The sequence below is a fragment of the Diplotaxodon limnothrissa genome, linkage group LG1 (assembly GCF_057381915.1).
Source record: "Diplotaxodon limnothrissa isolate DT_005_m linkage group LG1, D_limnothrissa_male_GT1.1, whole genome shotgun sequence".
Classification (NCBI taxonomy): Eukaryota; Metazoa; Chordata; class Actinopteri; order Cichliformes; family Cichlidae; genus Diplotaxodon; species Diplotaxodon limnothrissa.
The window spans coordinates 31,939,027-32,010,513 of NC_140596.1; the positions used below are offsets into that span (position 1 = coordinate 31,939,027).

At 40.3% G+C, this 71,487-nt stretch overlaps 4 protein-coding genes and 1 pseudogene across 9 annotated transcripts in view; 2 read left to right on the top strand and 3 right to left on the bottom strand.

The window, feature by feature from the left end:
- csnk1g1 (casein kinase 1, gamma 1) overlaps window positions 1-5,060 on the top strand; it is a 38,756-nt gene extending 33,696 nt beyond the window's left edge. For all 3 annotated transcript variants that reach the window (XM_085349883.1, XM_085349887.1, XM_085349892.1), the window contains one exon: window positions 1,475-5,060. In XM_085349883.1, the coding sequence (XP_085206009.1) occupies window positions 1,475-1,529 (55 nt within the window). In that variant the 3' untranslated portion in view covers window positions 1,530-5,060. The remainder of the gene's footprint in view (window positions 1-1,474) is intronic.
- LOC146640041 (small ribosomal subunit protein eS17-like) lies at window positions 3,074-12,537 on the top strand (annotated as a pseudogene). Its single transcript, XR_014905434.1, has 6 exons — window positions 3,074-3,184; window positions 7,189-7,226; window positions 7,952-8,103; window positions 10,219-10,324; window positions 10,549-10,614; window positions 11,309-12,537. The product of XR_014905434.1 is annotated as a small ribosomal subunit protein eS17-like (transcript).
- A 5,455-nt stretch (window positions 12,538-17,992) lies between these two features.
- LOC146640042 (cytoplasmic polyadenylation element-binding protein 1-like) lies at window positions 17,993-26,807 on the bottom strand. The gene is made up of 12 exons (XM_085357202.1): window positions 26,793-26,807; window positions 26,404-26,572; window positions 24,321-24,542; window positions 22,858-23,087; window positions 21,228-21,483; window positions 21,036-21,149; window positions 20,332-20,436; window positions 19,500-19,636; window positions 18,881-19,079; window positions 18,669-18,763; window positions 18,458-18,538; window positions 17,993-18,103 (listed from the first exon to the last, which is right to left on the bottom strand). Exons 1-12 carry the CDS (start codon window positions 26,805-26,807, stop codon window positions 17,993-17,995), a joined length of 1,734 nt encoding a protein of 577 aa, XP_085213328.1.
- A 5,982-nt stretch (window positions 26,808-32,789) lies between these two features.
- LOC146640043 (RNA-binding protein, mRNA-processing factor 2a) lies at window positions 32,790-42,619 on the bottom strand. Of its 3 annotated transcripts, none has more exons than XM_085357223.1 (8): window positions 42,201-42,619; window positions 39,905-39,982; window positions 38,526-38,564; window positions 38,250-38,312; window positions 37,141-37,291; window positions 36,185-36,333; window positions 34,365-34,437; window positions 33,308-33,361 (listed from the first exon to the last, which is right to left on the bottom strand). In XM_085357223.1, exons 1-7 carry the CDS (start codon window positions 42,465-42,467, stop codon window positions 34,372-34,374), a joined length of 813 nt encoding a protein of 270 aa, XP_085213349.1. In that variant the 5' UTR covers window positions 42,468-42,619; the 3' UTR covers window positions 33,308-33,361; window positions 34,365-34,371. The 3 variants fall into 3 exon arrangements, with proteins under 3 accessions (XP_085213357.1, XP_085213349.1, XP_085213340.1); XM_085357214.1 differs by having other exon boundaries at window positions 36,170-36,333; XM_085357231.1 differs by lacking the exon at window positions 34,365-34,437 and having other exon boundaries at window positions 32,790-33,361.
- A 28,420-nt stretch (window positions 42,620-71,039) lies between these two features.
- Window positions 71,040-71,487, bottom strand: part of psma4 (proteasome 20S subunit alpha 4) — a 4,475-nt gene continuing 4,027 nt past the window's right edge. Inside the window, exon 9 of the mRNA XM_085357242.1 lies at window positions 71,040-71,487. This exon is cut by the window's right edge and continues 235 nt beyond it. The gene's annotated coding sequence lies outside the window, so the exon portion shown is untranslated.

The following is a 71,487-nucleotide window of genomic DNA, read 5'->3' on the forward strand; positions in this document are numbered from 1 at the left end:
CTGCAAACATTGAGCTGTAGTGGAACTAGGCCTGTGGGCCTAGAAACTGGTCCATTAGACTCTACAGCATCCTGTGTCCAAAATAGGAGACAAGTTAAAGTCACATGATTAGTGGTCATGTGACTGAATACCCACATGTTCGGGGTTTTTTTTGGTTTTTTTGCATTAATATTTTCACCTATTTATGGGATAGAACAAATCTAGTTAATTGTTTTACTAAACAAAAATAGTTGCACTACATTATGTTAGTACTTGTTGTAGCATTAAAAAGTCTAGCCACCCACAGTGCACATTTGCCCAGTTTAAGTGAGCACGTAAATGTCAACTCTTGTGGTTCATTGTGTTTAACATAGAAAATGAAGTAAGTATAAGGACACAATGATCTACACACCAAGCAGCTTTTATTAAAGGATTTAACATTTTAGAAACATGCTCAAAACGTGATGCCGTATCACTCCCGTTCCCGGGAATTCTAGGAGACATAATAAGCTGCAGGGATGTTCTGTGACCTTCTCTGTGACCTTCTCTCTTTTAACCTCTCTTAACTTTCTGTCTCTGTGTCCACCTGTGTCCTGTTGGTGCGTGTGTGTGCATGTTTGTGTGGCATGTTCCCAGCCCCATCATCTCGGTCTCGCTGTATTAATCTATCTTTCTTTTCTCTTTACTCTCCTCCTGCTCCTCCTCCTTCTCCTCCTTCTGTAGCTGCGTGAAAATGCTCAACCTGTGGTGAGTCCCTCTCTGCTCGTCCACATCAGACTCATGGGACAGGGAGTGGACCAGCCTAGGCTGGGCCCAGTGGAGTTATTTACAAAATGTAACCAGACTCTCACTGGTGCATATTATATAGTGCCCACAAACATTGTCAGCTGTGTTTACTGCCAAGTTTCTGCCCGTTTTCTGCATTTAGTAAACCTTGCTGCCTGACAAACATTAATAAATAATATCAGGCCAGAAAGAAAAACTGTCTTTTTAATTATGGCTCCTTTATAACTAAACATTTGACTTTAGGTTACAGCCTTTTTGCATGGAACACCACTATTTGTTAAATATTAAATGAATCTGAGGGTACCCAGTCACTGTCCTATGTCCTAATCTGCTTTTTTCTTGTCTTTGTATGTTCTTATTAACCGTTCAGGCTCACCGTGTCCTGTGACTTTTGTGTTCACTGCTTCCTTTTTAATTTATTTTTAAAGATTTTACCTAGAAGTATTGCCTTCAGAGTCAGTTTGTAGTTTTTGTTCCTCTGCCATTTGTCTGTTAAAATGGTGGGAGGTGAATACGCAAACGCTTGGTGGATGGGAACACATCCATCGTGTCCATGTTAAGGTGTTACTGAGTTCTTACTGTTCTGGTTTAAAAGACAAAGAAATAAGACTCAGATGAGGCTCCTGTGATATTTAACACACTGCCGTGTTTGTTCTTTCTCGTGCTTCTCTCATCCACGCGCTCATTTAACATCCACGTCTTTCTGCAGGTGTTGCTGTTTCTTCAAGCGGAAACGGAAGAAGAACACGCCACGGCAAAAATGATCACGCAGCACCAGCCTGAAACGTTCCAGCTGTTTGGCTCAGTCGATTGGGATTTTATTCGAAATCAGTAAGGTCCCGTTCAGAATAGAAGAGGGAGTCATCTGAGAGATCTTGATTGAATTGTTCTCCGTTTTTTGGACAAGTTTAAAAACGGTTTGCTGAGATGTACAAGATGCTTGTGTCTTCTTGTGGGATTTTTTTTTTGTTGTTGTCTTTTTTCTTCTTCTTCGCCCTCCACCCCTCTGTCAAGCTGTGCCGGGTTGTGTTGCAGGTCAGTCAGCCAAATGGGGAAAAAACCTTTCTGATGGAATTTTGCAGAGGATAATCCTTTTTCCTTCCTCCCCCAAGACTCCCAACATCAGTATTTTTTTTTTTTTTTTCTCCTGAAGAGGAAGAGATGGCACCTCCTGTGGAAACTTGCTTCACTACGATTCCTGCTTGACTCATAAAATCATCATCTTCAGTTCCTTTCTAATCTCCTAAATGCATCCTGCCCTCAGTTTGCAAACTCATTATGACACAAAGCCCTTTATGATGATTCCTGATGTAGGAACTGAATGTAACACAAGAAGAGCCAAGAGTGTAACCGCCTATCGTCACATACAGGCACAAAGAGCATCAGTCTGCCATTTGGCCTCTGCACGTTATATTTTTTGTTGTTGTTGTTTTCTTTTTCCCCCCCGTCCTCCAAAGAGGTCAACTCTGGCACTGGGACCGGGGCCTGAGACATCAGAAAACAGAGACGCCTCATGTACAGTGTTCTCTGCTCATGCTGCTTGGTTAAAGCGCTCCCTTAACCTCGCTGCTGTCAAAACACACTACAGTCTCTTTGGACTCTCCTGCAGTTTTTGCTCCTACCCTTCGCTGAGCAGCAACATGACACTTGTAGATGCAGGGGGGTGGGAAAACAAATGCTATTTATGCTATTTATCTCTCGGTTTCCACCAGTTTTTCCTACTAATTCTTAAACATACGCACTGAATGTATGGACAGTAAAATAAATGACTTTAAAGCATTTATATAATCTGTCACGTGCACGGGAATGAAATTGCAGTTGGGGAGCTGAGACCAATGTTTAAAAAAAAAAAAAAAAAGAAGAAGAAAAAAAAAGGTGACCAAAACTAGGTGGGAGGGTCTTAAATGTTGTTGATCTTGTAGACATTGGGGGATGCTTTGGAATAACATGAGGAAAAAGTGATGTGAGGCACTTTTGGAGAATCACAGCCTCTGAAACGCTTCTGTCCAATGCCTTAACCCCCCGACCAACCTACTGACCGACCAACCGACCGCAGTCACATCACCACTTGGATGACACGTTGGCGGCATAGTTAATGTGAGATTTCAGTGTCTTTTTTTTCCTTTTCTTTTCTTTTTCCCATCCCCTCCCCTTTTGGGTATCCTGTGTAATAAAGAGTACCAGACTGTTCCCAGCTAGTGTGAGAGCAGTTAACGACTTCCCCTTTGTTGACACACTGAAGATGTATTCCCAAGAAAGTGATGCCAAATGGAACGTTTTGGTGTAATGATGTGTAACGGTGTTCCAGATGTCCCCCAGATGTCCCCCGTCCCCCAGTTACCCTTGTGCGTACCAGTGTGAAGACCCCACGTGCTGCAAAGTGGTGACGTTTGGACGACTGCTGAACCCCCTTCTCCTTGTCAGCACCGGGAGAGGAGAAAAGAGAGGGCGGAGAAGTGAACGTGTCTGTACCATTCTCACTCTTTATTTAGTGTCACGGAGGACTGCCTTGAAACAAAATCCTCAGTACGTCACCTTGCCTATCCTCCTAACAGAATGAATTACCATATGTGTGTTCTTTTTCTTTTAAATTTTACATCTTATGCTAATGTGAATTTGTTGAATGCAATTTTTTTTTTCATTCCAAATAGCCATGGTTTTATGGGGAAAGAGAGGTTAAACAAACAAACAAAAAAAAGCTTGAGACCACGACTGCACTACATTTGTTGACCCCGGCTTTCCCTGACGAGACCCTGCCTTCTTAATACTGTACTTTAAATGTGCTTATTACTTTAATTGTAGCTGCCTCGTGTGCTAGGCCTTCCCTATAGGGTGCAGGGAATGCACACACACACACACACTCTTCTGTTTTTTTGCCCCACCCACTTTTTTTGTTTGTGTGTGTGCCATGACGGCTTCCCTTCACTCCATTTCCCTCTGTCCACACACACACTCATTCATCCAAGACCAAGATGAGTGGAGTTTCAGGTTTGTCTCCATCATCTTTAGAAATATGATGTTGTAGATGTTGCAGATATTTCTCAATGAATCAGTATGTAAACCTGCTTGTTATATGTATTTACACTGTATAGCTTCCAGTTTATTATTATTTTTTTAACCCCTGACATGTTGGTTACTCTGGGGTCTAAGTTATTGTGTTATTGAAAGTACTTGAATTTGAAAATCTACGGGACCTTTTCTTCTTTTCTTTTTTTTACCCCTTTTCTTTTCTTGGGCGTTACCATAGTAATTCCACACATAGGATTTGAGGGGAACGGTGGGAAAACCAGGCTATCTGAATGACAGGTATTCATGTCTCTGATATGTCTTAATGCCTCTTAAAGTTTATTTTTTCCCAGACAAACACGGCTCGGCCATTTCATTCCAGCTGCCTGAGGAAAAAACTCAAAGTATTCTGATATGGATATCCAGACTGTAGCCTTCAGTCTTTCCCCCCATGGATTTCCCTGAGTGCCATTTCCTGAGACTACTACTAGCCCATGCCTTTTACCTGTGCCAGGAAAATATGAAGTTGAATGTTTTATTATTTTAGCTTTTTCTGTCTTTGGATGATTGCATTCCACCATGTGTCCTTGAAGGGGTCCGCTGTCATTTTTGGGAAGAATCCTCGAGCAAACGTGGCTCAGCGCAGCAAAGCGTTGCAGTGAAAGTGTTTCACGAGTCGTTCCTGTTGGTTTCTTTCATTCACAATGTCACTGGAGAGAAACCGGACACCAGGTTTATTATTCCCGAGTCGGATGTTGTGACTGATCATCTTTGCGACATTTTCTTCTTCCGTTAAAGCTTGCAGGCTGTCCAGCTCTTCAGCTCCCGGCTGAAATGCTCGATATGTTACTCTGATGTATCCGCTTTTCTTACTGTTGGCCTCATGCAGAGTGGTATAGGAGTGCTCTGCGTGACTTGTATCTGCATGGCTTACCTGGAGACTATCTTTCTCTCTCTCAGTCTCCAGCGAATTTCCTCACCTGTAGGGCTCGTATACTGTTGGGTCAGTGAGTCAGTTTTGGCTTCCAGGCCTCATGTAAAATACATCAAACATTTTCATGTCTTCATTCCTTTTCAGCGGCCATTATTTCTTACACAGTTCACTTCAGTCAGACTTTGGATGTGTGGAACTTAGTCAAAGCAGAGGACGGTGTGAAGTGTGAATGAACGGCTTCGGTCTCTTTGGGTTCTCTGGCACTTTTTCCTCGTTGCTGTACTGTAGACTTACTGTGTGTTGGATTTACTGTATTTTTTTTTTTGTTTTGTTTTTGAGGGAGAGGTGACATTTGCTACAATATTGTGATGATTATTTGAACTGTAAATTGTACAGAGTTCACAATTGTAGTCCGTTTTCTGTTGGGAATCCATATAAAATCGTATTCTCTGATCATTTTTTCCTTTTTCTGGTTTTTTTTTTTTTTTTTTTTTTGTGTGTTTTCCCCCTGACTGTGGAAAATCAAATTGTACAGCTCCAGAGTTTATCCTCCTCCCTCGGCATTGTTTGTTTTTATTTTTTAGAGCCTATGATTAAGAGGAATCTTAAAACTGTAAATAAATATTATTGTGCTGAAATATGAATGTCACTTCAAAAATGTATTTGAATGAGTTAGTCAAGGGCTTCAAGAATGAAGGACCCACATTTCTTTTTATGGTTTCATATTTTTGATTTGCAGAAAGGTAAAGGTCCTTTTTATCTGAGATGCCTATATTTTATTTTGTGTTTTGTTTTTTGTTTTTCTCTTTGGATTCATATAATACAATGTGTCACACATGAACCTTATAAAAATCACTTTTTATTCCCTCCACACCTAAAGGGAAAACTCCAATTTGCACCCTTTTTTATGTAAAATAAAAGATCTCTCCACCTTGTGGGCATGTCTCTTGTGACGTGATTTTTGTAAAGTCTGCTTCAGGAAATGTTTTGACTTTGATCAATTTTTTTTAATGTGTGTGACTTATAAACCCAGCAGATTTGGACCTTCATATTCAAAAACCAGAAATGCTGTTTTCAGCTCAGTGTCTGTATAGGGATCTTTGAAGTTTTCTATCAGGTCAGCTGTTTGAAGACAAGTTTTACTTTGTTTTAGAGTTTGACTGATAGAGGAGACCAAAATATTAGAGATATCAGCCAATATTTTTTTCCTTATGTGGAAGTTTTATACTGCCCTCTGGTGGACAAACAGTGCATCACCACCTCCTACAAGGTTGAAGGGTGTTTCTCCCATCTTTTTCTTAATTGTATTGGTTTGATATTAATGCTGATACCTATAGACTGGCAAATGTCTAATATTAGTCTTGCAAATAAGTTGGATGGGTTGATAAAAGATATACATTTGTGTCACAGCAGCCAAAACAAGAATGTGGCTCATAAAAATAAAGCTTTTACCATCAAATAGCTGAGGAAAGAAAATACACAAATTAGCTCACTTGAATTAAGATGTGGAACGGTCAATCTGCAGGCTTTGAATTAGAATTGGAATTTCATAACAAACTCAGATTTTGCTCTTTAAAGGTTTTTAACACCATTATGGCCGGCCAATGTAAACGGACCATTTCAAAACAAACTGGTGCTGGAGGTATTTTGACAAAAGTTTCCTTTTTACATCTGTCACAATAAGGTATTGCACGTAGTTTTAGCTACATTATCATGTAAGTTGTGAAATGGTTTTAATAAAGACGGGTCACATTTCTTTTTTTAAATGTTTTTTATAAATCCCTTTACTCCTAAGATTTATATTTTGTTGCTAGACAGCTTGAAAACTGTCACTTAGCAAATTAAAAATATATTAAAATATATTTCACGCTCAAAAATCAAATTTCATCTTGGACTGAGACAGTCTTAGTCCCTTGGGGCTGCTTTGCACAGAAAATATTTGAAAATAAACAAAAAATTTCATTTTGTAGCAAAATGTTAAACCTCTGAGCAGTGCACTCCAGGTTTTAATTTACTGTATCAGTCTAATTAGTTAAAAACATGAAATGGTGACTGTAATTAAAAAAAATGTAACTGGTTATTTCTCAATTTTTTTTATTGCTGCAAAGTAATGTATGCATATGAATGAATGTTTGTGCTGTTAAAGCAACTTGTCATCTGTAAGACAAAATTACAAAATTTGGTTCAAATCTCAAAATGTTGATTTAATTTAATTTTCTTTTGCATCAGTTGGAATGATTTCCTCAGCATTTCAAGTTTTTTAAGGCTCAGCTCAACACTAACCGTGACCCTGACACTAATCCTAATTCTAATGTTGATTTATTAAATTGAAATTTTGAGATAGAAACCCAAATCTTGATTTATGTGCATAACAAAAAAATAGTTCACAGTAACGTGATGTTTTCTCCTCCCACCGCCAGGCGGCGACACTGCTCACTACGCTGTAGCAGCGCAGCCTCTAAACTATAAACTTCCGGTGTGAGCGTGCGTTAACCCTTTTCCACCGGTCCGAGTCAACATGGTGGGTCCACGGAAAGCATTTCATCTAGTCGTCCTCCACAATCCTTCACAATCCTCACTGGCTGTCCCGTCACCGAGCGGCTACTACCGTCAGTCTGCACACAGGCGACACGAAGATTTATAAAAGCGGGTTTTCGACGCACTTTGGTGGCGTTAACCATGTAAACACAGACTGACTGCTCCCGAAGTAACCGGGCACCAAGCCGCAGTTTCGCGGTGCACCTTTACGGGCAGTCGGCAACAGTTTGGCTCCGCTCGTGTTTGTATGCTTCTCATACCGAGTTAATGTCCGTTAGTTGTTGGAGGAAAGTTTGTTCATAAGGACAACTTGACTTCCGTTTACCCGTCTTTACCGTGGCAATGTTTTGCACGGGGACTAGCTGCTCGGTGACTTGATGGTGATGAGTTTGTGTTCAATGTACTCAAAATATGTTTTAACGTTTATTGGCCATTAATGTCTAAATATGTAAGTTTCGTCTGTTAAATAAGTCGTTAAATGTGATTTATAGACGTTTAAACTCACTTTACATTCCGTCATATGATCTGTCACTACGTAATTTTAACCTGTGACACACTTTGCCACTAAAAGCTGTCATACCTTTTCTCTTATGCCAAAGTTTTTAAACTCCAGACCGTGTTTTTTGGGGGAATCAGTGAAGATATTTGAAATTCCTTCTTCAGCAATTCATACACACGAAATCTAAGTCTGTGTGCCTCCTCCTCCAGGGTCGAGTCAGGACCAAGACGGTCAAGAAGGCCGCCAGGGTGATCATCGAGAAGTACTACACAAGACTGGGCAACGACTTCCACACCAACAAGAGGGTGTGCGAGGAGATCGCCATCATCCCTAGCAAACCTCTGCGTAACAAGATTGCAGGGTGAGTGGGGTTTCGGCTGTGTGCACTCCTGCTTTAGCCTCAGATCATGATTTGTTAAGCACAGATTTAAGGCAGAGGATTTCAGCTACAACATGCTGTTATTTCTTCAGCACAGCTTCACTATCCTGAGAGATCAAACATTATTTATGAACCTCTGTCCCTGTCCGAGCACACCGCACAGGAGAATGTCAGAGCAGCCCACATAGATGTATTTGAGGTCTGGTGGGGCCAAGCGTTTAGCTAGCTGACTTGTAGATGGTAGTAATTTTTTCCAAGTGTAGCTTTAAATCAAAATCTGGCTTGGTTTTCCCCTTGGTGTGGTTCCTTTGTCCTAAAGTGGCTCAAAACGGATGTAAAAAAACAAAAACTAGTGGTTAATTTATGTTGAACTTTATCCGACCTCAGTCTGACAGCAGGGGTAGGGTGTTTGCAGTTCGCTGGCAGTCCAGGGATGGCCCGTCTACCTGCAGTGAGCTTTGTTGTCAGATGGAGGCAGTGTACAAAGTATGTGGTATAACCGGTCTGTGGGCCACTCTTGCTTGTCTACTGTTGGCCCATTGGCCATGGAGAAGAGTGAAGTGAAGCAGATTGTTTAAAAACAGTGAAAAATGTACACTGTCTATGCTTTTCATGCCATATCTCTGAAGTTGTTTTTCATGGTGAAAACAAACTTCCCGAATCTGTGCCCCTTGTCAACCAATCAGCATTAGGCAAATGCTTATGTAATCAGTTTCCAGTGACGTAAAGTAAGGATTTTGAAGGACCGCAAAGCAGCACATGTGGAGCTGTTGGCGTAAAAAAATGAAGTTTTCCAATCAGCTGTTGCATGTTTGGGGTGCAGAGATGGTGCACCCCAAGTCAGAACCTCTGAGAATTCCTCCCTCTGATTTCCTACAGCTCGTCATGTCAATGAAACATGAACACTGTTTTATTCTTGAATTCAGGCTTTGTCTTCATTTGTGCGTGTTTGTTTTTTGATATTGAATGAGATTGATATGTTGTGTTTTATACGAGTGGCATCTACTATTTTTAATTTTTTTTCTTTTAATTTGGGGGGGGGGGGGGTTGCTTTTTGGGTTTTCTAATTTTTCTTTGAGAAAAAGGTGACACTCGCATGATTTAGCGCTGATATATCTTCTTTGTTACCTCTATGGGGCAGGGATAGCTCAGTAGGTAAAAGTGGTCGCCCCATGATCGGAAGGTCGGCGGTTCGAATCCACTTAACGGCTACCCTGAGGTACCCCTGAGCAAGGTACCGTCCCTACACACTGCTCCCCGGGCGCCTGCTTAGTGGGCTGCCCACTGCTTCACTGAGTGAATGGGTCAAATGCAGAGAAAAACAAGTAATTTCCCCATGGGGATCAATAAAGTATCCATTATTATTATTATTATTATTATTGAATGAAGCCGGTGAAGAATCAGAGTGGCAATAAAGTTTAAATGTGATTCGGGTTGGGGACAGTGCATTTGCTTTACAGCGAGAAGGTCAGGTTCAAGTCTGCCATTAGGCAGTTTGCATGTTCTCTCCAGGTACTCCCGCTTCCTCTCACACTCAAAATGTAGTTAAGTGTGCATGTGAGTGGGAATGAGCCCTGACAGACTGCTGACCTGTCCAGCCTGCCTGTCAGCCTAATGTGATTCGGGGGGAGGTTGTTTTGGGGGTTTTTGGTTAGTTGGTTCATTAAAAAAAAAAAAAGACTCAGCTGGTATGAGTTTCACACCACGTTTCTGCAGGTTAAACGACTTGATGAGCTTGGAAGACGAGTCATGTGAAGTGCTTGTTTTTAGCTGAAGTCATTTTTCTCGGATTGTTAGATTCTGTGTGTGTGATGTGCTTCTGTTATGAACTGGTGCACAGTAGCCACTCATTTAAACTCCACCATTGCTGTTTGGAATATTTTCTGTGTTTGGTCTGAATTAACTAAAACTTCAGACATGTTGAACAAAAGTTAAATCATAAAACTTCTAAAAAAACAAAGTTAAACTTAGAAACATTTGTATTTTGCTGCTGGAGGTTTGGAGTACGTAGAAATGTGAACTGCTTACAGTCAGAAAAAATGTGTACTAATCTGCTGTAGGTTTCTGATTGCATGTTTGTGCTCACTTGTGTCTCAGGTATGTGACACACCTGATGAAGCGTATCCAGCGCGGTCCAGTCAGAGGAATCTCAATCAAGCTGCAGGAGGAGGAGAGAGAGAGGAGGGACAACTACGTCCCAGAGGTCAGTTCACTGTCTTCTGTCCTACCTGTGATGGCTGACTGTAGTGCTCCCCGTGCCTTAGGTTGCGCACCTCGTGTCGGGCTACGTTGAGCTGCCGCTCGAGTGTCCACGGGCTTCCTTAAGCATCTTTGTTGTCACTGAGCATTTCTCTCCAGCTGTTGCTGGAGTAAACATGGAGGTGAAAGGACAGTTCAGGTGGCTCATTTGTGTCTCTCATCCTGTAGATTTCTGCTCTGGACCAGGAGATCATTGAGGTGGATCCAGACACAAAAGAAATGCTCAAGATGTTGGTGAGTCTCAGATGTTATTTGCTGATTTATTTGGTTGCCACATAATAGAAAGTCCTTCTGAATTTCCAGCAGAACCCTGACGTATGATTTCCGTTAGTAACACTTAATATTTTGATAGAGAACATAATGGGCACATTGCAAAGAAATTGCCAGGTGTAATTTATCAATAATGGCCATTTAAGTACCAGTGTGTTTAGTGGGGGTGGGAAGGAAGTAGTTCTACACACATTAAATGAGTGCATTAAAAGGGTGGAGCAATCACCTGTTTTTTAACTGACATTTACATTTTTTTACATTTTTAACTGACTGAGTCTTTGCAGAGTTAAAGCATGCCCATATTTATACGTCATGCGTCCAATTTAGGCTGTGGTGTGTGGTTAGAGCAGGGTGAGCAAAATTAAGAATCCAATACATTAATAAGCAGAGAAAAGATAAATATAGAAACAGAAAACACTGGCATGTCTTCTTTTTCTGTGACTTCTGTAAACTTTTTTCTGAGTTTATGGACTCAGAATCACAATGGCTGCATCCACCTGTAATCCAGTCGGGGTAAAAATGAGAAATAGTCTGGGCAACAAAGTCACTTGTTTATCATTAGTTTTTATTTAGTCTGAGGTGTCATTGCTAGCTGAACTGTCATGTCACAGCTTTTAACTTGGTTGTTTAAATCACTAAAACTTTCTTCTTCTTGTAGGACTTTGGTGGCCTTTCCAATCTTCAAGTCACTCAGCCGTCCATCGGGATGAACTTCAAGACGCCACGAGGACTTTAAAATCATGTTTGATGGCCTCTGAATAAAGACAGTTGTTAAAAATGTTCAATTTAAAGCTTTCTGGATCTTTCCTAAAACATACATGAACATTAAGGAGTGCACGTTCTCATCAGCCAAACTGCCCTTACTGAGAAAGTCAATAGAAGCGCTTTGGATAGGTAGTAGTGGTAAATGAGAAGAGGCTCATTGCATCATGGGAATCCACAGTATGGCCATGGTACTTTTAAGTGAATTTCAAGTACTCAAACACTATTCTGCTTCAATAGTTGGGCAGTGGTATTAACAGAATCAGGTGCTTCTAATGTCTTGTGCTTCTGGTAATGTAATTGCACTGGGCTGAGTCGAGTCACACAAAGTAGTTGGTGTAATTAACCCTCATAATGTCCTCCCGATTTCCATACACCTGTGGTCAAACATGTCCCCACTTCATTTGAGTGTTTTTTAAAATATAAAGTATAAATTGTCAATCAATTCAGTGTTACACCTTACTTTTACTTAAGACCAACACATTAACACAAAATTTAGGCAACATTTTAGGGCCACCAGACCTTGTTTACATAAAGTTCACTGTGTTTTCAAGTGGAAATAAAACAAGAAAATAAAATATTTAATTGATTAGATAATTTTGACTGACTAACTACAGAGTGCTGTATGTTGAACTTTAGTGAGAAAGTTTTTTTTGTTTTTGTTTTTTGAAGCCTTTATAAATTTTAAATGGCAGCACATAATCCCACCTGTGGTCCTCAGGGGTCAAAAATGTCTCCATCTAGTTTGATTGATACTTAATTAATATGAAGTGGATTTTTTCCCCACTTTTAATTAAAACTCAATTCAAACATTTTGACACAATTTTTTTTTTTTATTCCATTTCAAATTTAAGTGATAAAAACCTCATAAAAATGAATTTTTTCTTTGTTTTCGGGTAAAAAATAAATTAAATCATCAGTTATTGTGATTATCGTTTCACAACCAGAGTCGGTTGCTTTAACAGATGATCACAGATGGGTTTATGTCAAAGTTAATTTAGAAAGCTGTTTTTAAACTACTTCAAGTTTTTTACTGGCAGCAAATAATCACATCTGTTGTCCTCTGGGCTCAAAAATGACCCCGTTTGCTTTGACTGTTTATAAAGCCATGAGTATAAAATATCATCCATCTCTGTGTTTCAAGGTTTTATTCATCTTTATTCCAACTCATTACCCTTCAGTTTTCTATATTTTGGCATGGTAGGACACCAGGGCATGGGTCTGAGTGAAGGTAAACTTTCATGAGGACGAAGGTGTGTGTCCATATTTGACACAAGTGCAGGAGGAAGCTCAAGTTTATTCCTCTGCACTGGTCCCATCATGGACAGCTTTCTTTTCTGCAGTTGCAGGCCAACAAACAAGTTGTTACAGGTGATTGTTTTCTTTTTGAAACCTGCAATGTTAGGGACAATTCGCGTGTCCTGACTGCAGGCCAGATAATTTGACATTGTACTCTAGCATGTTCCATGTACAGCTGGACCTGGCATCACATACTCTAAATATATTGACAATATTTTCTATATCTTCTAACCTGGATGTTCCTGAACAGTGATTCTCCCTCCTCATTATACTAGAGGACAACATGTGCTTTGTCCTACTGGTCATTGCTTTGCACAACATGGTAAAAAAAAAAAGTATGCTGATCAAAGTATGCAAATCTCTAGTGCAATGGAGGCTTGTGAGCATACTTTCTATGTATTATTGTAGGGTCTACCTTACAATATTTTCAGACCATTTGATGAACAAAAAAACAGATTTTTGATAGCAAAAGATTTCTTTAGAGGACAAAAATGACCCAAGGACAACACAAGGGTTGAAGTGATCTGTACTGCAGATGCAATGCCAAGGTTTTAAAGGAGAGAAAAAAAGCATTCATGGCTGGTGTTTGAAGCCTGCCTGCATCAGGAAACCAGCCCCTAGCTTAGCCTTGTACTACAGTTATTCTCCATTGGTTTGGCTCATTTCTTGAAACAGAAATTACATTCTCAAAACTCTAAGATCATTTGGCAAAACACTCTTACAGCTTAGCACAACACTATAGCTCACCTGCAAAAGCTCATATCTCTTCCAAAACTGTTCACTCAGGCTTCAATCTAAATCCCTTTCGCATTTAAACAGTCAGTGTCTCCAAAATGGCAAAGATCCTTCTCAATAGCTTTGGCTCATTTCTCGACACAGATCGGACATTCCCATCATTCGTGATGCTTTTGTCAAAATAAACCTGGATGGTTGATCACAACAACATGATCCACCTGCAAAAGCTCATATCTCTCCTAAAACAGTTCACTCGTGTCAAAACGACATTTCTTTCTAATCTGAATAGTCAGTGCCCCCAAAATGCATCGTCCCCTTGGCATTGTGTGAGTGCTGCCATACAAAATGTTTAGATGTTTTGTCACTATGGCAGAGGACCAACAATATACAACAGAAATGAGTAGCCTCCATCACAGATTGCACTCACACTACCAAGGAAATTATAACCATTTTTTATTCACACACAAAGAAAGTTTCATACATATGTAAAAAGAAAATGTACATTACAGTAGTAAATTGTATGAACACAAAATCAAAAAACAAGGACTTATTCAGTGGTCGCTGTACTCATTCTCCCGCTCTTGTCCACTGTCTTCACCCTCCTGATTATTTACACGCTGTTGTCCGTCTGGCCACAGATTCTCGTCCACATCACAGCGGATACTTTCTCTTGCGATGCAACAAGGGAAGACACGGCGTGCATGCCGCAACCATCCCCTGCGTCCATAGCATGGAGCAGGGACGGCTGATCCTGAGCATGATGCTCATACACTCTCCACCTCCAAGCAGAGAAAGACTCCTCTATCGGATTGAGGAGAGTAAGGTGGTAGGAACCCCATGACCATCCTTGGATGTGTTGCAAACCAGCCCCTAATGAGTGGGCTATGGTGGAAATTGACATTGTCCCACACAATTACATAAATGGGTAGGTGAGGCCCTATGAGACCTCTCTCATTTTCAGGGATAAAATCGGTATAAAGGCGATCCAAGAAGATGAGGAGCTTGTGTGTGTTGTATGGGCCAAGACTGGGGATGTGAGTGGCCACACCATTCTCAGAAATGGCAGCACACATAGTTATATTGCCCCCTCGCTGACCTGGGACATCCACTGTGGCCAGGTGGCCAATAATATTATGGCCACGTCTTTGGCCCTTGGCCAGGTTGAAGCCAGCTTTATCCACGAACACCAGGATGTAAGGGGTCTCATGTCCTTCCAATGCCATTATTCTCTAAAATAGAGTAAAGACCATAAAATCAGTCATACAGAAGAGTCATATACTACAGTTAGACAATTACCTGTTCTCCCCCACAGGTTCAATATACTACAGGCCACTACTCCAGTGGTTCTAAACTATAATAGGCCTATGAGGAAGTACTGCAGGGATATTTGATAGAAAGGGGAGTGGGAAATACTGATGACTTACTGAGATGTTACAGTGAAACCTACAGTATTAGATAGATTTGATTGGGAGACAATAAAATAAGGATTGTAATGAGAATTGTATCATACAGTAAACTGCAGTTTTCTGTTGAAATTGTTGAAGTCAGATGAAGCAAATACTGATTCTGAAATCAGGTAAAGGAGGTATTGAAACCAAATAAGTGAACTACTGCTTACTGTGATTACAGGTAAGGTTATAATGAGAGACAACCAGTAACTGACTTACATTTACATACTGGTAGCGCAGCTCCTTCACTCTGTCAGAGTTCCTCTCATATGGTAACCTGTAGATTTGTTTCATTGTCATCTGATGCTTCTTCAAAACCCGGTTTATTGTGGAGATGCTTAATGTGTTTATATTCTGGAATATATGATTGTCCTGAAGGATGGCATCGCGGATCTGTCTCAATGTGATGGCATTATTTGCGGCCTCTTCCCCCTATTCCTCCACCACGCATTGTCAGTCCTCTTCTTCTTCCTCCTCCTCTTCCTCGAGGAGGAACTTCCCCTTGTCCGTTTGCTTGGCCTTGTCTATCCATGTTCAGAGATCTGACTGGCTCTGGTCAAGCTCTATATATCTGTGTTTGGCAGCACACAATCATGGAACACACCTGTGTGTGACACTACCCCTTCGTTAGTCTAGTTTCACCTGACTGTCAACGACTGTCATCAATTTATCAAATATTCAAAGAAATTCATATATGGTATTCATGGTATTATGTTCTTGACCAATTTTGACAATTGAACAGACAGTTGTGCGAGTACTTATACAATGAAATCATGCTGACATGTTTTGGAGGGAATGATCATTAGACTGAGAATCAACTAATCAGTTTAGATCTACAAGATCTATTCATTTGGAAAATGTGCTAAATGTGGGCTAACTGTAGGCTACGTGTACTTAATCATTTGCAAAGATGCACTGAGACAATTGAGACATGTACTAAGGCATTTGCCATTTGATAAAATGAATGAGCCTAGCCCAGCTGTCAAAGGGCGAGAGGCAGGGTACACCCTGGAGAGGTCGCCAGTCTGTCACAGGGCTGACACAGTGAGACCATTGTACTCACATTCACACCTATGGCCAATTTAGGTTGATCAGTTAACCCAACCCCAATAATTGCATGTCTTTGAACTGTGGGAGGAAGCCAGAGTACCTACACAAACTCCACACAGAAAGACCCCACCCTGATGGTGGAATTGAACTTAGGACCTTCTTGCTGTGCAGCAACAGTACTAACCATGCTCTGGATACTTGCACAAAACTGCCAATTTAGATTTTAAGCACAACATTAAGGTAGATTTACATGAAATTAGTGTCAGGTTTAGAAGCAACTTGTAGGTAAGGTTTGACAAGTTATTAACTTGTATCAACCTTGGAGGGGCCTGTGATGTCCTATTTCACACCATTCCCAAGCGTTTGGATGGTTTAGTTGGGCTGGTATAGAAGCTGTGCGCGTGTCAATTTCAGCTTTAATTGTGACTACAGATGTAAAACACTGCTTTGTGACAGGGGGCGTCTTCTAAACATGTCAAACCTTGTAATTTGCCATTGGTTCCTTTCACCACAAACCATATAGCTCTGTGACATTCCACTACCCAGTTACCATCACGTTTCCTGGGCTTACAGTTTACCATCTCTTGCAGGTGTGATCACCTCCTTAATATTTAAAAAAAAAAAAAAAAAAAAAAAAAAAAAAATCAGTTTAGCAGCGACCTGCAGAGGCTGTTGACTGAGATTTCAAAGAAATGACAGCACAAACAATTAGGAGTCCAGACATGGCTAGTAATGCTTAAACACCTTTATTGTGCCCAATCTGAACATACTCCACAACTGTTAAGTAGCAGCAAACTTGGCAGACCACAATGAGGTAGACTTTCAAAACTCTAAAAAGCAGCTGGGCTAAGGGACAACAAGCTCAGCATGACAAACCTAATGGATAAAGAAAAGACACTTCGTCTTTGGCACACAGCTTATTATGCATTTATGTCCAACTGGAACAGGAAGGCAAAATGGGATAAGAAAGCATTGAATCATGTACTGGTCTACTCAAGCTCTGGGATAGATAATTTATCATCAGCTAAGTGGAAGTTCTTACATTCAACAGGAAACAAGCAGCTGTTCTAACATAGGCATGTCCCCCTGCCGATGTACAAAAAGTGATTAAAAACCACTGCCACCTCTCCACACGTGCAAATTAAAAAGTGCAAAAACAGAAATCAAACTATGTACAAATGATTTGCTCACTGTACTTTCATCAAGATCCATCAGTTGCTTGGAAAAAAAGAAAAATGGATTACCAGTTGAGTTATCCAGTACTACAGTTACATTTAATATAACTGGACCAACAAAGTCGAAGTAGTACATCCAACAATTTGTGCCCATTCAGTTGAAATTTTGGAGGGCAAATTAAAAAGAAAAAAACGCCAGGAAAAAAAAATAAATAAAAGGGGGTTTTCCCATAAACAGCCACTGGGTATAATTGTTCAGAATTTTCATGTCATGACTTAAAACCGTTTGTGTACAAATTAGTAAAAAACTGCGTAAAAATGTCTGAAATGCGACTGGTTAAATGAAGCCCAACATTCAACTCCCAAAAGTAAGAAACACCAGTTGGCTTGCACAGGAAAAAACTGATGCCAACTGGGGGTAGGGGGAGGGGGGGAAATAAAAATTTAAAGGCACTGTATGGCGTTTGCCAATGAACGGCAATGAGACTTGCGTGATTGCTCTTCACTATGCAACACATGTAAACCAAAAAAAAAAAAAAAAATTTTTTTTTAAAGAAATGGTGTTTTCATCCACTTCTTAACCTTAGGCTGACTCCCATCTTTCCATCTGGCCACAAGTCTGGGAAAATGCATAAGAGTGAAGGGCCCCTTGTCTTTCCCAACAAGGTCACTGTGCATAGTGCCACTGTGAACAGCAAAAATGTAGCAAGTGCAAAAGTGAACATTTTCTATAGTGATATCCCCAGTGCCTGGTGGTGTGCCATGGTATCCTTGTACCGGAGGTCTGGCACACGTGCTCTCCTTGGCGGGCAGCCTTGCCCCGTGCAGACGGGCACCTCCTCTGGCCCTTCAGGGACTATGAATCCGTCTCCTCTAGCTGGAGTCTCTGTTCTTCTGGTTGCGCATGAGGGGTCGGTGGTTGCTTAAGATGTCCATTGAGTGCTGCCAATGCCAGCAGGAGCGGCAGTAGTACTTGAAGCAGGCCTAAGAGTGAGACGGGTCTTTATAGAGGCACATCTGATTTAAAACAAGTCTAACAATATCGTAACTTAAACTTGAATTAAACAAGACAAGTTCTAAACTTCTATAACAACATCACTCCCATATTTCAATAGAGAACTAAGTACAACTGTTCTCACAGAAGAGGAGATTGAACTACAGTTAAGACTCAAGCTGCTTAATTTCCCTTTTGTGTCCTTTCATATACAAACAAGCTTAAAGGATCATGATTTAATTACCAAACTTTACTATTCTGGTTCAGTATAAGACATGAAGTCTACTGGACAGAAAGCTTGACCCAGCCATGCTCACAAAAAAGGAGTACGAGATTCCACTGACCTGGTCTCTGCAGAAGAAAGGTCCAGGTTGGCGAAGGCAAACTTGACACATGGAGTCTTCCAGGTAGGGATCAATCTGAACCTGAAGGGGAAACGATGCGCAATTTATAGCAGACAAGTTTTGAAAATTGACACTTTACCAAAAGCAGCATAAAGCTGTTGAAAGACTTCTCTGCTGCTGTAGAGACCACATGCAGTAAACACGTCTTTACCTTCTTTGTAAACTTGGGTGTTTTAATCTCCACAAATGCTGCGCACACAGCCTTCAGGTAACTGCGCTGATTATTGAAAGTGACACGTCCAGAGCCTGTACAGAAGACAAACAATGTCACTCAAAGCAGCTCTTAAAGGTCAAACCACACCTACACACCAAGAACTGAACTGCAGTAGATGCTGACTGACAATTCGAGACTAGCAGTCTCACCTATTGGGTACTTGTGCTTGTCCGTGTCAATGCCAGCATACATGACTCCTCCAAAGAGATCGTTCATGATGCTGGCCAGCGCTTCAGCATTCAGCATGCCGTGCAGCGCGCCAACAAACACCGTCTTACTCGGGTCCAGACGTTGAGCAGGGCAACGCACGTAGTTGCTGTCAGAGATCACCCAGGGTATCACCTGCACCTGTAGCAGCCAAGAGCCACAGCGTTCAGGACAGACATCCTCGCTTCCCGTCCTTCACTAGGATCGCTCACTAAACAAAAGCCAACTGTCTCATAATAAGTGTTCTTAACAAGGTCTGATCAAAGAATCCATAGACGTAGAAGCTTTCTACAGGTTTCCATCTATATCGATGTGTGCTGGTGATCTCACTTGAATTAGTCATTGTTGAAATCTGACAAACAAGGTGTGTGAAATCAGATTCTACAGAATCCAATCCTGGACAATCCATTTCTTGGAGTTGCATCACAGACAGAATTCAAACTATACCTATATTTCTTAAACATACTGGAGTACAATATGACAACTATTTGATTATTCAGCATTTCATAAATTGTAAATGCAGTGAGTAAATAATGCCTTGCATGCTTCGTTTCCACCTACATCCTTGCATCGCATTCTGCGGCTGGACATCTTGAAGTAGTACTCTCTGTTGTCCTCAGGGTGAAACGGGTCCTGGGAGCAGGCGTGGAGCAAAGCCCGGACAGACTTCTCATTCTCAAACACCAGGTAAACGTACCCTACAGACAAACACCAAAACGCTTTAAAGAGGCTTACTTGCTGCATCATTCTGCAGCGCAGACCGATACCATTGGTGCTACAGTGCATGTTGCCTCTTGAACTACAACAACCCAAGACTGAGTAGCACAGCAACTACAGTAAAACTTGATAGCATTTCATACAATTTCCAGAAGGTCCTGACAGATTACAACTTGTCTGTAGCTGATTTGCTGAAAGCTTTGAAAGGTGCCAAGTACTTGACACTGAGCCAGGTTTAATGCTTTTAATGCTGTAACTGCAGAAATTCAAAGTTCCAAGTCCAACCGAAAAAGTTGGGAGTGTGAAGTAATGTATAGACTAATAAATCAGTGATGAAATGCTGACCAATTTTAGCCCAGGTCCATATGAAATTTAGATTTAAGAAAATTTGAGAAAAAAAAATAACTTAGAAAAACTGTCATAAAACCAGTTTACAACTTTATGGCCTGTGGGGGTACGTCACCGCTGGAAGTCGGCAAAACTCATTTATACAAACTAATTAGCAAAGTGTTACTGAGAGCATTAGCCCACCCCTGCTTCTAACACGCCATGTTTTAAGCTCCAGTAATGCCCAGAATCACCATCAGTTACTCACCACCTTACTACATGCTCACCACAGTGGCACCTTAAAACCAGAAGGGGGAAAAAAAAAAATAGCCTACCAGCTCTTTGTTACCTTTAGCGACATTACCTTTGGGAGGACAGCGAGGGTGCTTTCCATCCTTACCCGGCCACTCCACAGTCAGAGGACCATAACCACTGAAGGTGTTGATCAGGCCAGCTGAAATAAAGCATCAGTTTGTGAGGGTGGAATAACAATGCACACCTTCATTGTGTGACAGTGGGATGTCCCAAGATAGTGAGGTTTTAACCAATGCCTGTAATCGCTGCCAAAAAGACTACAGTAAATAAGGGTTTAAGTATAGTCATTTTTAAAACTGGAATGCATGTTTATTTCATGCTGCCATTAGTCCCAAGCTCTAGTTTTCAGTGGCTGCCATTTATAGCCACACATCTGCAGCTGTTGCCAAGATACTGGTTAGCAAACTAAACCATTCAGCATTAATCAATTCTGTAAAGCTACAATAAAAAGGTTGCATGTACCAAGTAAAACACACTATGGCTGACTGTTACACTGTTGGTGAACTGTTCAGAACCATCAGGGCCACATGTGTTGAAACATGAAAGTAGGGCCAAACCTGAAAAACCCAAAGGGAATAAAAGAGTCTGTGCTTCCACAGAAACAGATTTAAGCATGTCTGTATCTGGGATTTCAATAAACGATCTTTTCAAATCTTTAAAACAAAAACCAAACAACCTTCCCCCCATAATATCAGAAGAACGTGTTTGAAAATAAAGACCGTTCACAGCCACAGTTACCTTCTGTGATGTCCCAGGGTACACCACCAAGAAAGACCTTGCAGGAGTAAAGAGGATCTTTATTGTTACGGGGAGGCAGCTGTCCACTCCAGGTGAATGTCGCCTCATTCACAGCTGAGTTGAAAACAAGATAGACAAGGTTTGTGGATTGGTCATGCTTGAACAGTTTCATGATTAATGAGTAGTGGCTACCTGCAGCCTGTCTATGCAGGCGGGCCTCCCTCTCAATGCTGAAAGCATCCTCTGGCTGATCAAGCACATCTGCACCTGGCCATGAAGAGCCAGCACGCCAGCGACGGGAAATAGCCAAGGAGGAAGGGCTGGCACTGGATGGAGGGGTCAGAGGAGAGCTAGTGTCCTGAGGGTCCAGGCGAGAGCCCAGTCGCAGCAGGTCCTTCTGCACGTTTGACGTGAGATAAGGCAGGGGAGGGGAAATCCGCAAAGTGGACTGGAGAAGAAGATATGCGTTAGTGTAACGTGGCCTCATATTTTCCTCTATTCTGTGTATTAAAATAAAAAGTCAAAGGAAATTAAACTGACTGAAATTCACTGAAGGGTTTAGACTGGGTGCAGTATCTGACTTGATAATCAGAAGCTTTCACTCCACACTGTCTGCTGCCAAAACTCAAAGTTAATAAATGCCATCGTGGCACAAAAAATAAAAACCCTACAGCATGAAGCTCCACTTTGCCTGCCTTAATATAAATGATCAATTTCTGACATCCATCTCCAAAACTCATTTCTGATGTTTTACAAGAAAAGAAAAGCCAGAAAGTTAATACTGAAAATACCCTGTGATGGAAGCTTGAACAACAAAGCTGATGATTGCCGTGTCCAATAGAATAATGTCAAACCCTTTAAATCCTCAAAGTTAAAAAGCAGGCCAAAGGAAGATTAAGGTAGACTCCTGTTAGTTGAGAAAGTAAGAATCTTTAAAAAGTGTAAAATCTCACTGCTCGATATCAGTATACTGCAGACAACCAAATTCGATTTAGTGCCCCTCTAGATTTAAGTTCATAATCTTATCTACAGTGGCTGCTGGAGGACAAACAGCTCTGGCCACTATTCATCTGTAGTGTTGTTGGCCATCAGTCACTGTTCATCAGCTGTCAATATGCCGAGTGTCCATTTACTCTCGAAGTGGCTGTAAAACTTTGAAAGGCGTCCAATACGAGTTGGTGAGTCAGTAAAGCTCACTTCTGTCCAATGACAATATTGAGATGAGCTGAAGAGATCAGCATTTGTTGTAAACACTGCTTACAACCAGCTGCTGCCATTTGGCTGGGACAGTAGACTATTACACATAACCCAGATAGTTGACAACTGTGACAATATTGGGACTAAATAAGCATGTTTGTGTGTTAGAGCAGACTTCAGTTCAGGTAATGAGCTTTGAGGTGAAGAGGTTATAGTTTAAATGGCGATCTCTCTCAGCCACTGTATACAATATGGCAGGGCAACATGGTGGCTTCCCCAAACTGTCTAATCTTGTGCATTTCTAATAGATTCATTTTAGATTTATGAGAATGCATTAACTGTTGGAAGATGTAATTACACATTAATGTACATTTCTTAGAACAACAATTTTTTTACCCCCTTTAAATAGCCTTAAATTACTTTATCATACCTTTAAGTGCAAGACCCTTGCAGAGAAATGAAAGTGAAGTTCATGCACACAAATCACACTCTAAGCCCATCTTTTCAGCCACACCCTGTAGATTTGGATGCTACAGTAAAACAGTAAATGGGTTGATTGGGGTTTGAGATATTCACCTTCCACCAATCCAACACAAAGCTGGAGAATAAAAGTAATCTGCCTTACCAACATGTCACACAGGTGATCCGAGCCAGAGCTGAATCCACTGGTCTCCGAGTCTTCAGGACTGCTGGAGCGAGAGTCCAAAAAGGAGCACGAGTCTAGACGGTTTGCCATGCGAGCAACACCGGGAAACTTCTCCAGAAAGTCAGCCGTCATGCTCATGGAATCGGGGGGCAGGTAGCCTGGGGGCTTTCCAAGGAGGCCACTGAAGGGACTGTTCAGTAGACCCAACACTGAAAAACAATTACAATTAGTATAAAAAGAGCGCGATCTGTGCCAGTAGCCATGTAAGGTTACTCGATAGCTTGTTTGCCATTTCAGCTTTTCAAGTAAACTGAAGAAAATGGGATTTGTGCCCAAAGAGCTGCATTGATTTGTCAGGAATGAAGCGACACAGCAAACTCGAGTTTAAAAAGGTGCATCTTCAAGGGCATCTTAAATTGAGTTTTGTGCTGAATCTACAGACAGACATTGATCAGAACTAAAAGGTAGCCATGTGAACTGAGGTTTCCAAAAATATTCTTGGTCAACATACCAGATGTGCAAGCTGGCTGCCAACAGACTTAAAGCGCAAGTTGTTGAGTCATTCAGTTTTATTTTCTAACCAGAATGCTGATGAAACAATTTCTCCCCTCAGATGCTAGATGCCTTTTTATAAGTCAAATCAATTGGAAGCCAGCGTTTCTAACACAAATCCAGTAAACGCCAAGCAACAATTCCTTAAGCATTAACAAGTCGCTTGCTCTTGATGCCCAAGTGAGTCAGCTGGCAACAGTGACAGGCATGTACGGCATGGCCTGCAAGTCAACATGAGGCTCTGAAGGGGATTATTCAGCTGTAGGCCGCATTCAAAGCTTTGTCACACTTTATTGCAGGCCCAGTTTGGAAAGCTTTAAATTAAGTTACACTGGGTTGGTGTGGACATGCAGCAAAACTATTGTGCTACAAATGGGTCAGGACAAATGGGCCATCCTTATCAGTGCTGCCAAAATGGCAAAACAGTCTTAAACAAGACATGTCTGAAAAATGTCAAAATTTACATATACTTGGCGTACATCTGTCAATCAGCTTTGACTTGGGCTGAATATGTGGGTTTACTGCAGTTTTCTGACTGACATCCCTGACTCAAGTTTGATCAACAGGTAACAAATATTTAACTTGACTCTCAGGCAACATGATGAGAGTTTGAGAAAGAAAAGTAGCTTCACTGGCTGTTCGTGTGTTTGCTAGGGATGCAGTAAAGCAAAACTGCCACATCATCCTCCGTAGTGACGCTACAGGCTGTTCCCACACCGACTGCTGTTAACCAACCATCTTATTTTAATATTAACAAGAGCTACACAATAAAAACTTACTATATTCATTCCACTTTTCTCTTTAAAAGTAAGAGCCAGAAAACTTTTAGGGAAACTGGTATCCCCAAATAAAACAGAATCCTATAACACAGTTCAAGGTCTGGCACTTACTGGAGGGTGAGCTGGTTTGAATGTGAGATGGGGAGGTGTGTGTATCTGCCTCCTGGCTGCTCCAAGGTTTGTCCCAGCCAGACAGACGGAGAGACTGAAGACCCAGGCCCAGGTCTGCGACACCCGACGGGTCCCTGGATAACGACATCTCCTGAGAGCCAGGCATGGCATCGCAGTTTGGGAAAAGCATCCTCCTGCTGCCCACTGCAGCCAGGTCCGACTCTGTGCCAAAATCCAGTTCACAGATTAAGCAAGAGCGAAAGGAGATAAGTGTTAGACAGTCACAAAGAACGTTTTTCAGCCTCCCATCGGCATCATTATACAGAAAAGATGAAAGCAAGACTTGTCAAAACCCCTTCTGGTAAAGAAACCACAATAAACTCCCTCAATAAACACATCTCCCCTACCCTGGCTGACGGCGGAGCTAACCTGCTGCCTCTGTGCCCTGTGCAACTGCCATGCATCTCCGTCCGCATCACTGACCCACCTAGCAGCATGTGACATGGCTGCTGATGCACTCGCACACCCCTGCTAATGACATCAGCTTCCCCCACCTCCCCGCTTCCTTGCCTAACAACTAATGAAAAATTCCTGTTGGAGCTATTGGCTTGTTGATAGAAGTACTCCCCTCTGGTAGGCACAGCACGTCTCCGAGTCAGTGTGAAGACAGCTGCTGCCGTTACTGCTGCTTACTCTGTGTCTAGCCTCGTTTCCCCGAGCAAGCTGACAGAGGCAGGAGGGAGGGGGGGAGAGAGGGGCAGAGCTACAGAAGCATGGCGGGAGGCAGCATGGTAGCAAATGACTCAGCAGACTTCAACTAAAGTATTGTAGACTTGAGGATGCTCAGGGCATTTCAGTTTCAGACTGGCTTGTGAATTTATTTTAGCACACCAACACTGAACAAACGGGCAAGGAGTGTCTCGCTGTAGCTGAAGCAGCTGACTGATCAGATGTTGAGGACAGTGAGGACAGCACCACCAGCTCCTCCCTTCCTAGGCCTGGAAAGCTTCCAGCTGCCAGTTACACCCCTGATTCAGCAAGACTAAGCTGGAGTGGATGGGACAAAAAGAACTTCAGCTCATTGTGCATCAAGACCCAGCTTACCTTTGCTATGCAACATTTATGCTCTGCTCATGTCAAACTAAGGATTGTATTGTCATCTAAAAACAAGAGCAGAAGTCACAAGAGCAGACATGCTTTAAGCAAACTGAAAGGACTCCAGCACTGTCCTGAGCCAAAATCTTGGCAAATACCACCCCTGTGGTTTAAAAAAATAAAAAACCCACTTAGAACTACTGCAGTGCTGCAGACCAGCAATGCAGTATGAATCAGCTGCTGGCACCTGAATAAAAAGACAAGGTGAAGGAGGTTCAACAGCTTTAAAAAGTCGAAGGGGGATTTCCATTATAGGCAACGCAGGCTCTCATCTTACAGAGCACCACATTGGTTCTGCACACTGCATGCATGTTCCTTCATGATTTTGTGGTTTTAAGGAAAATGCAAACTACAGCAGCAGGAGAAGCTACCACTGAGGGCAGAGGTCATGTGACCTGCTTTCTCAAGCATCAAAATTCACACAACTGAGAAAGACTGGGAATTTCCAAAGAGATTCAAGCACTTTGGGACTCAAATTGTTACAGTATTGCTTATGTAATATCCCTCAATACTACAGTACCTATATTACTAATATAAAATGAAAATAATTCTGTTGAATAGCTAAAACACTTCATTTTTATCAAACCGTGAAAACAGCTGTTGATACCATCTGGGGGCCCAAATCAAAACCTTCACGTTTCCCTGACTGCAAGTGACCACAATGAGCACTTGATGTGTAGGCAAATAAAGTTAGCAGAAAATGCAGTTTGACTATTAGACCTTAATAAAAAAGTACTACAGATTTGCGCGGACTTGCTAAATATTTAGCTATTTGAGCATTTCTAAAACGTTTTAAACCCTCATGGCTACAGCCTCGTTTTAAATAAGTTTAGGCTGCAGTAGTGTCGGATACTAATTGTTTTTCGCCTTTGCACTCAAGCCCACCCAAGTTTAACTCTTGCAGAGTGAGTGAGGAGTGAGGGTTTACCGGACATCAGGTTTGGTTTTCCCTTGGTGTTGGGTGTGGTGCACACACCGGTGAAATCCAGAGCGTTGCCCAGCATAGTGTTCATCCTGCGGAAGATGTCTGCGTTGCTGCAGGTGGACAGTGCCGGAGAATCGGTGTCTGGGCTCTCAGGCCTGCGGGCTTCGTTTCTCTGCAGAAGGAGGCCGTGAGAGGGACACAATTAACCCAGCACTCATGCTAAAAGCTAAAGGTCAAGCTTGTGCACCATGCTGCAAAGTGGATTTTTGTTTGTTTGTTTTGTTCCGGGGAGGAACTAATGGGCCAAATGAGGCGGACATACGGTCAAATAATAACGTTAGACGTGGCGCAAAACTGACTTATTTCACCCATTTAATGCCGTTTCAACTCACCAGGGAAAACGCCATGATGTGGACAGACAGCCTAAAAGAAATGTCACAACAACGACCGCTGGCTGCAATAAAAGGTCATATTTATGAGGCGTGCTAACAGCTAATTAGTCATAATTTAGTGAACGTGTGCCCAGCTAATGACGGCGCTCGAGGGCCTCGTTCCGTTCACGTGCTCCACATCAAAGAGCAGGCCGCTGAAGGGAAAATCACGTGTTACTGCGGCCAATAATTTAAAGAGAGGCTTATTTAAAAATTACAGGGATATTTATCAATATTATAGCAGACAGAATATGTTTTATACGTGCAAACGTGAATTATGTCATTAAAATAAAATAAAATACGCCAATATCTAAAACCACAGTGCTCTCAGTGCTTCTGCGATGGAATCACAGCATATAGGACAAAAAACAAAATAGTATATTACTATAATTTCAGATGGATGTGAACTACATTTTTTTCTTATAAATTAATGTAAAATTGTTTTTTTGTGCAAACTGAACTTAACTCAAATATGACTCTTCAGTTCAGAGGCATGCCTTTAAACTTTATTTATCAAGAAAGGCAAGACTTAAAAACAGTTGTGAAGACCTCTAGTAATAACCTGACTAATAATAACTACTACAAAAACAAATAAAAACAATGAAATAATTATTAAATATGTTCATAAAAACACCTTTATACAAATGTTAGACAATATAAAAACAATAACATTCCAGGGTTATTGGAGCTTTACTTTGAAAATATTCAAATCAATTGAAAGGAAACACATTGTGTGTCTCATTCTTTCTTACAAACAGCTTCATATGCTTTATCATTGTGACCCAAGTTTCATTAAAGCAGATCTTAAATTCTTTCCTCTGGTATTTTACATCGTGTTGTAATCGGCCTCCAAATGCGGCCTCAGGAGGATGCAGCCTATGAATCCGGACACACCACAAATAAATAAATATTAAACTTGGAGTCGCAGCCTCCCACTCTTTTCCTTTGTATAATTATAACAAATTACCACTTAGGGACTATGCTGCTGTACTCCTATTTATGAGATGACCTGACAAATCTATTGAATTTTGGTAGGGCATATGAACTGAGAGCTTTAACATTAAATCACCTGCTTAATATTGTGCTGCAAAACAGCTCTGTCATCAGTGGGATTGACATGGTATCTCTGGGGTTGTCTTTTGGTATTTTTGAATCACAAAGGTTGGGTCCTGTGGGTTGCCTCGGTAGATGGAGTTGTTCCCTGGGGTCTCGTGCAAGCTTGTTCAGCTTGAGATTTGAGATGTTTGGAAGCTGGGTCAGCACCTGGGTCTCCTTGCTGTGTTCCTTGTGTGGTAGATGCATTGTCCTGCTGGGGGAACCCCTGCTGGTGTTGCAATATTTAGGTGGGTGGTTCGTATCTCCTTAAATTCCAAGACCCGAGGTTTTGTAGCAGAGCGTTTTATTAAAACAAGATGATTAATTTTATACGCTTTACCTGCCAGTGGTTTTAATGCTATGGCTGGTGGGTTGTCATTTCATTAAAGAAACTCTGGAGGAAGTCATTTATTGGCATCTTGTCATTTTCAGTGAAGTGTTTCAGTATTTTTTGACACCTTTTTTCTTTTATAATTCTGGTTCCAGTGTTACATAAGTCTGTAAGAGGTTAAAAAGAGCTCAAAGATTAGTGCAGACCATCACAAACCCAGTTGCAGTTATGGGAATGAAGTGCACTTTCGCTAACCTCCGCCAGATTTCTGTAACCTTTACAACAACACAGCAACCTTGTACTCTGCACCTGCACGTTGATAATATCAGACATAAGCAAGATGCCAAAAACATCTGCTAAAATTGTTCCAAGGTCTTTTGTTTCAGTGGCCCACAGTTGGGCTTTGCTCCTTTGGCCTCTCCTCATCTGTATCAAGGTCATTTGTAGGTAGCTAAAACTAAAAAAGAAAGAAAGAACATTCTAGTTAAGTGAAATAAAACAAAATCCAGCAACAACTAGCTTTAAGAAGAAAAAGGTCTATATCACTGGGACTTAAAAATGTTTTGCTTGTAATACCTTCTATGAACTTGTTAAACCTCTTCTGTGAAAAATACCCATTTTATGTATAGAAGCTAATTAAACTTAAAGTACAAGTAAAAGTTCATCTGAAATGACAAGTTTGCCTCTGTACACTGTCAAAGTTGCTTTTAAATAAAACAAGATGCAACTGAAATTAAAAAATCAGCTTTTATTCAACATGTTCAGCAGAACTGTTCATAATTTTTTACACGTATCCGTTTAGAGGCTTGATTTGTACAGTCGACTCACAAGCGGTTTCAAGGCTGTGTTACTGTTATTCTAATGACAAATGAAGTTCTTTAACAAATGCAAATTAAGAATAAAAAAACTGCACTGGTGAGTAAATTTGAAATGGGACCTATTTCCCTCTTAAAACTAGTTGAATAGTTTTATTACCTGCCAGAGAACAGAGTACATTAACATTAAAAATATATGTATATTTCATCGCAAATATGATTTAAAAAAACACGAAACAGGATCAACTTGTGAACCTGCAGATTGTGGTTTATAAAGAGGCTTAGGTTATGATCCACTCTGTTGTGCAATGAACAGCAACTGGGTGTTTTTAGATTGAGGGATGCGACAAGTTTATATCGTACAACAATAAGAGAATAACAAAGAGTACACACGGCAGATGACCAAAATAGCATTGTAGGTAACCTGTGAAGGGATTTAAATTGTCCACTTAACTGACTCCGGCTGGCTTTTCTAATAAAATATGCTTTCTGAGACTGTAATCACAGACAAGGAACCACTACTTACTTGCACTTAAAGATGGATGATATATGCATGTATTGATTTGTGAGGGTGGAAAGTCTATGCAGCAGCAGACTTAGTCATGTGACAATATAAAAATAGAGCAAAGCACACTTAAAGTACATCAAACAGCAGTTAATACTGGTATAGAGCAGAATTATGTTTGCTGTATGTCAAACTCATGATGTGCACCTGGAAATTTAACATTATGTGGTTGAAAACTATAGGAAAGAGAGAGTGCACGGGAAAAATGAGTCATTCAAAGGCAAGTTCTAATGAGAACACTGCTGGCTGAAGACGCTGCTGTGTAGACACTCTTACTTCCACGAGAGGTCTCTGTAGCTGCTGCAGGTAAGCTGCTCATGTGGGAGCTGAGCCGGCAGAGGGCAGAACAGACCTGCAGTGAGAAACAACAGTTTTTGTTTTTTTTTTTTTTTAAAACACCACCACCAAACTGGAACAAGTTAGTTTTGTTATGAGCCACATGTGCTGTGAACACAAGAAAAACTTGTGTACTTTATGTCTTTCTACATGTTGCAGTACGTGAATACATTTCACAGAATTCTATCCGATACACAATTAGAAAAAAAAGTCTTAAATTTATTATTTATTTACTGTGTTTCAGTTAGTAGCTACCTGTTCTTTCTGCAATGCAGAGTAAGATCTGTGAAGAAACAACATTGAATCCTCTGGATGAAGGAGCAGATAGTTCAGGTTTACATTTGGCCCCAGCCGATGAAAACAGCAGAGAAAGAGAAACTGTTCCTTTCAATCTGTAGCATCCCCATCTTAGCACTCTATTGATTTTATGTCAATCCAAATACTCTGAGATAGTGATGTTAAGTGACCCATATTTCCATGAAGGGCAAATGGCTGATTCTTGGGAGAATATTGGCTTCTTGTGAGGCATTTGTTGCTCTTTTGGGTTTTTACGTGTTTTAGAGTCACTGTCACCGTCTCTGGTTTAATTTAATTAGGTTCAGAAAATTCACAGAAATACTCAATATGATAATAATATATACATGTTTTCCAAGGTGATTAAATGACTTGCTTGATCAAGTTTTCTTTTAAAAATTCAAGTTAGAGAATTTTTAATGATCCAAACAGATCAAACCCATTTTAACCCATTATAGTGATGAATTTATTTTAGCTTTAAATGATAATGTTCTAAAGTCACCAGAGGAATTAAACTAAATATCATGAAGGAATTAAACTAAATATTTAATTTATAAATCAATTTCTAAAATAAAATAAAAGACTTAAATATGAATGTGGACTACCAGTCATGTATTTACACAGGGAATTTAATGTTTTTGCATATTTTTCCACACTAACATGTTTCAGATTATCAAACAAATTTTAATATTGGACTAAAACTACTGATGTAAATACGAAATGCAGATTTGAAATCATTTGAGGGGAAAAGGTTTTCCAAACTTAGCTGGGCTTACATGAAAAACCCAACAAATGGTTCTTCCACCCTTGTCAGCAAGAACTGCAGGAAAACATTTGTGATAACTGGCGATGAGTCTTTGACATCACTTGGGGAATTTTGGCCCAATTTTCTTTAGAGAATTCATTCAGGCACACTGGAGGGTTTTCTATCACAAACGGCATTTCATTAGGTTCAACTCCAGACTTTGACTACGCCACACCAAAAACTTACTTTTGAACCATCCACATGTGGACCGTATGTTTTGACTCGTTGTCCTGCTGCAAATCAAGTGTGCTTGAGCTTCAATGATTGAAGTGATGGCCAGATATTCTCCTTCAGGAAGCGGCAAAGCAGCCTCAGACCGTCACACTACCACCACGTTTTTGTGATGTTTTGTAAAATATGCTAATTTTATACCAGAGCAGAACTCAAACCTTTCAAAAAGTTCAGTTCGCCAGTTTTCTTTATCCGTTGATAATTGCCCTTACCGTGGCTCATTGAGTCCCAAAGCCTACAAACTGCTTTGTAACCCTTTACAGACTGACAGGCATCAATGACTACTGGTCATTCATTTAGATCGTAGCATAATGTGTTGGTTTGCTTTAACCTGCTTCACTTTATCAGACAGGTTCCAATTTAAGGGATTTTTGATTTTTGACTTGGTTCAGGTCTGGCAGTAATTTGACGTGGGTGTGGCCATTGAAAATAAAACAAAATCTTCATTTAACCATGGGAGTCGATCACATTTGACATGTCCAGGGAATGTTTGTAAAAGCTTTTTTCACTTAAAAATCATTTAGAACGGCACTTTGTATTTATTAGGGTCATATTTACCTGGTATTAAATTTTCCTTTGATTGTCTGAAACATTTAGTGTGACAAATGTGCCCCCCCCCCCCCCCCCCAAACAAACAAAGGCCAAATACTTTTTCATGGCACTGTCGCTTAATTAGCACAATATTGTCAAATATAAATAGTTACCACCAGCACCACTTCAATTAGGCAGCTGGTCATATTGAGAAGAGTTGCTTAAGAGTCCCTGGAGGATCCATCACGGTAGGTTGAGCAGAGCATTTTAGCAGCTAATGAAGGCAGAGTGTGGAGGTCAGCTCCACATATGACGCAAACAGACATTAATGCAGTGGTGCATCACAAATGAAAAGTTGGTATGAATTATTGATGCCAACATCTGATGTTTCTTTGAGTTAGCATAGCGTTGGAGCGTTTAACTTTAGCGACCGACTTGACTCTGTGAGAAATGACAGATGTCCAGATATATGCATTCACTTTTTATTCATAAGATGGGATTATCATTTTTTACATCTTATGCACAGCAGATACAAAGACAAACAGGTTCTAAACCACAAACTAAATTCCTCCATCAGTCTAATCCTGCTTCCCATTTCAAAATGCCCCCACCCCCCCAAAAAAGCAACCCTTTGTAGTCCAGTTTCACATTCTGACAGATCATTTTACAGCAATCTCATTTTAGCAGAATGGCACAAGCCACGTTCAGAATACTTCCATGTTTTGACAGATACCCACTTCCCCTTTAAACAAATTGCACTTTTTCTTCTTTAAAACTACTTCAACAGGATTATAGGCTCAAAAACACAAGAGACGACTAAACATACAACTTATACAGGTTCATTATTTAGTTGCACAAAAATGCATAAATATACATTATGCAAAAAGTACAAAAATATTTGTACTTTCCTTTACTCAAATAATGACAAACATTGATATGATCATAAGGACTGGGATTGTCAGAACATAGGGATGCATTCACAAGGTCCATGCGAGATAAGCCATTTAAACAGCCTAGCTTTCACAGAGGTAAGACCAAGGTTCTACAGATAAACAAAACATTTCGCTGTCTAGGCCAAGGAAAAGCGGCAACACATACACTAAGAAAATTAGGATACACAGAACTCTGCGTTCTAAATTCATGCCAAAAAGACTTTAACATGCAATGACTTATAACGCTTCTAAACCTCCCAGGAGCAGCGGTAACTCAGGGAAGGACTAGCTTAACAACAGTTGCTTCAATGCATCAATTTTCCTCAGCAATTATGAGCCATTGAGTTTGAAAAGGTTTTGCATGAGGTTTTTTTTTTTGAAGTGCTAAGATGGTACCACAATAGTTGCCAAGGATAAGCTCAGATTGTCGACAGCAAACTGGTCTTAACTCAGGCTCCCCCAGAGACAATCGGAAGGAGATATAAATACTGTTTGCTTATAGTAATGCACATTTGTCCATTAAATAAACTGATTAAATTAATGCAGAGCTTGGCAAACCTCACTTCAGCTGGACAAAGGTGTGGCTTCCAGAGGCCTGAAGAAAAAAAGGGGAGGAGACAGACAAGACTATCAGTTTTAATGCCAGGTAGCTTCCCAGTTTAAAAAACCAAAATGATCTAAGACCGTGTGAGTGCTCAGACTTCCCTTTTCCATCTGTGGTGCTCAGCCCCAAAACAACTGGTTCAAATTTAAGTCAAACACCTTAAGAGGACATTTAAAATAAAATAAAAAAATGATCCAGTTACCCAAACTGCTAAACACACTGCTAGTATATCCTGTATACTCAGAGGCAACTGGTGCATTTGCTGGGGACATTTCAGCTGTGGACTAATGGACATTTGATGCATTAGTAAACATTTACAGCAGAATGCAGACTGACCCCAAAAGGAGGGGAAAACAAACCTTACAGTATCTGTTCATGGTAAAGTGTCAGCCAGTCAAGAGTCCTATAATAGAAAGACTACATCACTGGTCTAAAAGTTCAGTGTGATGATAATCACCTATTCTGCAACAACGATCATACCCCTCTGCTGGAAACACCCATTCATGCACCAAATATGTTAATCCTCAGCTCAAACCCCTGCAAAGCATCTTAAAACAGATGAAAACTGCTTCAAATGGGCAAAGAAATTCATTTAAATACACAAAACTATATATAAGAAACAAAAAGCATAAGAGTTGTGTTTTAGGAAGCCATTTTACATTATAAAAAGATCAAATTTGAAGCCTTTTTATAAAAATGTACATCTTTAATGAGAACAAATAATTTGGGGCCGAGTTACAGAAAGGCTCGGGAAGTCCTGGCTACATTAACGTCTTACTGGATTTTGGCAATAGAAATCAGAATGTTGCCAGCCCTGTCCTTTAACAGCTAGTCAGATATTCAGGGATATGTATTTGTGTTTTTTATTGTGCTGTGTTTACTTATAAATTTTAATGTGTCATTATGCAGGTTTCAGTATGTATGACATCAGGCTAGCAGCAATAAGTGGGACGGTGACAATTCTAAAAATACTGTTTGACCAAAGGTTACTCACTAAATATCTAACAAAACTGCCGGGACTTCCATCCAGGCTGGGAAGTCTCAGAGGGAGTAGGGTACCAGCGCATCTAAAGAAACAAACACAGTCATGTACACCAGACCAAAACCAGGCTTCAGTGCTTCAATCTACAATTCTGCAGATTAACAATTAATACTCGGAAACGATACTTTTATAGGCAGGTTTAGGAGGACCGAGTGTCCCTTTAAGCCCTAGTCACTGAAGCCATGGGAATGTGGGTCACGTAGCTGCTCATTCAGGACAAGTCCTGGAGTAATTAACAGGCATGGAAATGTGGAGAGGTGAACTTCTCCGTGTGTTAAACATTTCCACAGGGTAGGAGCTGGTATGTCTGTACCTTTCCTTACCTGTGACTAAACCTTAGAAAATGAGGCCTCCTGTTTCTACAAACTGTTATAGGCCACAACTGCACGGCCAGAATGCTCAACATAGTTCTGCAGTTATCAACACTTGTTTGGAGACATGTCGAGGATTTTTTGGTCGTGTCGTAGATAAAACAAAAAAAGCCAGGCAGTGGAAGAGCATTAGGATCGGCGGCATTTTAGGGGATCTTTCATCAGAATCCAATTAAAAGCTTTCCCTCCTTTATGTTTCTACCCACTCAGCTTCTCTTCCAGCAGGAACATAGACAGTAAGTTGGCACCTCCAGAAAAGGCCATAAGGTCCGACAATTTCTCCAAGCAAATGCCTTACATTCCTGAGCCCTCTGTGTGTGACAAGATGGCCAAAGTAATAGCTGCCTACTTTACAGTCTAGCACTCCCCTGCACTCCTATTGCACGACTGCATTAGCTGACAATGAACTTTAAATGACCCAACACGAGAAATATTTTCCATTGCTATTGTTACTAAAAGCCCTGCCTACTCCCTGGTAGCTGGCTGCACTATTGCTCTAGCAAATAGAGTGCAATTAGCTTACAGTGTAAACACTACCCATTTCTGTACAGATTCCTCATCCTCCATTCATCAGAAATAGAGTTGAGATTTAAAACCAGATTCCTTCCTTCCTCCCCCCCCAAACACCAGACTCCAGCTACAGTCTACTGTAAATACAAACTTGCATCAAACACACACTTTAGCCTCACATGGATGCGTTTAATATTACAGCGTTATTCCATGCTGAAAACCAAATCACAGGTTCTCATTAGTATGTGCATCTTTAACCCCCCAGCAAATACAGAATGCTATAAGTCACGTCCACAAAAATGTATCTCTCGTGATCAAAAACATAAGATTTAAAGCGAGTACTGTATTTAAAGGTTGCACTCAAAATGCACAAATCTCCACTGATGCATAACCATAGATGAGAACCTAAACCTTTAACAATTTAAAAATTGCCCTGTGGGGGATTATCAAATATGATCCTGATCCCAGAATTTCCAATTTGAAAACATCTTTTTATTATAAAAAAAAGATCTTGGCTCACCGTTTGACAGGACTACAAAGTTGCACCGACAACCTCAACTCAGACTCGATACCGTCATCCTTTTAAGCAACGCATGCCGATGCTGTAACTGCATTACCTCAGAGGACCACTAGGTTTGTTTCTAGAAACTGAACCTCTGCTTTCAGCAGCACAGTTCTGGATGCTGAATCTCAAGGTCTTACATTTTTGGATCACATTTAATTTTACAGATTAAATGGACAAACTGAAATTAACACTTGTGCAAGAATCATGAATTTTAGGTTATGATAATCAGCATTGTATCAGAGTGTGGGCATTAATCTAACAGAATTCACAGATGGGGATGTTTAAAAAGAAAAGGAAAGAAAGAAACACACCGGTTGGTCCCTCACCTGGGCGTGGAGAGCTGCGGCTGCAGCGGCGGCCGCTGGGTAAGTGAAGGCTGCGTGAGGGAGGCCTGGAGTCAGCTCAGTGGTATACAGAGGGTAAGGAGTCCACGCATCTGGTGACGCTGGGATCAGTGCTGCCCCAGTCAGATCATCTGAGGAAGCACAAGGTGGAAGGAAACAGAGCTGACTGACCTACCTCTAGTGGCTTTCATCATTGCTATATCTATATATCTCTCTCTCTATCTATCTATATATAAACCCAATCGACCCAATTTTTAACAGTCATTGTTCTTTAAGTAATAAAGTTTTACCTTTTAAAAAACAAAAAACAAACATTTTCTATGTGAATCAGACAAACTACAATTTGATTGCAAATTAGCTCACTTAACTTTAGTATTGGGTCAATTTGCAAAACTAATGGGAGCTCTAGTATAAAAGATCAGCATAAGATCCAGTCTGGATGCTGCAAGTGCAACAATGCAGTGTTACTGTGTAAAATGCTTGATAATGTTTTGTGAACTGATGTTTTTTTTTTTTTTTTAGCCCTGTTGCTTCCCCTTCTTGCCCTTTGTGAAGAAAAAAAAAAATCAGTGGGGAAAATATGATCTGAGAGGATCTATAAAAAAAAAAAAAAAAATTTGTCAAACCCTAAAGAATCACTGAGGTGTTCAGGCAAAGAGCGCAGAGACGACTGCTGACTAAAACCTGAGGGTGGAATTTCCCAGCTGGACAGAAGCAAAGCCGCTGTCAAAAGACTTGAGATGACGCATGCATGCAGAGGTGAGTTAGTCCTTCATTTGTTAGAAGTTTAACCTACAGGTATTTGCCTTAAAAAAAAAAAAAAAATCCCACAATATCCAAAGTTTGTTTAAAGAAAAGGGCAACAAGGACAGCTATGTACTGGAATTGTCAGGGTGAGAGTGGATGAGAGCCTAGAGTGGTGCAGCGGTAAGACTTACATGGGTCCCGTGCAATGAAGTGTGCTCCTAGAGCAGGGTGGATATTTGTGGGGTTCGGTGTGGCCATCAGCTTACTCTTTGCCATCTTCGTGTTGGCTTTAGCAAACTCTAAGCGCAGGGTCTGGGGACTTTCAGGGTCAAAACGGATTCCCTGGGGGGAGAGACGGAGGGAGGGAGGGACACAGTATTGTAAGGGAGGTGGGCTTAGTTCACGGGGCTGTAGCTCCGTCTCACATGGCGCCCTTTCCTTAAGCAGAGCTTAAATAGTCAGAACATATCCTTCAAGCTTCCCTTGAACCAACTACTCTCACTGGGATGCTAACACACCCGCTCCAACGTCACTAAACTAAAACTACTCACAAAAAGAGATGTCAAAATAAGGGCAGATTGAAGGACACTTCTGAAGTATTTCAAACACGCTTGCATCTCTTTCTCCTCATGACAAAAAACGGAGAGCGCAGGCGACCGCAGGTGATCAGTCACGTGAGCTCAGAGGAGACGGGGATGAAGAAAAGGGCCAGTGGTGAGACGTTGAGTGTTTAAGTTTGTGGTTTGACCCTGCTTGTGTTCTTGTGCCCTAAGCGTTGTGCCCACATGCAGGTGAGTAGTATTTTGGTGTATGTGTGTGTTTGTGTGTGTGACTGCTGATGTGTCTAAGAGGTGATGCTCATAAGGAATGCTAGGCTATGAGAGAGAAGTGTTAGATACTGCCAATGTGGGCTACTGAGTGACAAAAATAAGAGTTACACTACAGAAGATGTGTCCATATAAACACTACACATGTGGCTATAGAACAAGTATTACAGTAAAAGCAGTGATATGCAAAATGAGGAAAGCTACACAGGACTAAGAAGGATGTGTATCAAGGTCAAAGTAAACTACCGTAAGGCTACGGGATTCTGGCCTCTTTCCAAAAATGGCCCTGCCATTGAATTATAAAAGACAAAATGGGTTGGCTTCGAGAAATTTTTAAGAAAGGGTCCAAAAGACTTAAGTCCCAATCACTCTCTTAGGTTAAAGCAAAGGTTAGAACAAATCTAATTCCATTTACGATTTGTTTTATTAAATAGAGGGAAAACAGAAGACTGTAAAAACAAGCCGTTGCTTACATTTAGTGCATTTTTTGCAGCTTCAGCTCCAGACCGACTGTCAAAGGTTACAAACCCGACAGGCTGGAAGAGAAGGGAGGAAACAAAGCTACAACTTGACACACACGAGCACCATCATTTTCTTCAAATATCACACTCATTATTTTGCCGTCACAATATAATGATCCTGATGAAGTAGGAATTTCTGTGTCTTGTCGAATTAAAAAGAAAACTAGTGCCAACACAGCCTGCAAGTTTATTTAATATGGCATTAAAGCAATGATGAAGGAATCTCACCTGTTTTGATGTTAACTTAATCAGTGACCCTTCATAACCCTGCGGGGAAGAAAGATAGCCAATTATCCACCCTGGAGTCACATGCAGGAAGTCAAGCATGAATGTCTCACTATATGAAGAGAAGTCTGCTTTTGGGCACCTTCACTTTGAGCTCCGCAGCAGACCATCCCACACTCTGTGACAGTTTCATTTACATTTGTCACAATCAAATTACATGCACATTTCCAACAGGTGAAGCCTTCTGCAGTTTGACTACATGTAGAATACTGAGTCAGATTTGTCTTCAAAGCTAATCAAAGGAAAACGAGGACTGTAATAGGCCAAGCATGTGCTATCAGATATGCAAGATTCTCTTTTGCATTAGTTTAATAACAGCTTGGGCATGACTTCCAAATAAAGCCAATTTAAGTAAAATAAAACAAAAACAGCACAAGGTTTAGGAATTTACTCCTGTTTTAACTAAGAAATGAAGGAATTTTGCCTGACTAAACTATTGATAAATGGGATCTTTCCTAAACCTGATTTACAGCTATGGAAAATTAAACAACTTTTAGTGGCTATGATAAATCTTTAGCACCAGTCCAAACCAGACTCAGTTTCAGTAATTCAGAGCAAGAAAAGAGGCAGAATAGGTGAAGTTACAGCACTTCTCTTTAGAAGCTCCAGTATAAGGACACAAAGTCTTTATTTAAATGTAGTCCTGAATGTAAGAACTGAGATCAGATTAACCCTATCAGTACACAATGAGCAGTGTTTGCCTACAGTAGATGTAAAAGGGGCCAAAACAAAGCAGTGTTACAAGTACAATCGCTATTTCACAATGCACAAATGTTAGAGGAAATAAAAAAATTTCCCTACACAGTGGGCGAACTGGGTCATGGAGAGGATTGGTTGGCCAATCGCGAGAGCTACTCATTTACACATTCCACAAGACCATCCATGTGCGAGGGATACCACTTCCAATTTGGTTAGTTAGGACAAGGGTGGGAGGGGTGTTTATGGAACTTGAGTCCGGTCAGGGAAAAAAACAGCAATGGGTGAACAATATGTGGCCTCATTTCCATATATGTAAATATCTGGACTAGAAAGAAAGGAATTGGGTGGGCTTAGTTACACTAAAAAAGAAGCACGGTACGGTCTGGCTGTTCATAGGCACTTGAAGAGATTCTTCACTTTTTCATGCAGGTAATCTTTATAGAAAGTGTCCACAGGTCTCTTCCAGAGCCTGGCACGCAGGAGCTACCCTTGATTTTTAAGTAGAGGGACAAATCCACATCCAATCAGCTGATATTACCCAAATGCACCAGTGCAGTTTCACGATGGGCAACACAAATTCCATCACATGTACCTAAAACTGCATTAGAAACGATAGAACTTACTTTAAAAGGTCTGAAGAGAAGGTAAAGTTCCCGTGGCTTGATATCGACCGGTAGGCCACTGACAAACAGTGTTCGTACCTGCAGACAAAAAAGAAAGGAGGGGGATCACATTAGCAAATTTTCTGTGTTTTATTAGACCACTTATCACTCAAAAGATTTAAAAAAAAAAAAACCTTGATAATTACCAAATACCAAAAGAAAGCTCAGACCGTGGAAATTTGAACTGACCTTTAAAACAATTATGGGTCTGCTGTTCCAGTAGCAAGAGCTTCACAGACCTTTCCTAAATTACTTCAGTGGCTAAAACGCTGAAATACTGCAGTGTAAAGTTGTACTACAAGAAAAACAACATTTCAGTAGATGTTACTTTAGGCCAATAGCCTCAACTTCCAGTTTATCTGGCCAACAAGAGGCCTCAATTCTTCCCGACACCATTACTTTTAAATGTCACAAAGACCTACAATTATCCACTGATGAATGTGAAAGTCATTTTTGTACTGCAGTTTTCCTCTTTTATGTTAGTCTTAATCATGCTGTGACCTCTGAAAATTAACAAGTGAACCCTTGGCTGGGTCTCGAACCTCAAGTCAGGAACTGCCAGAAACCCAAACAGAGCTCCGCTTTATTTAAGGGATTACAAAATGATGAATCAGGAATAATGAGTCATCGATGAGCGAAAACTGGGAGTACAGCGTTGTTTCAGCCGTACATTTCTCCAACATGTTACACAGAAAATGGTGAACGTGAAGCTGTAGAGGATCTTAAAGGCCATGTGCCCCCCCCAAAAGAAAGAAGCCTTGAACCTGCCTTGATCAGATACTGAAAACTAGTGCTGTGTATAATCCAGTGTGGGCAGGAAAATGAACAGGGCGGTGTGAGGACCCATTAGTTCCCAGCCGGTGGGAAGGCCCACAGTACAATGGGGCTGCCAGAGGAACAGCACTGGACAACAGTGCACAGCGTGACACCATTTCCTTCCTCTGACCCGCGGCCCCAACCCTGTCGGCCCTCCGGCATTTTTCAGGTGCCGCACAGCAGCAATTCTCAGCTCTTTACAAGTCAGCATATACAGCGACTGAAAGCTGGCCCAGCTGGACACAACTCAGTGGAGATGTTTTAATTTATCCTCCAGCTTCTCACCAACAGTGCCTCCAAGATGACAAGCATATAGAGCTGGAGCTGCAAGGAAGCCCGTGCACCCTGTGTGGCTTCTGTAAAATTCACAATAATCAGTTTTACACAGATCGATTTCCAGAAACAAGCAGAATTGTTAATGACTGACAATGAAGCTTTTTCAGGACCAAAAAAAAAAAAAAAAAAAAGAATTAGGAGGAAAAATTTTTAAATGTATTCTTTGCTCCTAATTATGAAGAAAAAAAATGTTAAAGGAAAATGGGCTGCAAACAAAAAAAAGAAAGAAAAAAAAAAGTCAAGTGGCTACTCAAGGCTTTGTTGTAAGACAATGGGAACAAAGAAGGAGGAACAAAAGGCCTGGTGCTCCCCTCAGTGTCTCGCTATAAGGAGTCATTAAAGAGGAAATATAGCTGGCCACACAGACACAAGAGTGGCTGCTGAAAATAATTTAAATTAAAACAAATTAAAGAGGGCTTTGAAAATAAATACCACACTGCAACATTTTGTTTTAGGTTCCAGTTTTATGGTGACAAAAATGACAATGGCAGATTTTTGTAAGGGGGGGTGCAAAAAAGAAAAACGCTACACTATTCACTATGAATATGAATTTTACTGGCATAAATACAAATAAATGAAATGATAACAAGTTAGTTGCGCTTTCAAAGAAAAAAAACGTCTACAGGATATTTCGAAGACAAATTTAATTTCCAAGCCTAATTTTTTAGACAAATTGTTAGATTTGACATGCTTGCATGTCTCACAAATTCACAGAATCTCAAAGGATATGAAGAGAAAAAAACCCAAAACAGACGGGGTCATTTTTAACAGTCTTTGCACGCTGCTGCTAACAATCTGCAAACAGAGGTAATATTAACGTGTAAAAAGTAGGATTAGTGAAAGTTGAAGCTCACAGCAGCACGCGTTTAAGTAACAATTTGGAAAATATTAACGTGTGCGCAACTTTGTGAGGCTCCTCAGGTGGCGCGGCAATGCCCCTTTAATTTTTGTTCATCATAAAGCGCTTCGGGACCGACTGGAAGAACGTAAAAGATAATTTGGGAGAAGTCTGAATGCGCGGCCGGAAACAAAGTTTTCATTAAACGTGAACGTGACCGGGTCACAGCCCTGCGCGCAGAAGAAATACAACTTTGGCTAAACTCACCTCCTCCTCGATGGAAACGTTGTTATTCGGCTCTGCGTCAGCTTTCAGACTCATGTTGACGGTCGCGTCGGCTGCTGCTGCTGCTGCACAGAGTATCAAGTTTTTCCTCGTCGAGTGATATTTCCCCCAAGTGCGTCTGAAGCTGCAGTGAAAGTCCTGGTGGCGTTTGAACTTGAGCAGAGAAGATGTGCCGAGGTGAGTCTGTGCGGACGAGGACGGCGAAGTATCCGAGGATAGTTTAACAGCAACACTGCGAGAGAGAATCATTCATAAAAGGGAGGAGGAAAAGGAAAAAGGAAACACAGACACGCGCTAAACTAAAGGTGAGAAGGTGGATTTGTGCTCCATGTGTGAGGGTGAGAGATGGGGGAAGAAGTGCGCGTAAAAAAACTGAAAGCCTCTGCGCTCACATCAATGCCCTCAACTGTGGGACTGTGCGGAGGAAGAACAAGTAAACTTTTTCCTCATTGGAGCGCGTCTTTCTCTCTCCCTCCTCCTGAGCTCCCCCCTCCACCCCGTCTCTCCTCCTCCTCCTGGTTTTCAATTAGGTCATCAATTATGTTGGAGTCTGCTGTGAGCCGTAATCAGGCTGCAGATCCGCCTCAGCTGTTGCAGGAAGACCCGGCCCCTGCGCCGCTACATCACCGTTTCTATGGGACCCCCTCGCAGCCAATGGTAACGACCGCAAACCCGTTAACTTTATCGAAAATGAAACTACTGTTGGTGTTGCTGGCATTAGCTATATGCTAAACTCATATGTTTGTTCTTTTTTCCTCTTTGGCCTGCAACTTCTACGACCTTTCCCAAAAAGAAAAGAAAAAAATCTCTTCAGCAAATATTAAGCGCCGATTTTTACTGTAATGTTGAATTTGTAGTTATATATTTACTTAACGTGTGTTTCACGATTAAGCGAAATTCTGGTCTTTACATAATTGGATGTATAATTTTGCTGCGCACTAATTTAGGAGATTATTGGCTTTTGCTCTTTTATTCACCGTTTTTTTGGTGAAGAGTAAAATACAGAACATTATACAGTAAAGTGTTTTATAAAGTGAAATTGTAATAAATATAATTCAGTGTGTACCGATGGTAGAGGCCATTTCAGATTTACTGTCAAGTATATCTTTATATGCCCTTTTTTATCTCTTGCTGACACTTTTGCTGAAGGATGAAGGTAAATGTGGTATTTCTGCTTTTCCCATTGAAAAAACATCTGAATACCCATTCCAGCACTGACTGCTGATTTTAGGAATATGACAGAATGAGGACATACAGTGAGATCTAACTCCTCTAATTTAGATCATTTTGAATATTTCTACTATATCAGAGTAAAATAACAAAACTGAACCGATGATTTATGGTTTACCTTAACCTTTAATAGCTGGTACACAAATACTCAGAAATGTAGAACTTAAAATGTCCTCTTAAAATATATCACAAGATGCAAGCATGATGCTGAATAGCCTAAAACATTTTTAAAATGTGCTAAAAAAAGAGAGAGATGTAATTTTGCTGATTTTGTGTGAATTTGGTTAATAAACTGCAAAATAAATGAGAAAACAGGGCCTTTTTAAAATGTGATATAAATGTGCATCATAGAAATGTTGTAACCTCTACTAATCTAAACAGAATCACGTAACGACGAAGAAATAATAACTGAGTGTTAATTGTTTGGGCTCAGGTTGATGTAAGAAGGGCGTGGGTGGAGGGACGGCTTGTGTTGTGTATCGAGGCTCAGCACTGGATGCGAGCCCAGCCTACAGCGTGTTTCCTCACAACAAGTCAGCTCTCAGAGGCCAACTGGTTTCCTGACTTTGTATAGGAACACAATCAAGCCCACGGGGCGAGGAGCAGGGGGGTGGACCGACGTATTCTCACTAAAAATAGTGAAGCTGCTTTTTTAGTGTGTTTCTGCACACACTTAACCCAAGTGCTTAATACATGTACACACATATTGAAGACAAAGAAGAGTCCAGTCGCTCAATGAGAGGTGAGACATTTCAACACAAGCAAGAAGGTATTCGTGCAAACCCTTAAACAACAAAAAACAATCTGTTTATCGCACTGTGATCGGTGTGCGACTGTATTTCAGTGGAGGCCTAATTTTATAGCTTGCAGATTCAGTCTGAACCTTTATCCTGCACTGTACATCAGCAGCAAAGTGATTTTCTGATCAAGACACTGGGAATCGTTTCCTGTTTCTCTTCTCCTAAAATATACACATTTGCTTATTTTTCTTTGTTTTGCATGACTTTAAATGTTTAAATATTTTTGTATTTTTCAAAAAAAAAAATTGAAGACAATTTCAAATTTTGCATATTAGCTGAATATGAGAAAATAATAATTTGTTGCTGCCCTCCATAAATTTGTGCACAAATAGGCAAACTTTAATGCTTATAAAAACTGAGAAACTCTGAATAAAGCAGCCTATGACTGTTATTATTGTAATGGTTCTGACCAGTGAAATTAAGGATTATAATCTGCTCTATAAACTGAGATAAAGATAAGTCGGGTTTTAAGGTTCTGTTCTTAGTAAGTAAATTTATCCTTTAAGATACAACTCATGAGCTGCTTCACATCAATTAAAACCAGAAAAACAAAAAAACATACCATCAGAAGTAAAATGACACCAGGATAAATGTAAAAAATGGAATTACAATAAAATGCTACCCAGTTAATATTCTTATAACTGGACAGGTACTGGACTTACACAATTTAATGGACGTTTACATTTTACTCAAATCTCCTTCCTAAAGGATATGTTTCTCATTTTGAGACGAAGCTCCTTGCCACAGGATGTAGTTCTACAGTTTATGGAAATGGTTTAGGGAGAAACTCCCCCAGTATACATTAGATAAGGGGAAGTGACTCTTCTCTACCAGAAGCTAGCAGCTAAATTATGCTTGAGTTTGGAAGATGTGAAAAAAATGACATGTATTATGTTCTGTTTGTCTCTTTAGTAACACTCGCTGCCTATGAAATGTTAACTGTGTTGCTGAATGATCATTAATTTATTCAGCGTTTTCCATTTAAAAAAATGAAAAACATTTAAAAAAAAGAAGACGTGCATACGTAGATAATAGAACTGATCTGCATCACATTCAGTGATCATTTTCTGATGTTCCCTTTTACAAATATCATTCATTACATCAAATTCATGTATCAATTCCATCAGTTTGCCAAACCATTTTAAAGGAATAAAAATAAATTGCTTATAAATCCGAAGCAGATGAGATAACCATTCAAAAAGAAAAAAAGAAAAAAGTCATTGAGGCTCTAAACCTTTTATATACCTACATGTCACAGCCATCTTCACTGCTAAAGATAACTTTGTGCAGATGTACCAAACAAAATATGTCTTATTTATTATATGTCTCTTCGGCTGATTTTAAAAGAACACTTGATGTTGTTTGGAGGTGCACTCATAGACCTTTGTGCATGGAGGCTTTACATAATTGAGGGCTGAGCCATTTATGGTTGAAAAGAGATGTTTAGTTTTATTCTTTGTGGATTGCTTTCATACATTTGAGTATGTTTTTTCTGAGCTGAAGAAAAATGTGAAAATCAGTCTGCTCTTCTGGACTGGATGAGTGCCGCCTGCTTTTATTGATGAATGTATTTGTCAAAAAATGTTTCCTTTCAACTAAATCAGTAGTTTCAAAGTGGTCTTTTCTGTGTAGCATGATTTGTTTTTTATTATGTCTTTGGTTCCACTCCTTGGGCTACTGTCATTTTTGATAAGCATATAGTACAATATATGAATCCAAAATATTAGATCTTGCAAATGCAACATCCTGTCTAGTGATCTTCTCAGTTTAATCATATCATATCATATCATATCTATTTTATATTTCACATGTTAACAAATGTACCCTTATTTAAGCTATCTCCTGTGATATTTCAACACATTATTTAACCTCACAATCTGTCCTGATGGGGGTCCTGCATTACCATCAATAAAGTGTCTTGTTAAATTACCCTTCATTGTATCCACAAGATAATCCACACAGTTCAGGACCATTAAATCAGATTTTTCCACCCTCTCTTTCAAACCACAAACACCTGACAGAAGCAGAGCCTGTATAGTTCAGAGGCTCTGGATAAGCCTCATGTTTTATTTGCGAAAAGCGGCCCCATTGTCCCATAAGTCACCTCGCACAGCACTCTTCTGCTTCACGCCACACTGAGCCTGTCCTAGTGCGTTAGCGTCACCCGCTGCTAAAGCACTTAGCTTGTGTTCTCCGTGTCCTCTGTGGTACAGCCAAACATCCATTTTGAGGTCCTAGGAAACTTTGAAGCTTTTTCTCCCACTCACTAAGCGAGGGAGGCGCGGGATACATTTGTGACGTTTCATGAATACTTTGTCCAATAAATAACTCCCTTCATGAATACATTAAAACCAATCAAAGGCGTGGATGTTGCTAGGCTTTCATTCTAGATCCCATATAAACTGAATTTGCTTTTATTGAAAGAGCTTTATGCCACTAAAATGTGTAGGATGCTCTTCACCAGTGATAGCACCATTTATCCATTTGGTTGCCACATTTTTCTCCTGCCTTTTTTGCTAACACTTGTCAGACATTGTCACACCTGCTGTGAGAGCCAGAGAGGACAAGAGCGGGGTGACAAAGCAGCTTCTTGTGGTGGAAATCAATCAACCCGCATATACTGGACTGTGCAGATACATGCATCAGACATTCCCACACTTCTACGTAGATTCGTTGGGTATAACGTTTTACTTGTTAATTTCCATTTAAAGAGTAAGCAACATTTGTTGAGTAGTGGAAACAGCGGCCTCTGTGGCTGAAAGTGTTAACAACTGGATTTTGGTTCATTTAAATCTGCTGGTCTCAAGTTAAAGTGTTAAAAGGTCGACAGTCTATCAACAACTCATGGAACCAAAAAGAAATCCTTAATTAGCACAAGTAACAGTTAATGCTTTCATATGTCACATCTTTGTTGTTGCAATATTTATAACAAACAATGTGCAAACAAGGTGAATTATTATTATTATTATTATTGTTATTATTATTATTATTATCATATGTATTAATGGTTGAAAGGATAGAACTAGCTACATTAGTTGTTGAATGATTTTTAGCAAAAAACAAACACACATACCCCCCCCCCCCCCCCAAAAAACAAACAAACAAACAAACAAACAAAACAAAACAAAACCAGGAGTAATGTTTTGAGTTTTCAAGATATTATTTTGTAAGTCAGGGAAATCTCAACCAGCACAGACTTTTAAAGTAGCCTTTTGAGCTACTATGAAGCTGTCACCAAAAATAAGTATTACTCACTTATCCAGATCACACAGACTAGTACTGATGCTCTTTTTGGCTTAATTTTGGTCTTCACGCAAAATAATGCTGTAAAGAGATCCATTTATTCATTAGTTTGCCACTACCTTTGTGAATAGGTTTTTTTTCTTTCTGTTGCTTAATGGTACAGTACTTATAGTTATTCAATTAAAAGTTGATAGGAGCAGATTTGTGATTTGTGGAAGCCAGTTTGTTCCCATACCATATTTAAATACAGTGGCTGGGAAGGACGTCTACACTCTGACTAATGGCATTTTATCTATGTGGCTAGCGACCATCCAAATACATAGTATGCATAAGTCAAATGAGATGAAAAGTCATAGACATTCATGTGCCATGAAGAGACATTTAAATTTATCCCTGCACGTTTAGACCCTAGATATTAGGGAAGAAGGAAAAAGATAATGCTACCGGGATTTTAATAAAATGTCCTCCTCTTCCTCGCCTCATCTCCTGAACTGAAGTCAGGACTCTAAGACACAAAAATGTTCATAGACATGTTTATTCATTCCCAATATTGTTGCAATTACTTATTTTTCGCAGATTAGACATACAACCCTCCTTTCTCCAGGCAGCTGACAATGAGCCAGTTAGACAACAACAACAGCTGGTTACAAGCTAATATTATGCCAGCTAACGTTAGGCTTAAAAGTTGTAAAATCAAACTTTGCCTCTGATAAACAGTTTTTGATTACATTCTCAGATAGTATATGAGAGTTTATTTATTAAGCATTATAGTCCAACAAAGTTACATCCACTTCAAAGAATGTTTCACTAACTGTGGTGAACGCTAACAGCTAACAGTAGCTAACAGCAGCAAAAACAGCAGCGCTTACTGAAAGAAAATCTCAGCAGATCCTCAGCAACTCATTTGTGGTTGTGATTTGATGCTTTATAAATAAATCCGAATTGAATTGAACTGAATTAAAAGGAAAACAAGGGATACAAATCGACTGAAGGGCCAGATGCATTTCTCAACTCCTGTGCCAGATCTTTTGGTAATTCATATTTCTTAAGAACCCGACAGTCAGATCTCCTATAGATATGTTTTCTTTTGGTCTACCATCTCTTCTTTAAAAAGAAAAAAATATTCTAATTGAGAAAAAAGATAATGTTAAAGAATTAAAAGTAGGGATAAAGTTACTGAAATGGACACATATTGTGCGGGTTAGTCTACAGTGAGAGTTTGTAAAGTATTAAAATAATCAATGAAATTTTTGAAAAAATAGGATAATAAGCGTTTTTCCTCTGAGAAATGACATAACACCATCCATCCACCTTCTTCTGCTTTATCCAGGGCCGGGTCACGTCACTACCCACAGCTCGTGACCATAAGTGAGGGTAGAGACGTAGATCGACCAGTAAATTGAGAGCTTCGCTTTTACGCTCAGCTCACCACGATGGACCGGTGCAGCATCCGTATCACTGCGCTGCAGCACCAATCCGTCTGTTAATCTCCGGCTCCCTTCTCCCATCACTCACGAACAAGACCCCGAGATACTTGAACTCCACCCTTTTCCGGCTGAGGACCATGGCCTCAGATTTGGAGGTGCTGATCCTCATTCCCACTGCTTCACACTCTGCTGCGAACTGTTCCAGTTTGTTCCCGTTCCACCCAATTTCACATCATCCATGGAAAGATGAGATTCTGAGCCCACCTATGTGAAAGCCCTCCGCCACTTGGCTGCGCCTAGAAATCCTGTCCATAAAAATTATGAACAGAATCAGTGACAAAGGGCAGCCCTGGCGGAGTCCATCACCCACCGGGAACGAGTCCGACTTATTGCCGGCAATGCGAACCAAGCTCTTGCAACGGTTGTATAGGGTTCCAATGGCCCGTAGCAATGGGCCAGACACCCCATACTCCCGTAGCACCTCCCACAGGACACCCCGAGGGACACGGTTGAATGCCTTCTCCAAGTCCACAAAACACATGTAGGCTGGTTGGGCAAACTCCCATACACCCTCAAGTATCCTTGAGAGGATAAAGAGCTGGTCCAGTGTTCCGCGACCAGGACGAAAACCGCATTGTTCCTCCTGTATCTGAAGTTCAACTAGCGGACGAACTCTCCTTTCCAGCACCCTGGCATAGACTTTCCCAGGGAGGCTGAGGAGTGTGATCCCCCTGTAGTTGGAACACACCCTCCGGTCCCCCTTCTTAAAAATGTGGACCACCACCACAGTCTGCCAGTCCAGGGGTACTGGGGTCTGCCAGGGGTACTGCCCCTGATCGCAACATTGTAGAGGCATGTCAACCAGGACAGCACTACAACGTCCAGAGCCTTCAGGAACTCGGGGCGGACCTCATCCACACCAGGGGCTCTGCCACCAAGGAGTTGTTTAACTGCCTCAGTGACCTCCCCCCCGGAAATTGGCGGGTCATTCCCCTCATCCCCAGACTCTGCTTCCTCCTCGGAAGACATGTCAGTGGGATTAAGGAGGTCCTCGAAGTATTCCTTCCACCGCCTGACAATTTTCTCAGTTGAAGTCAGCAGCGCTCCACCAGCACTATACACAGTGCAGGTAGAGCACCGCTTTCCCCTCTTGAGACGCCTGACGGTTTGCCAGAATCTCTTCGAGGCAGTCTGAAAGTCTTTTTCCATGGCCTCTCTGAACTCCTCCCACACCCGAGTTTTTGCTTCAGCCACTACCCGAGCCGCATTCCACTTGGCCTTTCGGTACCTGTCAGCTTATAAACACATAAGAGTGTCACTTATGGACACTCTTATGTGTTTGTTATGGCCAAACTGTGATTTGCACAGAAGTCCAATAACAAAACACTACTCGGGTTCAGATGAGGGAGGCCATTCCTCCCAATCACGCCCCTCCAGGTCTCGCTGTCGTTACCCACGTGAGCACTGAAGTCTCCCAGCAGGACAACAGAGTCTCCAGGTGGAGCACCTTCCAGCACCCCACCCAGGGACTCTAAGAAGGCTGGGTACTTTGAACTGCCGCTCGGTGCATAAGCACAGATGACAGTCAGGACCCGTTCCCCGACCCTAAGGCGCAGGGAACAAACCCTCTCATCCACCGGGAAGAACCCCAACATACAGGTAGCAAGCCTTCTGCGGGTGGTGGGCCTGCGGGAGGATGAGCACATGTCCCCTTTTCGGGCTGTGACATAACACCCTTAAGACATTATGTCTCAGATGGCAAAGTAAGGCATAACATCAGTCACACTGGTCCACTATGGTGGGTTCAGTTTTTGATAAATGAGACTTTGAGAAGTGAACTCTGTTTAATACCTTAAATTGTATAAGTTACAACCTATTGTGTACCAAAGTGTACTTGAGCATGGCCTTATCCCACCATTAGCAGGAGAAGGTGGAGAAAGATTGAATCTAAAGTCTGCTACATAGTAATTCAGGCGAGTAATTCAGCCAATAAATCAAGTTATGAATATGTGAAAACCTCAGTTGCACAGGGGCAAGACTGCCACTGAATTTAAATTTTTGCAATGAAGATAAAGATTTGTCCTCCATTTATCCAGTTTGCTCACACCATCTTGAGATATACCAAGGGGTAATAGCTCTTTAGCCGTTGCCTTGTTGGTGCAAAAACACTATTTTATGTCTGTCGAACTTTGTCATGTCTGGTATTTTTGTATATTCCAGTAAAAAAATTGTAATAAACTTTCTGTTTTTGTGACAGGCTGCAAAGTGCCTAAAGATACAACTTAAAATTGTCTTTTTGTTAAGTTGTCTGTTATGTGTAGACACAACACTGCTTCATTCCTTGAGTTAGGGCCCATTTTTTCTGATGAATGATTGATGATTGGTCAGTGAAGTGAGCTAAAAAAAGAAATAAAATGTACTGCTCTGCAAATGGTCAGGTACACGGACTCGACTAAAAACTAATGCAAAAGCAGATGTCCAAAAAAAAAAAAAAACCTTTCGGAATGCTTGGTCAGGACCACTTTAAAAAGAAGAAAATAAATCCTGGCTCCTTGTAATCAATATATAAAGACATAGGGGTGGCTCAAGACTGTGGCACAGCTTTGTAGCTATGTGGATACCATGCCATGTTTACTGTTGGGTTTTACAACAGCACCTGTACTCCACACAACTTTTAGTTTACTGATAAGAACGGAGACATTATTGACTGAAAACTCTCCTGGATGACTCATCACTAAAATCAGTTTTATCGATCAACCCACAAATCCCCCGAGAGAAAAGAAGAAGCCCACTTCTGCTGTCGCTTCAACAACATCATATTCAGCTTCTGAGAACTTCAGTTCTTAGAATCTCACTTTGGATGAATTTTAGGTTTCATGACAGAAATCAGTGCATGAAGTTTTTTGTTAGTTTGGGTCTCTAATTCTTCACATTAACACATGATAAAGGGGCACAGTGTCGTGTTAATTTTGTTTAGTAGACTCTTGTTCATGTAATAAAAACATTGTTTACAAGAGTATTTATTTATTTATTTATTTTAGAAAGAGGGGCAATACATATTAATGAACATTTTAACAAATGTAAATATGCCAGATTATAGCCTTGGGCTAATTTCCATCTGCAGACCCTCTGGCAGGTTGGTGTTAAACACAAGTTAGTAAAAACATACAGAGACACTATTTACAGGTCATGTGACAAGGACAAAAACAGTGATTGATTATTGTTTAATTGATAGACCTCACTGTCTCTCCAAGGTGCAGCACGTCTTTGTTACACTGATTGTGGACAGTCACCTTATCATTTTCATGAAGTTTCCTTAAGCATTTCCAAAGTTGAAGGTTCGTTTATGCACACAGCCTTTGAAGATTATGCCTATATATATATATATAAGAAATGACGTACTACTGGCTTCTTGGATGAAATCAAGGTGGAAGAAGTCCCGTCCATCCTCCTGTCTGTCCATCCATCCAATTCAGAGTCGGGGGCCTGGCCCAGCTACCATAGGGTGTGAGGTCGAGTACAGCATGGCGGTGGGTGTTACTAGCCACTGTAGCACTGTGGGGTTAGGTTAATTGATGATTCTAAAGTCCTTTTTAAATTTTTAACCAGTCTTAACGCAATGGTCAACCAGCAAACCACTCAAACAGGAAGTGGGCAGTGATGCTACCAAACAGGAAGTGAGGTCATTTCTCAGCAACCATTTTAATGCATTGACACCAAATTAAATGCAAATTTTTGTTTGTCACAGACACGGTACAAAATGTAGCTTGTGTCAGAGCTCCGGACATAGCCGCGCCATTCCAGGGCTTGGTTTTAGCATGGGTGGTCTAGCCAGGACCCTCAAACGTGTGACTCTCGCTCCAAAAGTGTGTAGTCTTACCACTACAGTATCCAGCTGCCCAAACTTGGTGTATGGACTTCCAAAAGGCCCTACAGCCATGGTTTAAGCATTTTCATATTGAGCTAACATAGCAACCAGGAGCTCTGCTAAGTTGCTTGGTCCCATCATTGCTGTTTGCAGCTATATTTAGTATCTGTTAAAAACATCTATTATAATTCATTGCAGTGGAGGAATGAAAGCAGACAAACACAAGACTTTTTGCATTGCTGGTTTCTTTTTCTTTATTATTTTTAGATGTCAAACCTTTCTTCATCTCTCCAGATGTACAGCACTGACCACTGTGGTAACATCCCTGTGTTCACAGCTTTACTGCAGGGGCCTTTGAATTTGTAAATTACTGAAGAGTCAGCATGAATCACCTTTTAAGAAAAATAAGGTCTCGGTTACATCAGGACTTCGTGGCACAACAAATATGATATTCTATCATTGCTACACACTGTAACCCCAGTTCATTGCCTCCACCACTCTTGGATCTCAGAATTGTTATGTTTTCCAAAACGACAACAAAGTTGGTGCCAGCAGTGACTATGTTTATTGTTTCATACAAAGCAGAAAACAAAACTGTGAGCTAAAAAATGTTCCGAAAGATTTGCCAGATCACGGGACTACTGCGAGACCGTGTGTTACATATTGTTTGCAGCTTTGAAATAAAAAACAAAATTTTTTTTCTTCTTCTGGCAGTCTGTTGGTCTCTGTTTTTCTCACACTCGTTTTTCAGTCTTGCAGAAATGACAGAGCAGAGATGATCATGTTCTTAATCTTATAAGGTATTTCCTATTATGCTGAAACACTCCCACTTTGAGCATTCCTAGCAAGAGGAAGTGCAGAAGAAATAACCCGCCGGGACCATTTAAATAGTAATTTTCTCATGAAGTCAAACTTGCAGATAAAGGGGGGGAAAAGTCCACTGAGATTTTCCTCATCATGGGAAAATGTGAATGAAATTGCTTTTCTGAATCATACTCCAAAATAAAAGTCAGCAAATTGAACACGGCAAACTGCCTGACTACTGCACTTTAGAGGTGGTGCTGTTGTGAAATGCAACGTTACTATGAACTTAGTGAAAAACAAACACTTTCACAACATCCTCCCACAGAATTAAGGCCTTAACTTCCTGTTTGTGTATGGAGTATGGGACATGGAGGGTTATGCTATTTAAACCAAAGGGCAGCAGATTCCCATCTAACAGGGGCTGGTGGAATCTGAAAGTCTGCTGCCAGCTTCTCAAGGGACTGAAAAACGGGTGGGAAAAGTTAAAATAAAGGAACTGAAGTAAAACATATGGAGCCCCCCCCCCCCCCCCCCCCCCCCCCCACCCCAAAGTTCAGCTGGGAAGAGAAGAGCCATGTGGAAATTCATATTTATTTTACTTTTTGGCAAATGTGCAATTAAAAAAAAAAAGAAAACAAAACAAAACAGTTTCTTCACCAAGATGGTTACATTGTTTTTTCTGTGTTGGTCCAGATCTCCACTAAAACTCAAAATCATTTGTCTGCCTGTTACTGAATGAAGCATATTAATTTTATAAATAATCCACTAAAGCTTAATATGTAAATAAAACAATCATGCTGGAAGCAGACAAGTGAATGAAAAGGGTTTCATGAAACAGGCTTCAGGGATGGACCTCCAAGCAGCGGAAAGACACATTAACTAAACTATGTTGTTGCTTCCTTAACCCAATCTCCAATCTGTAAATAAAGTGAATGTGCTCTTATTCAAAGTCTCTCCAGAGACCAAATAAGATGAATGCGTAGCGTGAATGACAGAGAAAATATGACGGAAAAACTGGCTGGGATCTCTTGCTTGATGTTTTATTGTGAGGATTTTCTGTTAAAATCTTTGCTGCATGTAATATTTAACGCTAGTAGGAGGATGGTAGAGGGTAGCTGCAGATAACTATTCCCTCATCACAGGGATTTCCAACACGGGAAGACCTTTAGATAACAATCAGACCCCCACCCTTCACCCTTTTCCTTCACTTGTGGGTACTTTTTGTAGCACCCAAAACAAGCAGACCATCTTGTGCCGCACATTTAGACTGTGTTTGAACTCTTTTTTTTTTTTTTTTTTTTTTCTCAGCTGTGAGACATGATAATGTTCTGTTTTTGGGCAGCGCCTCTGGAATGTAAACGACCCGCTGCCCACTCATAAACAGAAGACTTCATAACAGCTGTGTAGCAGTGTTAGGGGGCCTAATGAAATACGGTTAAATCTCAATTTTCACTTGTAAATCTCATCACATTTGCAGTCATTTATTGAACGATAACATTATTATTAGTGATTTCTCACAGGGAATTTCTTTAATAAACTCATTTCCACTTGTTAGACTAGCGGTGTGTGTGATTGTATGGGTTTGTGTAAACATTCTGTAGACTTTAGCCACTGAACTAAAACCGTTTGTGTTTTCTCAACACCCCTTCCCCTCTGTTTTAGTCACTTTCATATGATCCAGATGTTTTGTGAGTTAGCCAAACTAACCAACCTCAAAACACAAACTGAGTTATAATTCTGACAACTTTAAAGCTGACCTGTTCAAAGATGGAAAATCCAAATATGGTTGAACAAATGTAAACCCCTTGCAGCCCATATACTTTTTTCCCCCCACAATGTTACTTATACAGGCTCTAAGAGGCTTTCAGAGCGCTGTGACGACAGTTAAACGGGCCTCTGTCTACCGCCAGTGCAAGCCGAGAGCTGCGGTGTTCTATTTTTGTGGTGTGATGAATGAGTCAACTGTGGAGATGATATGAAAGTTTCCAGCAAATCACTGAGGCTATAACCTGTGATGTGCTGGTTTGTAACCGGCACAAATGGGTGAAATATGTGACGTTGAGCGTGGCAAGGTGCAGAAGCTCAAGCAAGTTTGTGACTCTAAAAAAAAAGGAGTGAAATTCAAAACCACATTTCAGGTTTCCTGAAAACAGAGAAAATCTAATGCACTTTTTGACTTCATACCAATATACAAATACACATAATATTATCACAGAATGAAAAGCGACTCATTTTGTAAGACTTTATCCAGAGAGCTTGGATCAATGGATTTTATTTAGCCATCTTAAGTCCAACTTAAGTCCAGACTGAAATCTTGCAACACCCTCTGAGTGGATTGCCATTTATGTTTTTTACTTGTGTTTTTACTTATGGTGCCCAGATGTGCTCATGTTGTCAGTGAACTGAGCAAATAGCTCTTGCTACTAAAGAACATTCTAGCGATCAATGCACATGTATTGGACGGTAAAGAGTAATATGACCTGTTGTTGTAGCTACTGCTAAGAGCACTTCAGACAGATAGCACTGAAGACAGTCCAATGAAGGAGTTTTAAGAACAAAATCAGAAGACATCCTGACACAAAAAAGCTAACGTGCATGAGTCAGGATGTCACCCACACTGGCAGCCAGTCTGAAATGTCTCATTGAGTTGAGGCATTTGGCTACTCTTGGGAAATACACTAATGATTAAGTAGTGGACCACCTAAATATTACACCTGTAGGAGCTGCTCAGCCATGGAAACCCAATCCATAAAACTCCTGGTGCACAGTTTTTCTGCTGATGTTTTATGCCAGAGGACCTTTGGATCTCTGCAGTTATTGGGTTTAATGAATTCATTATGTAACTTTATGTGTTCAGACACTTCATGGCTGAGTTGCTGTGGTTCCTAAATCTTCCCACTCATCCAATAAGACCACTTATCTAAGAGCAAGAAATGTAAAAAAAAACCAAACCCTGACATGTTGCAATGGTGACGTCAGATTATGCTCTTTAGAACACCTCATCCTTTCACAAATGTTTGTAAAGGCAGGCTGCATGGCTAGGTGGCTGGCTTTATACACCTGTGGTAATGGGACAGAAAATGCCTGAATATAAAGATGAAGAGGTGTGACCTAATAGTTGTGTTTCTATAGTATAATTGCAAGCAACATGAATGCATGTGCATACTTCTCTTATGAAAGTATTCTGTCTATGATTCTTCAGTAGTTTGAAACAGCTCTTTTAGTTTGGGAATTGTCAGAGTCTGACGTGCGTTCTACTGAAAAGGAAAAACTCAGAGCAGCTCAGTTAAACAAATGCAGAAATAAACCATACTTTTGGTCAACCTAGTTGTAAATTCTAAACTGTGAACTATGAATATGAATTTGTTCCTTTTAAACAATATGAACTAAACTTGTCCTTGCAAAACTTGAACTTGTACAACACTGGCTAAATAGGGATGAAAAATCTTGAAAGCTCTTGGATAGCGTCACATTCATGTCACTTTTATAGATCAATAATAATAATACTAATAATAATAATACGTCTGGCAATCTCTGGAGTCTTCATTTTCTATAAAATTTGTAGGTTAAAAATAATTTTAACCTATCCAACATCCAACTGAAAATTGTTCACCTGTGAGAAACACTGCTAGCAAAGATTGATTTTTTTCTATTCAGCAGGCAGCAGGCAACTCCATTTATTATAAAGCTGTTGCCATTTCTCACCAGTCCGTTTCATAAATAGACTCACTTGGATTGCCTAACCTGATATATTAATGTTCATTCATGTAGATTTGCCATTTTTGTAGCACCAACTGCAACTGATTTACTACTAAGTTCAACTGCTGCTAACGTGCTGGTCATCAGCCCTATCAGCCTCATTTCCTGCCTTTTCCCATGACTAACCTGGTTCTCTCTCTTGTTCCACTGCCTTGGATTACAGCTGGTGATGCTAGTCCTTGTTGTTCTCCATGACTTAGAGGGACAAAACCTGCAGCAGGTGGACAACTGCCGTGGTGAGCTCAGCAAGACTGCAGAGTAGAAACTACGAAGTGCAGTCTGTGGAGTTGGAGTCCATCTGTAGCAGGAAAGACTGCCTGGAGAGGCAGCTGGTTATACTATCAGTGACAGTTTTCACAAAGTGTTTGCAAATGAACTACTTGGAGAGAAAGACCTTATATAAGGTAATTACTCTGTGTGCCTTCTTTGGGATGACAGAACATTTAACCCCCACTAAAACCTCCAGATCTGTGAGAAACACTTTTAGCAAACATTGTACTCTTTCCTAGATGCCAGCAGGGGTGATTGTTTACATGTCTATGAGAAAATTATCCTGATTTATTACATCAGAAAACATTTTCCTAGTTTTAAGTTTTAATTTATTTTAAAAATTGTATTGTGTATGTATGAAGTGTCTTCATTCCTCGGTCAGATCCACTTTCCAGACAGCAAGATGGTGACAGCCAAAAAGCCCAGTGAAGGCTACATGTAGCCACTGGCGGTTAGTTAATTTCAGTTTTCCATCTGTTATAAAGTGTGTGATTTCTACCAATGTTTAATTTGCAAATGTCAGCATGCTATCAATCTATACGTAGACATTATATATGCAAAAGTACTCGTCACTGTTAACATGCTAGCAAGATGCTGCTGCCAAGATGATCTCACAGTGTCTTAGCTGTTCAGTCAGATCTACTCCTCAATGCATTTTGAGATAAGTGGGGCCAAGCATAGATATGCCTGAGAGTTGTATTTCAGAGGTTTTCAGAATCAGACGCTCAGCAGTTAGAAAGTTAAAAAGGAAGTATCTCAAAAAACCCCAACATCATATGTTCTTTAACCATGTTTGCACATACTTCTTACTTCTTCTTTGTTGCCACATTTACTGTGTCCTCAGCCCAGGCTTGAGTACGGTGCAAGTCCTTTGGTAGCGATGGTGGGTAAATCTCAAAGAGCATCAATCACTGGACTCCAGTCCAAACACATGTTCAACGCACATTCTCCTGTTCCTTCTCCGTGCCACAGATCTCAGGCATGGCTCTCATCTAATGGACAATAACAAGGCAGTTAAGAGCAGCAGGACCGAGTTCAGTCCCACTCAGAGACACTAAATCAATCTGTCCCAAATAAACACCAGGCTTTTACGCCATTTGCTCATCCTGAAGCCTGAGCTTGGAAAGTAACATCTCTAATTTATTACAATCCAGCTACAAACGGATGAAGACTTTATGTTACCTAGAAGTAAGACTGTGCTGTCAGTGCACTCGTGAGTTGAAATATCTTTGCTCTTCCCCACATTTCTCCTGGTTATCATTTTTCTTTTCCGTGAAATCTAAACATGCCTTCCTGGAATTAGGAGAAGCTATTTTTAGGGATTCAGCATATTTCAGACAAAAAGGGAAATGTTTAAATTCAGACTTTTAAAAAAATCGTTTTTTGCACAAATTTTTGCACTTCTTAAAAACCGACTAATTTTGTAATTTTCTGATTAAGTTCAAACGTCTTCCAAGGTTCAGACACATTACAGGATAAAATGAACCCCTTTTCTTTTAAATGTGCTAGCTCATTTATTATATTAAGCTTAATTAATTACAGTTTAGCTGATATAGGTTTAGTGCAAAGAGAGTGAGAGCTGACAGTTTGGGGAGACTGAGTAGCAGGGCAATCGAGCCTATGTTATGAATTATAAAGATGTGGTATTAAAAAAAAATCATTTCACATTAGTGTACACTGTGGTTCAGTACTAGCAGTGAACTAAACGTGTTCACTCTGGACAAGAAAACAAGGAAATGACTTTTTAATGGCATTTAATTAGTCTTATGCACAAAAAAGGCACGCGCCAGTCAAAAAATCCTTGTGAGGAAACATCTGCTTTATGTGCACAAATGTGTTCCGGCAAGCACGGGGATATGTGGCCGTGCACAAATACTTTGGTTTCTAGGTTTAATGGGACAGACGTGGCAAGCACTTCTTGACTTTTTTATATTTCCTTTTGGAAAATTTGACAAGAAAAATCTATGTTAATAATTTTGTTAAAATTTCCATTCATAGTATCTATAAAATGAAAAAGTTTTTTTATAGGCAGTAACGGTGAGGCACATGTGTACACAGATTTATGACAAGTGTAATCACACAGAGACCTTTCAGAGGAGGAAACGTCCCCAAATTTCATCAGACAGAGTTTGAGTTTTGTTGAAGACGGTTACTGTAAGAACTATGCTTTTAACATATGACAGTCCCTTTTTCAGAATTTTCCATCTCTTCCGTGTTAGAGATGATGTAAACATAGACATCTACTATGCTCTAAAACATAATTTGTCACATGCAGTATATGTTTACAGTCTAGAGACTGGTTGTCACACATAAAGGTTAAGTTCTTGCTTAGTTGGTTTCTTCTAAATGGAGCTTTTTCTTTTCAAATAGCTTTAAATTGTCTCACATTAGGTGTGAAACGTCACAAACAATCAAAACCAAAAAGGAAAAATCAGGTTGCAGTTTGGGGCTGGAGTCACTCAGCAGAAGTAAGAGTGCAGAATCAGTGAGCAGAACTAATTTCATCAAATATTAAACTTGGTTTAGCGACTCGGCTGAGCATTGCAGAATTCCAGAGAGAGTTCTCCCCCAAGGCTGACTGCATGAGGAAAGCTGAAGGATCATGGGACATTTCATACAGGAAGGACTGAGGGTTGCCATTTTGAGAAGTAATTAATACAAAACATACATATATATATATATATAAATTCTGTTTGGTATATTTATTGGCAATATTTAGTGACGAGGCAATAAAAAATAACAAGAAAAATGCTGAAAATTCTTGAATCAAATCCAGCTAAAAACATTTGAGTAAAAACATCATATCGTGGACATTATTTCATTTTTTGGCTTTGATTGATTGATAGAAATATTTTATGTCTTACTTTATTCATTTTTGGTCAACATTCTGGATCAGTTCCAAGAACACCTAAAATATATATGGATATATGATGAACTTTTAAGCACTAAGGTAGTTTGGCTTCGTTGATGCAAAGTTGTTAAAGTTATCTAAAAAACAGCTGTCTGAACATCCAACTCAATCCTAGAAAGTGCCGTTTGTTACAAGCTATTAGTCATCTTCCTGGCTGTTCTTGCACTAAGCAACTGCATGAATTTTATTTGGAGAAAGTGGCGATTCTGTTCTTCCGGTGAACATTTTAGGCTCAGAGCAGGTGATGTGTAGAAAAGTGGGCGGGTGGGTGGGTGGGGGGCTTTAATGGCTGAACAGAATCAGAGAAAATGTTTTTGGAGGTAAGATAAAGTGCATTACCCACGGGCAACCAATAGGTTGGCACTATCCCATCGCTTTCCATCACCCCCACTCAGCTCCGCCAGCTGAGGCATACTTAGCACCATTCATAATGCATACTCACCCTCCTCCCCACAACCCGGCCTGTCATGGCTCGTTCCCTTCGACAACTCAGCCCAGCTCTACTTTTGCCCCTAAGAGGATGCAAACAGTTGCATAATTTAGATGCTACCCGCTGTTTTCAGGGCTCATCTCTTATCAAAAATGTAACACACAGAGTTTCTGGGGGACTTTTATCTAAAGGGGGCAATGGAAGATGCTCTAGTTGAGACAATGGCCTGAGACATCAGCTAAAACTTCCCAAACTTTTTTTGTGCAACTTTTCCGAACTGTGATGATGTCATGTTTTGCTGCCTACATGTGTGCAGCTCATAAAGCCTGAAGGACGAGGAACAGAGACATACGCTGTACCTTGAAAACAAAAGCAGTGTAGATTAATTTGAATGACCAACAACAGAATTATATTTAAGACTAAGCTTGCACAGACTTATCTGTTGTACTTTATTAAAAAGCGAAGGTTTTTTGCTGCATTTGTGGTTTTCTGTACAATCTGAAATCATTACTTGACATAGTGAGTGCCATAAATTGTTGGAAAATACAATACCTCAGTTGATTTTTAAACAAACAATCAATATAAAAGCCATGGCAAGAACTTTACTGGTGTCCAAATCCACAATCTGGTTCATTCATATAAAGCATAAATGCACCAGCCAGCGCAGCAAAACTAAAAGGCTACAAAGACCACAGAAGACAACTGAAGTGTATGATGACAGAATTGCCAGTGGAGCCGAGTCACTAGTGTTTATTGATGATGTGACCTCTGATACAAGCACCAGGATGAATTGTGAAGTGTAAAGGGTTACACTCTCTGCTCAGATTCAGCCAGATCCTTCAAAACTGATCTAACAGAGCTTCACAGAGCAAACGGATAGTGACCCAAAGCAAACTGCAAAAGCAAACCAAGAGTTTCACAAAGCCAAAAATTAGGACATTTTTCAATGGCCAAGTCAGGGACCTGATCTCATCACAACAGAGCTTGCTTTTCAGGCACTGAGGACAAAACTGGAAGCAGAGAGACCCACAAACAAGCAACAACTGAAGGTGGCAGCAACACCAAGCAGAGCATCTCAAGGCAGGCAATGCAGGATGTGGTGATGTCCATGCCATTTTATATTAATAGTCACTATGGTGGGGGACAGTGGATGAAGCAAAACTACAAAAAAAATCATCTTTGTCCAATAAATTGTGGACCTATGTAGAGTAATATTGTACACATGACATATTTTTAAATGACTAAGCATGAAACACTGTCTCATCATGAACGGGGGAATCAAAGTATACCACATTAAATAAATGAGAGTATTGTTTCAATGTATTTGATAAAGAGAAACAAAAGGGCCCATTGAGGAAACTCACACAGCCGGTGTGGCCATCTGCAGCCAGGGAAGGTCAAGGTGAGTGAGGCCACAAGGAGAGAAAGACAGAGGAATATTTAAGACAGGAGGAGAACACCTGCTGAATTTATCTGTCTTCATTCTGTTAAAGAAAAGATATGCTTGTGTGGGATGTGTAGATGGAAGTTTTCTTTGGTTTCACTTCATCGTCACTGTGGAATTCTAATAAAGGTTAAAATACAAAAAGCCATTTTATTCCATAAAAATCTTTTTATTTATCTATTAAATCAGAAACAGTGTTAATGCCACTAATATACGAGTGCCCTTCATTTACAAATGATTTTAAATCCAAGGACCCTCAGTAACGACCTCAGTAACTAGCTGGTGGCTGTAGCAGCTTTCATAAACAGATTGAGGATAGCAGAGTTGGTCTGATCCATGATCGGAACAACTGCGAATCACAAGCTTGACATTGTTACAAAGAACAAACTTGAAGCATTTAATGCACAAATTTTAAAGGTCTGATGTGAGGGGGGAAATAGCTTTAATGGGCAATGTGAACAATCAGGCAGATGGAAGTAAATACACATTTTCTCATGTACCTGGGTCTACTTTCTATAGGGAGAAGAGGACAGAAAGCAGGATGAGTTATACATCATGTTGGGCTTGTGATATGAAGTGAACCAGGAGTGATCATGGTGCTTTTATTCTCTCTCAGCACACATGCATTGCTGTAGATTTGCACGCAAGTGTAGCATGTAAGCTACGTTGTTTTAGTGGTTAATCAGAATCTAACCAAGAAGAAACACAATGGAAGACCCCTCCGCTGCCCAGCGCTCGGAGCTACTCACATTCTTTTGAGGTTTAGCTTAGTTTGGGTCTGTCAGTTTCTAAAAGCTGAAAAGCAGCCAGGCAATGCATCAAGTAGAGTTTACATAAAATCCGGTGAAAGTGTATCCTGGTCTTGATCATACTCAGGATATACTCTTTACATGAGAAAGCAGGTTTCAGATCATCTGAGTGCAGGTGTGTCTGCTTTAACTCCATATTCAGCCTGCGTTTGACATTTCCCCACTGAATGAGTTACTTCTGCGGTTAATAATGAACCCAGATTGGTGTCTGGGTTTTTGAACAGTGTTGTGGAAGAAAATGGCAACTAAAATGTACTGTTTAGTGGAGTTTCCTTTTTGCTTTTTTCATGGTTTGCTGATCATTGTTGTTGCTTCCAGTCAATTTTAATGTCACGTTTACGCAGATGATATTGTCATATATTGTGCAGCGCCCATTCCTGCTGAGGCCTTTGAGTATTTACAACTTTCATTTGATAGAATACAAGTATAACTTTGTCATCTACAAGTTGTCTTAAATGTAGACAAAGCAAAATGTAATTTGTTTACAGCTTCAAATCGGTATTGCCTGAGTTCAACAAAATTGAGCTTGTGTCTGTTTGCAATTATCTTGGATTTAAAAAGGATGATCTTTTGTCTTTAAAGGAGAATATTCAAGATGCTGTAAAACAAAACAAAAAAAGAAACTTTAATTAAGATTTTATCGGTGGAGACAACGTTTTTTTGCCCGTCGTTGATTATGGAGATGTGTTGTTTCTGAATGCTTCTGTTCATTGTCTTCACATGCTGGACTGAGTGTATCACAAGGCCTGCGATTCATCACCAACTGCAGTCCCCTTACTCACCAATGTGTACTTTATTCTAAAGTCAATTGGACATCTTCATGCATTAGAAGCCTCAGTCACTGGTATGAGGTTATTTCTAAAACTATTTTGGTTATTGTTCCGTCTTATTTCTCATTCTTGTTAACAAGGAAACATGGAAGTCATGATATCAGATCTACGGATGTTCTGCATTTTATAATCCACAGAATAAAAACTGAACTGGGGGAGAAAGCATTTTGAGTTTTGGCACCAAGTGCTGGGAGTAAATTACAATCTGAACTTAATTTTAAGACGTTGTTCTGATGAACAAAGTTCTGGTGGGATCATTAAAGTTAACCTTGTCTGTGTGCAAGTGTTCTAGTTGTTAAATTCATTTGATGTGTGTTCTGTGTATCTATGTTGCTGCCCTCTTGGCGTGGTCTCCCTGCTAAAAGAGATCTTGGTGGGACTGACCTGGTTATATAAGATTTCATTTGCTTTAGATTTTCTCTATATTTACTATAAACTTTAAAGTTTACATTTGTTGTATTTTTAATGAAGGCTGTGGCACAGAAATAGAGGGCAAATAATGAAAACTACATTCGTGCTTATTCTTGCTAAAACTTACAACCTTGACTACAGACTGAATATCTAAGGATTGTTTTCTCCAGGTGTGAATAAGGTGTAAAGTTTTCTTCTGTGTTGAAATAAGCACGTGACACGTTTGACAAAAGCAGAAATTGTTTTTTGCAGTAATAAAAACAGACGTCTCAGGAGCCTACCTTTGTAACTGGATCGCCTCGCTGAACAATAGGAGCTCATTCTCAGGACCTTATTAGGCAAACAGAGAAAAGTGGCTGGTGTTGGAAGCAGAAACAGAGGGGCACATGTGAATAATATCTAACTGTGGTGAAAAACAAGTGAAAATGAAAACAAGAGACCACCTAAACGCTTTAAAATAAATAAACTACTGTGGTGTTTGTCTGAGTGTAAACTGTGTGACATTGATATTTTTTTCAAAGATCACAAATTTATATAAGCTTGATTAGAATCGGCACATATTTTACAGACTTGACAATTGACTTGAAAGCCTCACTGAGGAGTCCTGAGTCTAGTCACTGAAATTAAAATAGAAAAATTACTAAAGTTTTGGTTTTTTAACCTTTTTTTTTCTTTTTTTTTTTTTTACATTAACCATGTATTATTATTTCAAGGCCATGTAAATGTTTTCCCCAAAATATCTGCCTATGCCAATATAGTATAATGCCCCACAAAGCCTGCTATTATGTGCCAGCAGCAACATAGCTTCATTTGCCTCTCCATAATAGGTCATATCAGGAGCTCGGCTTGTAATTATTGTTTACTGCTCCTCAACTCCATTTATGGTGAACTGTCTTGATCTGGTGGTGAGCGGCGAGCCTGTAATCTCCTGGATTTGCGGGCTGCTCGCAAAATTACTGTCACGGATGAGAAGATTATTTAATTCCTGAATCCCAGTGAGGTCAGAATTTCACACATCGCTGAGTGGCCTTGGCTTTAAATTGGAGCCTGCTGGTAAATGTCAGTAAAAGAGGTAATGTTGATTAAAGACATAGTTTCATAGTTTAAAGATGACGACTACCTGGTGTAAGCGCAGGTTTGTGATTACAGGAGTTACCTACAATACCTCAAATTGGATGCTGTGCTGAAGTTATTAACTTAAAGATGACAAAGCTATATGACACAGCCAGTGAGTCTTTTATAGCCACATGTTTCATCTTATCCAGAAAGAAGCAGCAGATCCAGTTCAGTAGCTGAATGAGTTTAATTTGCTGTGAAATGCTGAACTTTGAGCTTTACTTCATGCACCTGAAGCCAACCTCCTTCAGTTTCTAGATTAAGACTTAGGGCTGTAATAAAAATGGCTGTTAGAGATTTAACCCAACACTACAGAATAAATGATCCTTGGGTTCACACTGTGCTTATGTACTTGTGCTAAAAGTCTTGATCCTTCTTAGGTAAAAGTCAGACCTGGAACATCCTGGTGGTTTAGGGGTTAAGATGCTGGTGCCTTCCTCTGTTTGTCTTTGGCCTCTGACCTTTGTTGTGTGCTCCTCATTTCCCGTCATCTTGTTATTTCCTCCTATCTAAAAAAAAAAAGGAAGAAAAAGAACAAAAAGCTTACACTAAAAATAAAAGCACAAACCGCTTTGACTCAATTAAGGCAATAGTAACATAAATGTGTCCTTATTTGTTTTGAATCTAGCCATCTAAGAAGAGCTGATCTTTGCATGGCTCAGGTTCAGAGATGAGCTGCATGGCATGACTGCAAACCATGCCTACCCCGTTCTGAGCCAGATCCAGGGGGGCCTAGAAGAAGCACTGAACTGATTTCGTCAGTCGTCAAACACGTGGTCCCAGCCCTGCACCAGTGCAAGTCCAAAGTCTGGATGGCTGGGGGTCTCCTGTGCTGTAAACCATCTTGGACTTTATGCCAGTGATAGGTGGCTTAGACTCTCAGGATCAGCGATGGGATCAAAGGCTTCAAAAAGGCAGCAAGTTTCATGTTATGTTTAGCCTTTTATGCTAACTGGTGTGGCCTCTCCTCTGGGACTGGGGGAGAGATGAGAAGACGATTATAGGGTCACTCCCCCTTGTTCTCATTCTCCTTCACCCCCCCTCCCCCCCCTCTTTGACTCTTCCTTCCTTCTCTATCATCTCCTCCTCCTGCTCCTGCCGCTCCTCCTCCAGCGCTAGCAGGATAACATACCGCCTGCCTCTTGTTTGGATAACTTAATGCTGAGATGTCAGCCTCGATTCTGATATATACCACCTGCCTTGGCCTCTGGCTGACCTCCTACTCCAGCTCCCACTGCAGAGACATTCCAGTGCTTTTCTGGTGCTTTGTTTACACTGCAGCAGATTGCCATGGTCTCCCTATCTGTGTCATCACAGTGGTTGGCTTCCACGAGAGTCATCCCAACATGCTTGGGTTGTTTTGGAGGATATGCAAGTTCAACGAAGCTTCGGTGACCCTTAAGATGAATTGCTCTCCGTAAAAGTGAAATTTTAAACTGAGAAGTTAAAATTCCTTTTTTCAAAACTTTAGATTTACAGAATTAGAAAAGGGGGAGGTCACTGGACATGTTTGCTACACAATTTCTTTTGGCCTGGGCCCAGGAGGGGAAGTCCCCAAGCGGCCAACAGTCATTCAGATGCCAAGAACCCTCCCACTCAACACTGTGGCCACACCACGCCTGGCCTTTAAATGAATTAGTGCTGTTGACTTACATTTTAAGTCCATGTTAGATCCAACCTGAAAGACTGACGTCAAGCAAAAACAAGTTTTCAATTCAGTAGCCTTTATCGTGGATTTAGCTCAAGTGCATCAGTTTTAATGGGACACGCACAAACTCTGCTGTTAGAAAGCTGTCTTGAAGAAGAAGAAACATTGCGTTTTTGTGTGAGTGTGTTTTTCCATTCTTAGTTTACCTGAAGTTACCTTCTTAGTTATGTTCTGCCAGCAGCTGGCACTTGTGACCAGGCAGATATTTTCATCTACTCTCAGTTTATCTTCTGCATAATATTCACTTTGACATCTGGTTTAACAATCAAGATTAGCATAAACAAAGCAATGCAATTTTACTTATTTATTTATTTATTCATTCATTTATTTAATTATCTATTTTGCAAGACATTTAACCAGGCATCTAAAGTGTTTGGTTTACTCCTGCTTCTTTTCAGCTGAGGAACACAGCTGCGAGGAGACCCATTTGTGTCTCAGGGGCTGAGATGGAGACGAGTGCTGACAACCTTTGTAATTCACTACTCCCTCTGTCTTTGCAAATAATCTCTGAATCATTTACTGACAAGCCTTTCAAGGAGCTCTCAGGTATCCGCACTGCTGATCCATCCACTGAGGCTCCCCGTCAAATCCATAATTCATTCCAAGGGGTTAGAACCCTCCATCGTATCTATCTATCTATCTATCTATCTATCTATCTATCTATCTATCTATCTATCTATCTATCTATCTATCTATCTATCTATCTATCTATCTATCTATCTATCTATCTATCTATCTATCCCAAAGAAATTTAGAGTCCCAGCAAAAATGTATTATATCATTTTTCAAAGAAAATCCTTGTTGCCAGGCATCCTCTGCCGCCTTCAGTTTTGTCTACAGTCTTGACTGACTCATTCATTTCTGATCCTTTACTTTAATAAACTCATCATGATATGATTTGGGTCGTTATCCAACTGCACTACAAAGGGCCATCTGATCAGTTTTAGCAACAGGATGAATCTGAGCAAGGAGTACAACCCTGCACACTGACCATCCTGCTGCTTCTATTAACAGTCACATCATCGATAAACTCTAGTGACTCAGTTCCACTGGCAGCTGCCCATACCATAACATTGCCTCCACCATGTTTGACAGATGTTTGTAAGAAAGCTGTTCCTTTCACTTTCCATACTTCTCTATTTTCCCCATTCTGGTTAATCTGTCCTGAGAGTCCAGATTTGAACAGGCTTTTTTACATACCCTAATCTAACTTGACACTTCTTTTTCTGAGGGCCACCAGTGTGACACTAACCTTGCAGCCTGTTTTTTTTTTTTATTCCTTTGTATTTACATCCATGGAAGTGTCTCTTGTTTGGAGATGCTGACCATGATAACCCTGTCTGCTCAAGTGTTCTCGCTTTGGCCTAGGGAGGCCAAGGAAAGAGTTTCACCATTGTCTGCTTTAGTTTACTTTCATAGTCTTAAAGGCGTTTTTGTGTTGCTGAGCTGGCCCAGTGCATTACTTATTTATTTATTTATTTAGAAAATAGACCAAATTGTTGAGTGGTCACTCCAAATGTTTCTCATTTCAAATCAGTTCAATGTTATCTATATATTGCCTCAATGCACTTATTATTGTAAGGTAAAGACTGTACAATGATACAGAGAAAACCCAGCAATCAGATGACCCCCTATGAACAAGCACTTTGGCGACAGAGGGAAGGAAAAACTCCCTTTTAACACAAAGAAACCTCTGGCAGAACCAAGCTCAGGGAGGGACAGCCATCTGTCACAACTGGTTGGAGGTAAAGGGAGGAAGACAGGACAAAAGACATGCTCTGGAATATGATAAATAACTAATGATAAATGCAGAGTGGTGTATAAACACGTGAGTAAAAAAAGGTGATAGAAGGAGGAACATTTAATGCATCATGGGAAGGCTCCCAGTAGCCTAGGCCTATTGCAGCATAACTAAAGGAGGATTCCGGGTCACATGATCCAGCCCTGACTATATGCTTTATCAAAAAGTAACGCTTTAAGGCAAATCTGTAACATTACAGATTCATCAGAGCAAATAGGGGATAAAGATGATAATTATTAATGTTATTAATTTTAATATTAACATTTATTTAATCCTATCTTTTATTTGATCAGTGACGGGAATATAGTTAAACTTACTTGCACGGCAGTTATTTGTGCATTACACCGTCCCTTGTATTAAAATGATTGTTTTCTAGTTTCTGTTGTTCTTGCAAGTCCTCCATGTCCTTGTCATGGATATGTCTCATTTAATTGCTATCCTGTGTTGTTATCAAGAATAAAAAGATAGAAAAGAAAAAAGACAAAAAAACAAAAATAAAAAACCAACAGAAACCACGACAAACTTGAGAGACCCTCAGTAGCTCCGAGAGCTCTCCATGCAAGAAAAGGCAGAGCAATATCGACTTTGTTCTTGTCATTCCTCTTTGTCTGAGACCTTTATAACCAAAACATGAAAATCTGAAAGCCCTGGACAGCACTCTGCCATCTTGCTTTAACAATGCAGTTCAGGAGGCCATACTCGAGTCTCATTATGAACAAAGAGAAAGCCGACAGATTCAACGGGAGGGCAAATTTATGGGACAACCCCATTCTCTGTGAAGGATGCCGTCACTCCACTGTTTCTCTATTTATAGAAATCTTGCAGTATTTTTAAACCCAGTAAAATAAAGCTGCAAATCTGAACTAAACAGTGTTGATTGCTTCATTGCGCTGGTATGCAGACGCAAGGTTTCCTAAACTGTGCCACTGTCCAAACACTTGTGAATTTGAGCCTATATTATAAATAAAAATGTGCAAAAGCACTCGTGAACGAATTCTGTTGTGTACTGCTGACAGCACAATGCAATATACACAACCTTGCTTTAGCAAATATGATGGAAGAAACTGGCAATCAACAGCTGTATTAAAAACTAGGTTAGTGCAACATAATCTTTCCAGGTGATGTGAAAAGACTAAAAAGATACATATAAAATCTATCCATCTATCTATCTATCTATCTATCTATATATATATATATATATATATATATATATATATATAAAGTTCTATAGCAAAGAATGTAAAGAAAAATAGAAATGAACAGTCCAAAACACAAACACTGACCAGAAGATTTGCTTTATTGATTGGAGCTCTGCTGAGATATTTTCGGTCTATACAGGAAGTGATGGTGTCGGTCAGCTCAACCTTCTAGTGGATATGTTCTATAGTGTTAACAACAGCTGGTTTTAGTGATCACCTACATCGTTTGTAACAAAGTTCCCTTTACTGATCACACACCAGTGATACAGGCACGGAGTTGTGTTCATATTAACCACCTGCTCTTTATACCATGCTATCCAACATATCTGAGTGTTTGTGTACACAAAATTGATGGCATAATGACAACTATTGCCCGATCACTTAGGATTATGTGTGATTTATTTTAAACTTTTACATCTGTGAGTCTGGCTCCACTGCTCTGTATTCAGCACGTCTTGTTCGCTGACTGATGACTGTTAACCAAATTGTGGTGGTTATTTTTCATAGTTTATGGTGCAAACTGAGCAGTGTTTTGAGATAAAAATGATAGAGCCATGCTACGACTCTATGAGAAGAATTAAGTGCACATGTGTTCCCTAACACAGACCAGGACATTGGCTGGAGTATATTTGAAAGGTGAACACATTCGCCATCAAGTGGTAAGCAGATCACATTACAGAGGAAGTGAGATGGAGCTGGCTGAAGGATGCGAGGCTCAATGGGCCAACAGTAAACAGAGGAAACTTTATTTTTAACGCTCAGTGTCATGGAAGAGTAGGTTATGCAAGACATGTGGTAAATATTTATCTGCCTCTCTGGGAAAACAGAGCACATAACAACTTCTATTTCTTTGAATTAATAGTCAAACTGTGATCTCGATTTTGGTGACTAGATGCGTGCTTCAACATGCTGGATTTTTTTATTTTTGAAGTGACAGTTTCACAATTAATTGCGATACTACCAAAAGTAGTAGTGTTTTCTTAGCTTCTCTTATGTTGAATAAAAAGTGTTCATCCACAAGACCGATGGCTCCATCAAGTGGCAAAAAACAAAGGGAGCTTATGACAACACAGCCATACAGATGGCCTTTAATTAACTTCAAAATTCAGCATACTGCTTATTACATTGATATTGCTCTAAAGCGTGTTTTATTGTGTAAATAAAACACGGATCACGTGTATGACATGTACAAATAAACCAACATTTCTA

What these genes read in the sequence shown, in the direction of transcription:
- LOC146640043 (XM_085357214.1), bottom strand. Translation starts at nt 42,467, where the DNA reads ATGATTCTCTCTCGCAGTGTTGCTGTTAAACTATCCTCGGATACTTCG. An exon ending in TTCTCTTCAGACCTTTTAAA is followed by an intron (nt 38,565 to 39,904) that starts GTAAGTTCTATC and finishes TCTTCCCCGCAG; the next exon opens with GGTTATGAAGGGTCACTGAT. An exon ending in CCCAGGTGAGGGACCAACCG is followed by an intron (nt 34,438 to 36,169) that starts GTGTGTTTCTTT and finishes TTGTTTCTTTAG; the next exon opens with ATGCGCTGGTACCCTACTCC.
- LOC146640042 (XM_085357202.1), bottom strand. An exon ending in AAAACCAAACCTGATGTCCG is followed by an intron (nt 24,543 to 26,403) that starts GTAAACCCTCAC and finishes ATTTTGGCACAG; the next exon opens with AGTCGGACCTGGCTGCAGTG. An exon ending in TCAAACCAGCTCACCCTCCA is followed by an intron (nt 23,088 to 24,320) that starts GTAAGTGCCAGA and finishes ATTGTTTTTCAG; the next exon opens with TGTTGGGTCTACTGAACAGT.